The 71,197-nt window shown below is 32.1% G+C and overlaps 5 protein-coding genes across 11 annotated transcripts; 1 reads left to right on the top strand and 4 right to left on the bottom strand.

The window, feature by feature from the left end:
- Positions 1–4,598: 4,598 nt before the first annotated feature.
- Positions 4,599–15,648, bottom strand: LOC100260846 (coiled-coil domain-containing protein SCD2). The gene is made up of 17 exons (XM_002267906.5): positions 15,133–15,648; positions 14,089–14,255; positions 12,711–12,786; positions 12,586–12,627; positions 12,398–12,460; positions 11,409–11,458; positions 11,253–11,280; positions 10,909–10,983; positions 10,665–10,775; positions 10,527–10,587; positions 9,992–10,105; positions 9,698–9,819; positions 9,422–9,491; positions 8,753–8,794; positions 6,307–6,347; positions 5,638–5,764; positions 4,599–4,907 (listed from the first exon to the last, which is right to left on the bottom strand). The coding sequence occupies exons 1-17, from the start codon at positions 15,631–15,633 to the stop codon at positions 4,789–4,791; spliced, it is 1,809 nt and encodes a 602-aa protein (XP_002267942.3). The 5' UTR covers positions 15,634–15,648; the 3' UTR covers positions 4,599–4,788.
- Positions 15,649–18,862: 3,214 nt separating this feature from the next.
- On the bottom strand, positions 18,863–25,635 carry LOC100243734 (RNA polymerase II C-terminal domain phosphatase-like 3). Of its 3 annotated transcripts, none has more exons than XM_010658487.3 (12): positions 24,547–25,633; positions 24,249–24,396; positions 24,092–24,147; positions 23,933–23,993; positions 22,405–23,850; positions 21,219–21,782; positions 20,982–21,128; positions 20,624–20,892; positions 20,407–20,518; positions 20,059–20,316; positions 19,634–19,680; positions 18,863–19,562 (listed from the first exon to the last, which is right to left on the bottom strand). In XM_010658487.3, the coding sequence occupies exons 1-12, from the start codon at positions 25,194–25,196 to the stop codon at positions 19,499–19,501; spliced, it is 3,822 nt and encodes a 1,273-aa protein (XP_010656789.1). In that variant the 5' UTR covers positions 25,197–25,633; the 3' UTR covers positions 18,863–19,498. The 3 variants fall into 3 exon arrangements, with proteins under 3 accessions (XP_010656789.1, XP_010656786.1, XP_059591870.1); XM_010658484.3 differs by having other exon boundaries at positions 21,219–21,791; positions 24,547–25,632; XM_059735887.1 differs by lacking the exons at positions 18,863–19,562; positions 19,634–19,680 and having other exon boundaries at positions 19,724–20,316; positions 24,547–25,635.
- Positions 25,636–36,523: 10,888 nt separating this feature from the next.
- Positions 36,524–39,757, bottom strand: LOC100253968 (acyl carrier protein 1, chloroplastic). Its single transcript, XM_002267578.5, has 4 exons — positions 39,603–39,757; positions 37,202–37,300; positions 36,988–37,110; positions 36,524–36,873 (listed from the first exon to the last, which is right to left on the bottom strand). The coding sequence occupies exons 1-4, from the start codon at positions 39,666–39,668 to the stop codon at positions 36,742–36,744; spliced, it is 420 nt and encodes a 139-aa protein (XP_002267614.1). The 5' UTR covers positions 39,669–39,757; the 3' UTR covers positions 36,524–36,741.
- Positions 39,758–42,073: 2,316 nt separating this feature from the next.
- LOC100259104 (uncharacterized) lies at positions 42,074–50,978 on the bottom strand. Of its 5 annotated transcripts, XM_002266778.5 has the most exons (14): positions 50,733–50,978; positions 50,418–50,517; positions 50,169–50,285; positions 49,652–49,749; positions 47,651–47,734; positions 47,371–47,504; positions 47,194–47,266; positions 47,050–47,095; positions 46,826–46,935; positions 46,618–46,725; positions 46,457–46,516; positions 44,912–44,973; positions 43,039–43,354; positions 42,074–42,389 (listed from the first exon to the last, which is right to left on the bottom strand). In XM_002266778.5, the coding sequence occupies exons 1-14, from the start codon at positions 50,808–50,810 to the stop codon at positions 42,162–42,164; spliced, it is 1,614 nt and encodes a 537-aa protein (XP_002266814.1). In that variant the 5' UTR covers positions 50,811–50,978; the 3' UTR covers positions 42,074–42,161. The 5 variants fall into 5 exon arrangements, with proteins under 5 accessions (XP_002266814.1, XP_010656776.1, XP_019077869.1 ...); XM_010658474.2 differs by lacking the exon at positions 50,733–50,978 and having other exon boundaries at positions 49,652–49,751; positions 50,170–50,285; XM_019222324.2 differs by lacking the exon at positions 42,074–42,389 and having other exon boundaries at positions 43,083–43,289; positions 50,733–50,973.
- A 16,886-nt stretch (positions 50,979–67,864) lies between these two features.
- LOC100266054 (basic helix-loop-helix protein 80) lies at positions 67,865–70,987 on the top strand. Its single transcript, XM_002267429.5, has 8 exons — positions 67,865–68,416; positions 68,513–68,653; positions 68,756–68,821; positions 69,449–69,517; positions 69,601–69,684; positions 69,777–69,911; positions 70,017–70,114; positions 70,541–70,987. Exons 1-7 carry the CDS (start codon positions 68,186–68,188, stop codon positions 70,101–70,103), a joined length of 813 nt encoding a protein of 270 aa, XP_002267465.1. The 5' UTR covers positions 67,865–68,185; the 3' UTR covers positions 70,104–70,114; positions 70,541–70,987.
- Positions 70,988–71,197: the final 210 nt, after the last annotated feature.

Here is a 71,197-nt window from a genome sequence, read left to right as displayed (position 1 = left end):
ATTTAAATCAATATGACCTAAATAAAATTTTAAATGTGTGGATGGAAAATTCCTAAATGTGATGTGAGGATTTGAGCACTTGATGACAAGATGAGAAGTCTTATTTTTTAATCATATTAAAAACCCTATAAAATAATACTTAAACTAAAAAAAATTATTTTCTTAGTGAGATTATTGATTCATTGATGAATAGATAATTTATTAATTTATAAAGAGTATTAAATACTTGTACATGTATGAATGTTAAATCTAAAAATAATGAGTATGGTAGAAAGTTAATACATAGAAAATACTTGTGGATCATGAGATTTATTCAACAAATTCCAAATATATGGTAATCTTCACCTACTATAATCAATAGAATGCTAAAAATTAAAATAGAGTAGTTAAAAAATATTTCTTAGAACTAAATTCTATAAATTAATCTATTAAACTGAAAAAAAAAAAGTAATAATGAGAAATAATAATGAATTTGAACACTAAAAGTAAGAAAAGTTCACTATTCAATTTTGACTTTATGCCATTTTAGAAAAGAGGTTTGGAATTTGGAATGCGGTGGAAGGAGAGGTGATGATGGGTTCAAGTTAGGAAAAATCATATATCACTTGAGCATGTCGGAGGTGACACGTCATCAACGGGTGCCAGATTTTCTTACGTGGCGCCTTTTTTTACCGACCTGGACCTACCATTTTGTACTATAATAGTAAAATAGTTAAAAAGTAAAATAAAAATTGAACTGCTCTTTTTCTTTTGGTGGGTCCATGACCATCTCAACTAAATTCCACACCCACAAAGGGTAAAGCTGTAGAAAAAAATGGAATCCTTGATTTTTTAAGGGAAATGTTGTTGAAAATTTTAATTTTTATACTTTTTCACACGTAGACATGGACATTTCGTAGGTACCGGTTTGTCTTGACCTTAAGGATACAACTATGCTTAGTGTTCAACATCCACTATTTATGTTGATTCAAATAAGGATGATGTTTTGACTTGTTGATAGAGGTTCTCTTGAGATTGAGTTTTGAATGATCGTTTTGGTCCTACATTATACAATCTAAATTTTATACTTTGCATCAAGTGGGTTATATTCAACTTGATTAACCTTTTTTTATTACACTAGTGGAGAGGTGGAGCCTAGAGACAGATACATTCTACATGTCGGTTGTTGAGATGACCATCATTACACGACATGGTCATCTTATTTGGATTAGGTGTACAAGGTTCTTCTATCATTGATATTATAGATATCAATCGATATGCATTTTGGGAGAAGTTATTGGGTTATTTCTTAGAGTTCGTTATTGCTTCCAATTTCTCATACTTACCACCAAAGGTTTTATATAAGGTCACATTATAATGTCATGTCAGAGTATATGTTCCATTGTTAGTGGATAGTTCATTATTTGCAAATAAGAAGGAAACCTACTTCCAATTAACAATTTTGTCCGTATTAGGAGATTTTGTTGAGACTATGCAATATAGCTAGGGGAGTATTTATTTCAAACCGTTCACACCTCAAAAACAAAATAAAATCAAATTGATTCCATGTAATATTTTTTTTTCTTTCTAAATCCTATTTCCACTTAAGATTTTGTTTTAAGTAAAAGTAGCCTATATTTTTTAAAAAGGCATAAGTATATGAATTAGAGAAACAATTAAGGAATCATGGAACTTGTTTTAGTATTAAAGAAGAGAATAATGAAGATGCTAAGAAATTGTTCATGAAAATAGTTTTTTTTTATTCTAATGAATAGAAAATAATATTTTCAATTTTAAAAATACATTTGGTAAATTTTGGACTACGAATGATTTTTTTTTAAATTTTTTTTTATAAATACAAAGTTATTTTTTGTAGGTGTTTGAAAAACAATTGAAAATATGTATAATAAGTTCGGAACTTTCACATTATACATAAATATAATATGCTAAGAGAGAATTAGTCGAAAAAATTGTACTTCATATTTAAGTTTTCAAATAAAAATTTATAAGTTAATTTTAAGAATAGCTCTCACAAATTAATTTTGGAAATATTGATTAGACAAGTTTTAATGTTTGAATTATTATCAATTGATTAAATTATAGTGTCAATTTAATAAATAAAAATTTGAAAATCGATTGGAGGATGGGCTCAAATGATAAACTCTCAAACTAGATAAATCACTCTTTAAAAGCGTTAAGATTTTCTCTAGACAGTGATAAGAGACATCACATTACCAATCCAACTACTTTGTGTTCTTTTTCCTTTTCCATGTCCATTTTCATTGCTTTATATCAATTATAGTTTCTTATTTTCTCTTGAATAGAAAGAAAGGATTGAAGAGATAGGACAACGACAATAGGCAAAATGGCCCACATGATATGTAATAGAAACGACATGTTTTATATCTATGACAGCAAAATGATATTAAATGAATGTGATAATATTTATGTTATTTATATTTATAACAATATATATTACATTTATAAAAAAAATAAATATGAATTAATTTAATAGGATTAAGAAGTACTAAAAATCTAAAAAATTTTAAATATTAAATTAAAAATATAAAGATGGCCATGTGAGGATGTCACGACAGAAGTTTTGAGAAGTGCAGAGTAGGGTCCTTACCTTACCAACCAAGTAAAAGTGGGAAGACTTCAACCTATTAGGATTGAGGCTCAAAAGACTCAAAGACTACTTTTAGGTTTTAGGGTCATTCTCTTGTCTCCCATGGCCAACTTTTCACCAAAAGAATCCTTTTTCCTTCTCCGTCTATTTGGGTTTCCACACCACCTACCCTACAAGTCTAGAATATATAATTGATGTTTGTTTTTGGGTTCACATGCCTCTTTTTCCATAAAATAAGGAGGCCACTCCTTCATCTACTATGCTTTTTGACCCCTACAGCCCATTGGAATGTGCCTTAGGCCTGTGAAAGTGACCACATTTTGCAAGTCTAGACAAACATTGAAAAGGCTATATAAGGAGTCTGCGCCTCCTACGGCCATTTTATAAGCTCCACCTGAAAAATGACAAACCAGTTTTCCCTTTTCCTACTGTATGGCATGCATCAAGCTTTGTTCACTTCTACCTTTATAGCTTAGCGTATTAGATAAGGCAAGGGGCATGAGCTGATGGTTGAAAGGCTTTTAAAGATGATTTTGATTATATTGTCTAGGGACATTCTATGCCAAAAAAAGAAAAAAGAAAAAAGAAAAATGATGGTGATTTAAAATGAGTTTGGTAGCAAAAATGGTCTTATCTGCTTGTACATTAGCTTAAACCCTATTTATTTATACATACCTAATATCATTTCTTTGTATTTCAGTCTTGTTTTATTAATACTTTTATTTTTTAGATTTAATTATACATGGTCTAGACTTATAATTTGATATAAATTAATATTTTTCTTATTTTCAAATACCTTCAAATGGAAGATATCTAAATCCCAAAACCCCTTATATAATTTAAATTTTTTATATATATATTGAATATAAAAGTTATATTTAATTCTCAAAAAAGTACAAAAAAATTTTTAAAATGATTTTTTTCATATTTAATTTTATTAAAAAAAATATGAAAAAAATAATATAATTAAAATTAATTAGATAATTATTCATTTTAAATATTTAATCTTTATATAACAAGGAAAAAAAAAGTAAAATAAGTTTAAAGAATTATATAAAAATAACTATAACTTTAATTTTTTTTTTCTTCTATTTTTTCTCTCTATTTTTTTTCTCTTACATTTTCCCTCGAATTTTATGGGAATCAAACATTGCCAAAATGCCTTAGGTTATAAATGAAGAAGACTCTAAAACATATGATTAATTGACTCACCTCACATAAGGAACTTCTCTGCGGTGATCTAGTAAATATCACTGAAATTGAGCACAATGACCTTCGCGGCTTTAAAAAACCCATATCTTAAACGATTTATTTCTTTATAAATGTGAGAAACTTCAGTTGGGATGACAAGGGATAACATAATATAACAGAAAATGGTAATATATGCTGATCCTATTGAACATATGATTGAAAAATTATAATATATGTAGAGCCTATTGAACGTACTGATGATAAAGTAACTCAGAGTTCAGTGTATTCATATATTGTTATCCACTAATCTAAGCCACCCCTTTGTGTTTAGAGGTTTCCAACTAAATAAAAGGCTGGTGTTTGAGACCCATTGGAGCTCGAGAGCACGCCTATAATGGGCTAGGGGCCGTTTGGGTGGGATTCCTTTCCGCACATGGCATCTTTATTGGCTGCGCTTTTATTTGAAACACTTTATAAACAAAATAACGTGCCTTGAAAATAAACTATGATTGTCATAGAATTAAACTTAGAAGAGATGCTTGATTTTTGTAAAAAAATCGCATTCAAATATTAAAAATCAGCGGCTTCCTACTTCAAGGCAAAGTCAAAACAACTGTACAATTCAATATCCATTTTTCATCCCCTATTTGATAAACTATAGGTTAAATCACAACAATCCTAGCCCCTCCCAAAGATCAGTTCATTTTACTTCACATTCACCGTATTTCTAAGTACAGGTCTCCGAAATTTGATACCTTTTCTTTTTCTCCTGAATAAAAATACCTTTAAGAGGATGAGATAACGTAGAAGTGAAAAACAATAGATCTTTTGGGAGTACTGTTACATATAGATAAAGCCTGTGCTACCATCAAGCCAAGAAAACAAGTGAAAATGCTGAAGAACAGAAACTGAAATATTATAAACTTCATATAAGGCTAATAAATAATAATGATACAAACATCATCTCCAGGTTAGGGCAGAACTCTTTACTATATGGCAGATTTCCGGGCAATAGAAGCAGAGGAGTCCTCGTCTATTTCCTTGCGTGATGCTTCCCACAGCCAATGCTCGATACCCAGTTTCCTCAGCTCCATCAGACCTTGCTCAACTAAACATGAAGAACAGACCCAATAAACAATAAAATATTAGGAATTCATAAGCAAATAACGGGTTTTATATTAGACGCATATCATGGACAATAATTCATAAGGACAATAAAAGATAGTTGTGGCCTGACTGGGTAGTTACTTGAAGGGTAAGATACTGGTTTTACCATGATTTAAGTCCAATTCTTAGCATATCCCCTCTTTTCTTCTTGCTGTTTTCTTAAACTAAAGGGGCAAGAAAAAAGTGAGAAAAAGAAAAAGCAGTTGTGGCACATTCATGGAATTTTGGGTACAAGGTTATATTTTTCAATCCTCCCAAATTATAGTAAAAGCAAAGATCTGAAAACACCAGCCTAAGACTTCAGCCAAAGTATTTACTTGAATGGGACCTGCGTGTGTTTTATTACTGAAGCAGAGCCAGACAACTGTACCCAACACATAAACACAATCTTTTTCCATATAGGAACAAAATCTTCAGATAACATGATTGATAAGCATGAGAAGAAAATGAATGTGTCTATATTTCTTTAAAAAGGAAAACGACTGGCATAATCCTTATCGACAAGTCAAGGATAAGTGGACCAACATAGAGTTAACCACTGAATTGACATATTGTGATGAGGCCAAGCAATTATCAACATAATGGCCATGATTCCTCCCAAATTTTGAGATTATTTCATTGAAATAGCTCCAAATCAAGCATTACATAATCACAGTTAAAGTAGAAATTACCATCAACAGCATCGTGAGAAGTAGGTGCATGCCCACTACGACTAATCCAAAACTGAAGACGTTCCTTGGCAATGTCCTCCTCGATACCATGGGCCTTGGCTCTTCTCCAAAAATATGTAAGCCATGCCTGCAAGTTGAATGTATGCCTACATCAGACAATCACTTGCAAAAAACTCATATGAAAAACTTTCAAGCATTTAAATGTAGCCCATTGATGAACTTATACTGTTATGCCTATTCCTTTTATCAAACTCCATGAGGCGAATGGAGAGGGGAAAAAAAGAACCCAAGAAAATCACATGTCACGAGTTAGCATGAAAGATCATAAACACTATCTTCTCATAAGACTGGAGGCTGATTTGAGTGTATTGAAAGGCAATGACAATATAAAAATTGAATGGTCATCAAGATTTTTTTTTTGAAAAAAGAAAACAGACGACCAGAAAACTACGGGAAGCATTTGAAACAAGACCAACAAGAGCCAATGAGTTTGTGGAAAATTTATGATACGAATCATTGACTCAGTGCCAAAATTAGCAATCAAGTACATAAAAATATGAAAGTAAATTTCTAAAGACAAGTATACATGTGTCATTGGAGGAAAGTCAACTTATATTCTGGAGGATTACTGAAAGATAAACACAAATAACTAAGAAACAATTTCCACACCTCCTTGAAAAGAACATCCTCAGACTCCTCTGTACTCAATTCTGCAAGAAAACATGTATCTCGACATTATACTCATGTTCAAAATGAAAACAATACATAATGCTATCCCATAAGACATTCAATTTAACATAAATAAAACTATTGCAAGCATCAAAACATGTCAAGAAAATGATTATTCAAGTGAATCTATGATCAATAAAAACAAGCATGAGAAACTGGGGGAGCTTCCCGAAGTCTAAATGCAAGGTTATGGCCATAAGTGTATGTATATTTGTAAATTTTATATATCAGAGATGGACACTTACTTTACATACTTGTATACAAGACCCTAGAAAATGAAATGGTAAATCAAAGAACTTGTGCACAAGGCCCCTAGCAAAAAGGCACAATTCACCTATTCTTCTGCTCATACTTTAAGCAATTAAATATTGGAAATTAATGTGTTCAAAATTTAAGATAGAATTTATTTTGACAAAAGAATGGGACACAATGTGAAACTTAGAAAGAGCTGGCAAAAGGTTGGGTTTTGATGGTTCTACATTGAATTGGGTCCCAAAAGAACTGCTCCTTGGGGGTTCCAAGCTTTCATCCATATAGGCAAGAAACTTGCAGAACTACATTATATCTGAAACTAATGGAACTATCCATAAATAGATAAGTATACATTTTGGCGTATGATATTATTAGAGATAATGACTAAGTTGGATACCAGCTGGTCAGTCTCTTTTTGAAGAGAATTTTTAAGTCAATTGAACCGGGCAGGTTCACAGGTTCAGATAAGACTTCAGATCTAAGCCTCATCTGTTAGAGTTACTTCTGTTCAGTTTGTTGATCATTGACACAAGGGAAGAGAAATTGGATATTTGATGGATCATAAGATTGTAAAGAAACACTTGAGATCACTAACACTACAAAGATTTGAAAAACTCTGAAAGGTCACTCATCAAACTCCTTTTGATGGGCAAGAAGTAATAATAAGTAACCCTTAGCACAAAACTGTGGAAGCCTGATTCCAATTTCCTCCTACAATGCTCCATATAGTTTATAGATAGTTCTGAAGGAAAATCATAGTTCAAATCCATAGAAGTTTCACATCAAATAAGTTCCCCAATTGAGAATTTACAGTTTGAAAGAATCATATTTTCACCTTGAGATGCAAAATTTGTCATTATTGCAAGAAAACTTTGAATTTATCAATTGATGGACCAAGATCCAGGGAACAGATTGAATCTCCAGAAAACACTCGGTTGCTTTGCATAAAACCAAGATAAATGAGTTGAGCATTCTACATAAAGATCAAACTGAATTTAATTCCAATTGAACTGGTGAGAAGACAAGTTCAAGTTCATACAAGCTTGACATTGTATCACAACTGAAATATCAAAATTCCAACCACCGATATTTTTCTCAAGCCAAAGTTCAAGTCAATTCACTTTCAAGTTTAGACGTAAATTCTGACTCATCAGGCTTGAGCTTGTCCGATAATTACCCTTTCAATTGTTGATCACTTAAAGATCTTCACCGGAAACTTTGGCTAATGGACTAATCTAGGTTCAAAACTTTGACCAGTTAAATCCTTTCAATATTTGTTGAGGTATAAGTTCAAAAATTTTGGTGTCTACACACCTTCTCAATAAAATTTCCATCAGATAAAAATTTCATTCTAAGTCAACACTATAAAAATAATAATAATAATTTAAAAAAAGAAAAGAAAAGAAAAGAAAAGAAAAGAAAAAGCAGAATGAATCAACATTATATTTGTCCAGGGATTTTGACATCAGGCAACAACAGGTCTGCTTGATCCTGCTCAAGCACCTATATTATCTCATGAAGATGTAGTGTGAAGCCTAGGAGCTCATGTTAAAAGCACAAAAGACCTCAAGCCACGATGAGCCATAGGGACAACACATGTGAGCAAATGTCTCCAGCCCCCTCAAGCATGACTATTATAGAACCCCCCTAAAGCTTGGGGGTAACTCATTAGCTACACCAGAGGATGACTTCACCAGTGGCAAAGTGATATAACTTGTGCACATGCAGGTGGGATCCATGACACCCCACCTAAGGTAAATACAAACCAACCCAATCCAATTAGTGCAATATCTATTATTGAATTCTCTTTGTATCCATTACGGTTACTTGATGAGTTTGAATTCTCTTTGTATCCATTACTGTTACTTGATGAGTATCACTCAGCTACACGTGAGAGTGTACAATTACTGATAACTAAAAATATATGATACAGAACAATTTTGCCCCAAATTTCACCTCATCTCTCTCATATCATTTTCAAAAAGACATATACTCTCTAGAGGCAAAACTTTATGCTACAAAAATCTCCCCATAAGTGCCATGCCTTTCATGAAAGAAGTGGCAGTCGCCCTCAATTTCAGCATGTACATAGATTCTAAAGCAAAATGCAGTGAGAAATACAAATACAACTTACCAAATGCTTCCATATACTTTGGATCACCGGGTGATTTAAGATCTGAACACAACAAACAAAAGAAAAAAACAATTAGTATCCAGTGCATATTGAACCTGTAGTCTGGCATCTAAAAGAGGACATAGCCTGTGAAATTGTGGCAGGCTGAATGAAGTGGGGTGCTTCTAGTGAGTCAAGCAAATGACATATGTACCAATCAAATTGAAGGGAATGCTCTACATGATAGCTCTAAGATCAACCTTGATTTAAGATACCATGAGATCTGAAATAGATCAATGGCAGGTGCAGACCAAACATCATTAAGGATATAGATGTGGAATACGATAAGGAGAGGACGTATGCAGTTCAATATAAAAAAACAACTACCACAACAACCAGATTTAAAATCTCAAGATGCTACTGTTTCATACATCCTCCATTCTTTTTATAAAAGAGGCATCCCAGTTGGCAGTCATTGAATAGCTAACATTACACTCAACCTTGGAGCCTTGTCATGTAAAATTTATTCAAATATAAGTTAAACTTTCCATTGCCCTCTTTAGGACATAGTACCATCTCCATAAAAGCCCAGAAAGTCAATGACCTTTTTGAGAGAAAAGACACACCAGAGCAAGAAAATCAGCCATCAGAGAATCAAATTGAGCACCAACAATGTTATATAAAGCACACCTGAGCTGGATAGTCTAGCAGAATTAGGACGCCGCAGTTGAGCCAAAGCAAGAACAATAGCTTCCTCAACCTTTAAAAGAAAAAATCATAAATATATCTGCTTACATAGAAATGCTTTCCAAGAAAAGAACACTAAAATATACAAACAGAACAATGTTTTCCACAAGGTGCCTGAGTTCAAAAATCAAACTACACACAAGGAAATGGCATCATAATAAAACTAGATGATTAGATGTAGATGAAACAAAATTTGATGTTAGAATTAAAAAAGGAAACCTTCAAGGAAGCAAGCTCCTTCAAACCCATTTCAACTGAAAGCATACTCTCAATGTTTCCATCTCCAGTTAGATCATTCAAGTCCTGAACCAGTTTGCTCCTTGTCTCAGGATCATCCTCACCTGCTCAATGTTTTAAGTGGAAAGGTTTGACAAGTTGATCAAGTAGAGATGATACAATTATGAAAGAGTATTGCGACTCTCAATGAAAGTGCAAGAACCAATTACTCCAGTTTTTGCCACAGTAAAAAAGGAGAAAGTCATTAAGAGCAAAGATCAAAAAGGGATTACTAGCCTCGTCTCCACTCCTCTTTAGCTTTTTGTCCAGCAGAAATAACAACTTCAAAAGGAAGAGGAGCTAAAGATGACCAGTGCTCATGCTTTGACACTGCAATATCTGCACAGATACCTATGCAACAGAAAAGGAATTGTATGAACAAAACATAAGTGATGGATGAACTGTAATGGACCCCCTATTCAAGAGAAAACAAATATATAGAACACCAATCCGCAAATACAGACATCATCAATATTTCAAACAACCACAAATTGATTCAGAACTACACCAAAATGACAAACACTTTCATGGAGCAGTATACAATTTGGAATTCCAAATACTATAGACTGATGGTTGCCATAGTATGCAATAGATCCAAACAAAAGGGGAATATCTTCCAATAAACAAACCGAAGTGTTCTGGAGTTTTTTCTTCCATGTTTTAAATACATCAAAAAGGTAAATGGTAAGCTGGTTAAATCATACACGACCTATTATTTCTTTCTAAAAACTAAGTTAAAAGGGGTGTGTGGAAACAATGGTAACATGATTACCATGCCTTGCAGCTAAACCCCAATAGCGAGCAAGCCAACACCTCTTAAGAACAACTTCCTCCTGAAATGTGGATATGGTAATACAATTAACCTCCAAATGATTACTGATAAAGTTCTTGGAAGTATGCAAATACAAACCATCTCTTTCTGAGTCAAAACCATCCTTTGAGTCATTGAGCGAAGAGCTTTTACTTCAGATTTGGCTCCATGAAGCTGGTCCAAAACAGCTCCAGCCCTATCCTTTGCATTCTGATTCAGAAAGAAATTAAGGTATGAAAACAATATTTAGCTGCAGCAGCAGAATAAACTATTCAGAAATTTCCACATGTTATGGGAATATAAGGTAGGTTACAAATATGGACTACACATTAGAATACTTCACCTCAAGTTCAGACCGAAGGAATGCAATTTCTTCATCTTCCCCATCCCTACTCTGTTTTGCATCTTTAAGTGCAGCCTGTGATAAAGAATATGTTCTTGTTAACATTTTGAAAAGAGAAAAGGGGAATAACATGTCCTTTAAGATGGAATGGCCCACTCTGTTCACATAGTACAAATTTGAAATTAACATTAAAAATGGGATGCTCCACTCATATGCATAAGCGTAAATCTGTCCAACTCAAATAAAGATAGAAGAAAAATGATGAATTAGAGTACTTGACCTTAGCATTAGTCACTAATATAATCCAAATAAAGTACAAGTATAACTCGGATTGCCCTAGTTACCTCTCTTTGACGCAATGCAGCTTCTTTTCTGCACATGAGTACCAAAGATGTCATGATTGAAACATAATATCAATTCTTTATTCAAAAGATAATGATAAAACATAAAAACAAAATAAGAAAATGAGGCAACCATGAAGGTGTTTTCGAACAATATACCTGCTCAGCAATTTAGCTTCCAGAGATACACCCTCTCCAAGAGCAGCAACCTGAAGACTCAATCAGTAGCAAGGTTTATATGTTGCATTTGCCCAAGCACAGATTCATACAGAGGGGAAATGAAGTTAAAAAAAAAAACTCAAAAGCTACTGAACTTCATAAAAATAATCTGAAGACGCACTCGAATATCTAGCAAATCATCATATCAATTTTTTTTCCCTTCATAGATAGCTTGGTAGCTGTAATATACTCTTTCTGGAAGGAGATAACCAGCAACCATCTTCAATTTCTTTCCTCAAAACAAGCAAAAATCCAACAGATCTTCTTTGACTTTTAACCAAAATTTTATCCCACCAAAAATCACTGATATCAAGTAATTGAGTAGTGGAGAGGAATTATCAATTTGCTCAAATCAACCACTAAAAGACCAGTTGTACCCCAAGTAGCCATTCTGAATTAAGATGGAAAATTAGTTGCTATGTAAAAATGGTTCTAACATTTGGTGGATGAATCTGACACTTGGAAAATAAAGATTAGAATTGTTACCACAGAAATGTCACTCTGGAGTAAACGTATAAGTCTATTGAATTCACTGATCCCCAGACATTTCCAGAAGCCAAAGGTTTTTAAAAGAAAACAGATTATTGATCAAGTACCAAAGGATTCTAACATCTGGAACAGGAGTTTAACAACAACACTGCCAGCTTGTTCAGTGGTGATTCATATAACCTTTGGTAACAATAATAATGATGAAAAGAAGGTGTAGGTCTCACTTTTTTTTCTTCTTCTAATCATTGACTTTATTGGAAGGCTTCTCACAGACAATCAATTAAAACAGATATGGGCTTGCCTCACAAAACAGAAAGGCCTCTGTCATGCCAATAAGAGAAAAGGAAAAAAACTTCAAACAGACGATGCTCTAGATCTTAGAAACTGATAAGAAGACCCTCTAAGATTTTGCCACACAATATGGAAAATATAACAATAACCTGTTTCTCAAGCTCTCTAACTCTGGCCTCTGCATCCTTGCATCTCTCTTCCTCAAGTCTGAGCTGTACAACAGAATCCAACACATGTTATATGCTATAAATAAATGAATGACGTGTTTTGATGACAAAAATGCTTTTTCGGGAAAAGAAAAAAAAGGGGGTGGGGGCGGGTGGGGAAGGCAATAGACCTTGTCAAGAATGTTCTCATTCTCTTCTTGTAGCATATCAACCTGCAGAGTTAACAGACATCAGTTTGACAGTCAATGTAACCCACATTTGCTTACATGAAATTTAAGGAATGTAATTCACAAACTTCATCACGAAGGGCAGAAGCCTCCCGCTGATCTCCAGTATCTTTTGGGTTGAAATGTCCAACATTTGATGAGAATCTGTCAGTCATGTTAATTAACTCTCAAGTTAGCACATAAGTCAATAACAACAACTTCTTGACAGTTAAATATCCAATGTAAAAGAAATAAACTCAATCAAATGAAATTGCCCCACTTAGGCAGAAACAGCATATGTACCTACAGACAGACATGTGGGCAAAAGCAATTTGCCCATAACAAAATACTCAACACCATTGGGGGATATGAAACACTTAAAAAAAGAGAAAAACCTTGAAGGGGTGATGGAATATTTCCAATATGTTGTAGATATATAAGGTGCCTCAACTGATTTTTCACATTGCAATTTATGTAAATTGTCCAAGGCAAATTTTATGGTGGTAGACTTCTGGAATAGGAGCAACAAACTAAACAAGATTAAGCTTATGAGTATGAGAACATGCCAACAGTTGACAGGTTTATGACCAAATGGCAAAAATAATTTTTTTCTCTCTCCTTAGACTTTCTATTTTGAGCCAATCAAGATTTGACATTTGTTAAAGTTCAACCAGTTTGAATTCATTTGATCATACACTTTACCCCTTTCCAATGGTTCCAAAAAATGATAAAACAAAACTTTGGTGAGTAGACACAATTTGTGTTCAGTTCATACATACATGCATGCATGCATACATACATACATGAATGCATCACACTTCAAAAGTTTAGTTGAAAAAATTCCAAACAAACTTCTTTAATTTCAAATATCATGTTTTTTTCTCAAAACAATTATAGATTTTAGTTTTCAAAAGTTCTAAACGTATTTAATAGACTATGTTTCAGATTTGTGCACATTAAAAAGTGAGGATAAAAAAACAAATTGAAAGATAGAGATAAACATGATTATTTTTTTTATGTTGAGTAGGAAATCAAGCACATATGCACACTGGAAAGTCTAGTAGTACCACAGTAAATAAGGTATTGAATCCACTCCATTCATAAAGTGTAGTTGACAACATCCAGACCAGACTCTGGTTGTGAACAGAACAAAATTGAATAATCCAAAATCGATTAACCAATTCTATTCCGCAAGGATGGACATCATTTGGGTGGGTGCCATTGCATATTGGAAATCCAAACTCATCTATATAGGAAAAATTATTAATAGCTTAAAAATATCTAGAAGCAAGTATGTGCAACTGATCAAATCAAATCAAGAACGCTTTAATCCAACCACTTGCCGTCATTCATTTTCTTTTTTACTTTGAAAGATAGATAAGATTGGATGGTGTGATCTTAACTAGATAACAGAGGAGAGACATTCATGTTTTTCACTTTTAAATTTAAGAGGAGAGAATTGTTTACCTTTTCTCTTTTTGCCTATTAGGAGGTTCTATTGGGGGTATAGGAACTGGGGTCCTCAATGGTGCCCTACTAGGTGAAACCAATGGAATTGCATTAAGAGACATTGAAGGCCTTCCAGCAGATGTTGAGCGCACTGATGGAGTTTCCTCTACAAAGTTCCGACCTAACTAATTAAAATATGAAAAAATCCAATTAGTCTTCTATTTTTAAAGCCCCCAGCCCCCAATAAATATGTGTGCATTTCTACAATAAAATGCTCAGTTCAAACGTCATGCATTGTTACTGTAATCACAGGAATAACGCTTAATAATCCATGCAACAAATTTTCCTATTATCTGTTTGTACATAGAGGAAGGGATTCTAATGGTTATTAAATTCATGTGCATCAGCCATTTCAGGTGTTATTTTTGAGGGACCCCAATTTATGTTCAAAATTCAATATAATTATGAACTTCAGAAACCAAAATGGTAGACATCCAACTTCATGGGAGAACCAAGCAGTACCTGCTTTTCTGCAGAATCACTCTAATATGTAAAGTTGCCCAATATTAGAATATTACTAAAGACAAATATCATTCAGGAACTTGAAAAAGATAAATGTTTACAATTACGAGTTTCACTTATAGAGATTCTTGAATCCGAACTACGACCTTTTACACAGGTCCTGAATTATAATCATTATTCACCATACTTCAATCCTGTGGACCACCGAAACTGATTTATACTTTTGCTCAAAAAATAAAAACAACAGAGAATTATCAATGAAATGAAAGAAAAAGAATCAAATTCTTAAGAATAATGAGAGAAAATAAAATCAAACGTTTAAAATTGCTTTAGAAATGACTTCCTTTCTTCAGCATTTTCTCTTTCGAAATCTTCGCCCATTGCTTATTTTCCAAAAAATAAAAAATAATCACTCAAAAGCAGATCCAAAACACAATGTGCCGCCAAAACTAGAATCCGCATTGCAAGCAAAATTACCAGCCTCATTCACTAAATTCGAACTTAATCACAATATGAACCACCAGATTACTCATAACTTACCCCAGGAGAAGGAGATCTAGTGACTCTACTCGCCGGCACAGCAGGTTTCCCACTGTTGACGGTCCTGGAAAATGCCGGAGGCGGCGGAGCACTGTACCTGAACCCTAGATCATCATCCTCATCGTCCTCATCGTCATCAGCCGTCTGAGACGCCATGACCTGCGCGAGCCGCTGAGCTGCGGCTTTGGCGGCGAAGTTCTGAGTCCGCTTGATGTTGGAGATTCCCGTGGCGGACGCAGACCGCGAGTGGTGGTAAAGCGACGGCGACATTGCCGGAGACGACGTGCCGGTGGCGCCGGACTCGCTGCTCCACTGTCGGCCGATAACCGTGCTATCGGATCGGGTCCGATCCATGTGGAAACAGGTTTGGTTATATCGAAGGAAAAAATTGAAATGCCTAGATCCTCGGTTAAGACTGAATGCTCGGAGCTTCTGAAGATTTTTCTTATTTTTCGGCTGTCGAGTGTCGACTGAGTTGGGCCTTGGGAGCTGTATGTCCATGTATTTCGATTTATATAAAAATCAATACAGCCGGCCAGCCCTTCAATTAATAGCTATTTGTAAATTTTTATGCTGTTTTTGGTTTTTCTTTTCGGACAAGTTTTTCATAATTTTTTTTTAGACCAAGGTATCAAAGTTATTATTATTATTACCCTTTTTTTTTTTTTTGGAAAAATTCTAGATACCATTTAGATATGATGGAATTTATTATCTAAGTCTTTCAAGACTTAAACTTTCCTATTTTTTAATTCAACCCATTTTTGCCCTTCAATTATTTATATATAAATTTTAAAATAGAAAGTTATTTTTATAAATAAAAAAAGAATATTTTTATTAAAAATTAGCATTTTTAAAACTAAAAAATAACGGTTATTTGATTATTGAAAACCCAATTTTATAAATCTAATCTTCCATTATTTTTTTACGATAAAAAATGTCTTCATTCTTTTCCTGTAAAATAACTCTTTATTTTAAATCTACATATAAATACTTAAAATAATAATAAAAATATTTATGTGAAAAATAAGTTATGTTTCAATAAAAAACATAGAAGAGATTAAGTTCACAAATATGAGGATTATTTCATCCATTTTAACCAATCAATTCAAAAAATAATGAGGGGTAGATTTACAAATTGGGAATAATTTCGTCCTCCCTAAAATCTAAACCTTGAATGATGATGCAAAATATATAAGATTAAATACAAATATGCTAGACAAGAGTTAAAATGAATGATGAAAATTACAAAGTAATTAAATTAAAATTATATATAAAATAATGAAACCAAATTGTTTATGTGACATGTTGTCATTGGTACGTTTTTTTAGGAGGAATAGGCTATGTGTTACCATAGAACCCTAATTTTAACTTTTTATTATCTTAGTGTTAAAAAATTACAAATAATTTTTAAGAATATTAGGATAAAGAATACTTATTATATTGTGTCAAAGAGAGTTTCACAATCCAATATCAATGCTTAAAGAGAGCTTAAGGTTAAAGTCAACCTGAGATCAAAGTTGAATCATAAGACTAATTCACATCCAGAACTTAGATTTTAAATTTTCAAAAAATAATTCTCTTAACCCAATTAAATCTTATGGTTAATTTTGGTTTTTAGTTTGGTTGTTAGTTCTATTCAATTAAAAGCTCGTATATCTTGTAGATTCAATCCTTAGATTTGTTAATGCTAAGATTAAATTAAGTTAACTAGTGATCAAGATCTTTTAAAAAAATACTAGTACTTTGGTACCAATGTAACTTATCTAAGGTGAATTAACACATAAAATTATTCTTATCAATTCAAATATGAAAACATAAAGAAACTCAATCAATACATTACCTTTTTTTTATAATCCTCATTTGAATTCTTCATCTTCATATTAAAATCGTCAAAATTCATAAAATTAGTAGGACTCAGAGTCCTAATAGGAATGGTCGGTATCATGACATAGTTGAACTAGGATAAAGAGTCCTAATCTAAGAAGTGAGTGACAAGCACTCTATAAAAAGGGATAAGAGAACCTCCTTGGACGTATATACATTCACATTCATAATGAGGGACCTAGAGAGGGAGATCTTGAGAGAGCATGAGCTCATCAATGCTATTGTGAAAGTCTTATTAATATGTATTTTGTATTCTTATTCAGAATAGTAACAAAATACAAGTTGGGATTGGTCTGGTGTCCTATAACTCAATGTGGGTTTATGTTAATCTAATCTCTCGTATGGGTATTGGAAAGCTGGCCTAGAGGGATGTCTAGACGCCGCATGAACGTGAAAAATTATACAAGAGTTTTTGCTCATGTGACAATACTAGCCACATCGTCAAATTCTCAATAAGTGTAGACTAGTTAATGCCTTGAAAGTTAACTCAAGGCTATTATGAAGTTATGTGGTTGGGAGACTATAATAAAAAAAATACTTAAACAATATCCAAATTCATTATCATTGAGGGATTATCGTTCTTGATAGGACGTCGACCAATGCAATGGTCTAACTAATATTATGCAACGTTTCTAGTATAATCTCAAATGATAAAGACCTTTCATTGAGTTATTTATCTCTAAATGTTTAGTATAAATATGTTAAATTTGAAAAAAATGATAATTGTATTTATTTTAGTATTATTACTATTCTATTATTTATATTAATTTTCCTTTTATTTTTGTCATAGTATACGTGTTTGATCTTCCAAGACAAGAATCAATAAATATTTGAAAGTGACCATCACGTAAAATATGGCCACAAATGAAAGAGCACACATCTAGATTTCATCCGCCCACCCATAGAAGTCAGTGGTTAGGTAAACCGAAAATACTAAGCTACCAGTTCTATTAAAGTCATCATAAATGAGGTAAATCACAAAGAATATTTACCTAATAAAAAATTACTAAAATTCTGCCTGTTGAACTCTCAATATCTAATAATATGATTATGACTTTTTAATACCTACCAAAAAAGAAAACTTATACTGTAATAGGACCCTACACTCATGCAAAATGTTTCCGTAGTACCAGAGGATTCCCTATAACAGACCACACAGAAGGGTTCAAAATTAAAAATTTTAAATTGATGTTCAGTAGTAAACATGTCTTCTAAAAATAGGAAGCATAGACCTTGTTAAAACAATTCTAAAAAAAATAGTTTTAAAAATAATTTTTGAAAACTATTTTATAATGTTTTATAGAACAAAAATCTATCTAAAGTTATTTTTAACCTATTTTTAAATATGTTTTAAAAATAAATTTTATTTTCATAACTTAATTTTTAATCATTACATATATTTATATAATTTTTATTTAAAACAACTCTAAAAAGAGAACTGAAAACAACTATAATAAGTTCTTTGAAAACACCTATTTTCTATTTTTTGAAAATAAAAAGATAAGATTATATATTTTTAATTATTTTATTCTAAAAACAAAAAAACATTTATTAAAAATAGTTACCAAACACCGGCCATAGCTATTATTTTGGTCAGTTTTACGTCAAATTTCATCCATTCGTTGTTGAATGCGTGGCCAGAGAGTGGCCTCCGGGCCTGCCACAGATTCACTCAATGGCACGTCTCACACGTACGGCCTTAACTCTTGAGATGCGAATGGTGAAGGTATAAAATCAACGTCCTTTAAAGGGCCTTAGGACCACCCACTGAAAACGACTTAAATGAAAATAATACAGAAGAAATAGCAAACCTCCAGCAGTTACAGATTTTCTATCACTTTTCTACTTTGGTTCAGAATATAATGATTGTTATACCATTTTCAGACTTCATAACGTTTTACAGTTTCACTCTCAGAAATGGAAAATTTTCAATACAATTTCATTTGGACATTTAATTTATAACCTGTTGTTGTAAGGCTTTGGAGAGTCAGGTGACACATTCATTTTATGTTCATCCTTCAAAATGATGATACAACTGTAGCATTTTTAATTAAGTGTATTTGTCAAGGGGCAGTTTTTGTAAGACTTGTTGGAGTGGATTAGCGCAAATGGCACGGGTCAACCCTGCAAACTACCTCGCCACTCAAAATCCCTGTTCCCATAATAACCCTATAACCCATGAAGGTTGAAAGGATTTTAAAAACCTTTTCGGGGGGCGGGACCGCTGTTATATGATCGACTGGACCAAGTCATTTGGAACTCCTTCAGAGAACTAGCTATTGACGATTGAACTGCCAGCAATGATGTGTAGTTTGGAAGGGTCAAAGTTATGGAGGCGGGTCTCAGATATAGGGCGCTGACCCTTAAAACAAGGGTAACCTGGTGGTTCTTCTCATGGGTCAATGTCAATATTTGATTTTGTGCTTTACCAGGTCTTCAGTTTTAAGAGGGTGGGGGTGGGGGGAATATGACTGTTAACGGTTTATGGTTTAATGGCAAAATCTTGCTCATTGGCCCTTCGATATAGCAAAGCCGATGCTTCCACCCTGTTTTTTAAGAAACGTGTGAGTACCAAATTCACATATCAAATTAAAAGACGTAGCTACAGTTTGCTCACCAGCCAGGGTGCACCACAAATCTTCCAGTGGAAAGAGCCCAATTCACCTGTTCAGGACAAAATTAATTATGTCTCGTTAATTAAAACATGAAACAAGTAGAAGCATATGCTTTGAGGGTTTCCCTATCCCTTTTATTTAAGAAAAAGGGAACCTCTGATATGAAACAATCGTTAGGTGAGTGTCTTCCTACTGTCACCTAATTGAGTTGAGCAACAACCTTCCAACATTTAGACAGTTTAAGAAGAAACTAGAAACAAGAGGTGAATGCCCAATGCCGCAAGAGGCACCATTGATTAAATATCCTTGAGCACATATTATTATCAGGGCTACTAATATAAATTATAAAATGTATCAAATGGGGTGATTTGGGGGTTTTTAAGGAGAAAAAAAAGGAAGGGGGGGAAGACAAAAAAAGAAACAATACCTTATCTGTTCCAAGAGAATTGGCAACTACATGAGTAACCTGTTCGTCTATTTGGTTGGTGCACACGGCACCAAAAGATTCAGCTGTCTGCCACAAAGGATGTAGGTGAGGGTTGGCTTCCCCAACAGGAAACACCCTGCTGAAGACTATACGACAACCAGCAAGAATTTTACGCTGCTCTGAGGCTAGGATGTTTCTGACATCCACCTCATCCAAGGCTCGATTAGAGAAAAAGCTCTGATGTATCCTCTCAATAACCTATTATGAAGCACAGAAACAGATTTCAGGGTGGGCTGAGAAAGATCAAGTACCAGCAAAATCTCACGGAAAATTAGACCATAGCCTCACCGCCAAAGAGGATGCCAAAGTCCCATCTTCTGGTCTCTCATCGTGATCAATCTCAAGAAGAGACGGGCCAGGAAGCCCAAATTGGCGTCTACTACATGGAAAATAAGTGTACCTGGGACAAGAGATTGAGAGTAAGCACAAAGATACATCAAACAAAACATTATTACAGCAGCAGGGGACAGAAACATTTTAGACATTTTATTCAGAAAGTACTTACCTTTCCACAACTATCAAGTTTAATTTGTTATGTGGCCAGACTCTCACAGAATCATCTATGATCACCACAGCTGATTCCATACCCAATACCCCTTCCAAATCCTTACTCTTAGGGACTCGCTCATCACCATCTAAAACATCCCCATCATCACCCTTAGAGATCACTCGTCCAGCGAATAAAACCCCTTTTGGATCAAGAACTTTTGCCATCTCTGTAGCATATAACTTGTTCCCCATTGTGTAAAGATGCAGCTCATAAAGCTTACTAGCCTATAAAATTCAAACAGGGAATGCATTGAGAGTTGAATCCAAGAACCATTAAAAGGCAAAAAAAGATTTTAAAACCACCAACAAAATACCTTCTCCAAGAAATTCCAGATCCCTGGCCTTAATTTGGTCCACATTCCCATATGAGGAAAACGGAAGAGATGCCTCTGTGACTTCTCCCGATCCTGTTCCTCCTTCTTTCTTAGGATCTCATCATGCACTGGATCTACTTCGACAAACTGTAAGGGATGAGCGAGTTACTTAAAATTTAATAAACACCGCTTTCCAATCAACAGAAGGATTCATTTAACACAAACATAAGCTATTACCTTGGCTGAATTAAGGAGTGTGTGATCTAGATCCAAGACGAGGCAGAGCTTGCGCGCAGAAAACATTTTCTTCTGTTCTTCTATCCTCCTTGCTCTCTCTCTCTGGATGGCAGCTTTTTGCTGGTCATCATATCCATCAAATAGATGTTCAACATCCCCCCATGTATTCTTTGATTGAGGGGGACCTGCTGCACTTTCAGGCTTCGAACCATTTGCAGTTAGCTGGTCACCAGAATCTGAAACTGTAGCTTTTACATCCATCCTATCTGTGTTCACTTGAACTGACTGGGAAGAAAGAATCTGCGGAAAAGTTGGAGTCATTGACGATGCTTGGGAAGCAGACATTAGATCAGCAATGTTTTTCAGATTCTTGGTGAATTGCTGAGAAATATCTGGGGGATTAACAGAATGAGAAGGCACAGACTTCGTCTCTGTTTGATCCTCTTGCTTCTGGGCATTTGTTTTGAACTGCTCAGATCCAGAACTCCCACTCCTCTGAAACGAATTGGCATGAAGAATACGGCGAGGATCGCGAGGTTTCATGCGGACTTTTCCTGACTCATCCTGTGGATTCTGTGCATTATTACAAGAGGTCACCAACTTTACTCATGAAATGGAAACAAAATTGGGAAAGGAAAAGAATGAGAGCCCAGAAGCAACATATACAAACATAAATTTCAAAGAGTAAAAATGCTGAATATTACAATTTACAAGCAACAATCTATTTTACTCTGTTTAATTTTAATAAAAAAGAGATAAGGAAGGTCAACATTCCTTCAAATCTCTCATATTTTTTCACAACGCCAATCATAGCTCAATGTTATGGTTTAGGCAACAGGAACAAATTTTTCAAACCAATAATTACGGTAGATGCTTGTTGTAAAACAGAATGACCATAAGATTCTTCTAAAAGAGGACATGGAAACATTGCTCTATCTTATTGTTGCACAGTTTCAATGATTATGCGCAATAAATACCTAAGGCAAACAACTAATATAAAAATCATAACTAATAATTACTGAGACCACATTCTGAAAGCAATTAAACTAGTCAAGGCACAAACAAGGAGAACTACTGAGTTGCACAAACAGTAAAAGAACCACAGGCCATTTCTAAGGCATCAACAAGAGGAAATTAGATTCAGGGAAGGTAATTCTGCTCTCACAAAGTAGGATTAAATGCTTACCATTGGACCAGTTTGAGGAACCTGAAGTGCGCCTGCTGGTTTCTGCCCAAGGGCTGATGGCTTTAGTGGAGCAACACTTGCGGGTGGAACTACTCCCAGTATTGAATTTGAGGTTGGAGGAAGCACTGTATTTTTTGCAGGGTCACCAGATTTCTGTTGCTCCACCTTATTAAATATATTCATCCACACGGCTGGATTCACAGCAATATCTTTCAATAAAGACTGCAAGGAAGCAGTGGTGCTAGTAGCAACCACTGGCAAATGCTCATTTCCATTAACTGTTACATAAGGTTTATCACAACCAATACCAGTGACAGTCACTTTACTTTCCAATTTCTTAGGATCTGTTCCAGTGTTCTCTATCAACTGGTTCCTGTTCATCATCTGAGGTATAACAGTATTGCTATCCTCTAACCAGCCTCCACTTGCAACCACAGTTTGTGCATCTCTAACAGTTGCAGGGCTTGTCAACCCATTTCTTTGCCTTTTTGTTACAGGACCATCCAAAAGAGGTTCCTCAGCAGATTTCTGCTTTCTTGAGCTTACAATTTCTCCCAAGGGATCCACTTTAGGAGAATTGCTCACAGCAGGCAAGGGACGTTCATTGAGATCCAAAGATCCAGCATCAGAACTCGCCAATCGAAGCCTAGGGTCTCTACTCTTTGCTGATGCTCTTAAAATGGAATTAAACCTAGAATTCACAGCTCCAGTATTCCGTGGGACAACTAGTCCTTGCACAACTGAACTATCCAGGTGGGGGCCAGAACTCACAAGTGAAGTGTTCCTACCAACAGTCGGTCCTTGAACAATGGAACTATCCATCTGAGGAGCAGAAGAGACAATAGGATGACCCAATGCAGGTGCATTTGCAGTTATGGGAGCACTAATAGTCGAAGAACTAGAAACCTCTCCACTGATATCACCATATGTATCACCAGATTCTTCTGAAGGGGTTGGGCTAGGAAGTTTGTCAATTGGGAGGAATGAAGTCAACCCAAATTTCTGTTGATAGGTAGAAACAGCTTTGAGAGCATCAGTTTCATAAGGATGCATTATAGAATCTTGCGTCTCATGTGCCACTTTAGCTGTGACCAATTCTGACTTGTTTACAGGAAAACATTGTGGGGCTTTCCCAGTGGGTGATGGAAGGCTGTCTTCATCATGATCTTTGTGAAGATCTAGAAGGGGACCAAAAATAAATCTCCCCCTACTGCTAGATAGTCCTGGTTTCAAAGCATCTGGGTTATTTTGATTATAAGATTCAACAGATATGGAATCTAATGACAATTTCTTTGCAGAAGCAAAAGCACGCCCAGAACTTTCAACTGAACTATCAAGAATGTTCCGATTCATTCCATCAGTGACCTGGACGTCATTAACCTTATCACTAGCTTCAGCACTTGACTGAGCCGCAGGAGTATCCAAAAAGGACATCATGACCTCTACCTGTGACAATATACATCATGTCAAGTTTCCAAAACCACAAGGCATCCTTCCAAAACTACAAAGTAAATTAATTAAATCACACCTCTTTAATGTGCTGAATGGAGAAAATAGGAGAATCTCCACACTCTACACAAGAAAGCAACCTGTAACAAATAATAACACCAAATTGGGATAACTAATCATTATTAGGATAAAAAAACTTCCTCGGCAACATAGTGAACATAGAAAACAAAATCAAAACCTTGAGAAAACATCCTTGTTCAGTTCCTTTTGGTTAGAATTCATGGAACAAAATACCTGCAAGCAACCAACAATTAATGATGGGATGCCAATTTTAAAATTTAAGACCAATGTATTTTAAAATCTGTGATAGAATAATGAAGAACTTGATTTCTTACATGATTAAGAGCTCGAATTGCATTAATCAATTGTTGAGCGAGAGCATCTTTAGTTGGAACACTGCTCTCCCCAACCACTTTCTCCCCAAACACTTTCTGCAAACTTCCCAAAGTGTTCTGCAGTCGGGAACATACCCCAGAAAATGATCTACATCAAACAAACGTCATCAATCCAACATGCCATTTCATAAGAACTTCAAAATGAACTCAAATCTGAGATTTCACTACACTAATTAAAATTCAAAATTCACCCAATTGCCAAAATTCAATAACAACAACAACGACCAATCAAACTTACTTCTCCGCTTCAATCACAGTTACACTTTCAAGATCTTCCTGAATTGATTTCACTCGCTCCACCAATTCCCTCTCTTTCAGGTCAATCTCAGGCTCATTAACATCCAAAACCCCTCCTTCATCTTTCACATCTGGCTCCGAATCCAAATCAATCTCACCCTCCTCCAATTCACCTTCCTCTTTCTCACTCACATCATCCATCTTCACATCCATTTCGTCGCCACTATCATCAATTATCACCTTAGCCACCTCCTTCGCCGAACTGCTGTCATCTCTGCTAGTGTTCGAAGACGACGAAGATCGCTTCGACTCCTCATCATCCATAACAAAAATATCGTTAAGAGGTTTATTCTGAACAGCCTGTGCCCAGGCTAAATTGTACAATCTTGGAGTGTAACCACTGCAAGCCTGGTGGTACTTATACAGATCCTGCAGATCTCGCATCGTCCAAACCCTAGTATCAGCCTTAGGTTTCGCTTCTCTCAAAACCCTAACCTCCTGCTTATTAAAATCCTCCTCACTGATCTCCTCTACGGAAGCAGAATCAGAAATCTCACCTTCCTCCACATCTTCAATTCCCATCCTATTTAGGGTTTCTTGTTCTTTAAGATTGTTGTTCAACACAAATCGATTAGATCCAACAACAAGCATATGTTATTCAACAACAAGAATTCACAAAAATCGTTCCTCAGAACCGATCTTACACAAAGCAAACAAAATTTAAATTAGGGTTTCGTTTTGGTAGAGATCTGAGATTTTATCGGTGGTTCTTGGATCCAATAAACAAGAAAATCTTCCGTGACGGTCAGATCCTGATTTTCTTAGATCTGAGCGCCGGATCTGGGATCAGCGGTGTCGTCGTAGAGATGCCGAACAGGAGAAACGAAGAAGCGCAGGGACAATTGAAGGGAGACCTATGTGAAACTGAGGCAATGGAAAGAGGGGTTTTATAAAGAGGAGTCAGTCCGAATCTAGGATACGAAAGAAGCTGAATCTTGACCGTACACGTCAGCGATCCTAAGCCACGAGGAAGTTCAGTGGTGGAAGGTCCGTCAGTCATCGTGGCTCATCATCTCGCTGGTTTTGGATTCAATTCCTCATCACACAATTTGGAATATTTCCTTCAAGAAAATAGAAGTTTCTTCCTATAATTATACTATTATTAATTAATTAATTGTAGAAATATTTTTTTTCATTTTTAAATTATTCATTTAATCATATTTTCTTAATATTAATTTACATTAGTTATTTTAATACAAATAAATACAAACAAAACAAACATAACCATAATTTCTTATTTTTAACCATATCCTTTTTATTACTATTTTGCAACATAAGTTGATTTAATTTTAATCTCTTCTTATCCTTATTTACTATGTTTATTTCACTGTAAATAAATAAAGTAAAAATGTATTTAAGGTATTATGAAACCATATGTTATTCTTTAAATTATTTGTAAAAACATATTTAATTCAAATTAAGTTTTTGGAATAAATTAGAATAGGATATATCCTCGTATATCATATATTATTAGATAAAATATATATATATATATTAAAATATAATTTTTAATGGGATATAATATTTTGAATATTATATTTATATTTAATTTATAAAATAATAAAAATATAAAATGAAATATATATTATTTTTTAATGTTTAAAATAAAAATCATATTATATTCCAATATTTTTTATTTAAAAAAATATGAAATTTCTATTATATTTACCAATATTCATGATTAAAACTTTGAAATTTTATTAAAATATATATATATTAAATAATACATTATGATTTAATAATATTTTTAATCAAAAATTTAATTTTATAATAAAAATTTTATTATGATAAATCTTTTTATTTTTTCAATAATTAGAAAATTTTAAAGGCTTTATTTATTTTTTATTTTTTTTTAATTTGTGCCCTTTTTGGTTTTTTCAAATTTGATTTTACTATGAAAAAATTTATATAAGGAAAATAAATTAAATAGATTCGAAGAAGTATGTAAAAATAATTTAATGACTTTAAATTTATTTTTTATTTTCTTTTATTTTTTCTTTACTTCTATTTTTCTACTCTCTTTTATTTCCCTCACATTTTCGATCAAATTTTTCAAAAACCAAACATAATCATAATGTATTTATTTACCTTCAACAAGAGAGAAAATGAAAAAAAAAAAAAAAATAGGAAATTTCATCGTTTTCTTTTAATTTAAAATTTCTATGCCCTCAATGCCAACTTTTTTCTTAATATTCTAAATTTCCTTTCCATTTCTAACTCATATGTTAATAGGTATTAAAATAAATAAATGTTTCGGTAAGCAAAGCATTACTTATTTAATAAGTGGGGATTTTTTGTACAAAAATTAGGAAAAAGTGTAACACAATAAAAATATTTGAAAATCTCATTTGGATAAAATTTAAAAAAAAAAAAAAAACCAAAAGATAACTATAAGTTTTATATAAAAGGTAAACACTTCAATTCAAAAAATACTTTCAAAATTTTAAAATTTGTAGTAATTTTTTTTTAATAATAGTTTTTTAAAAGATCATTACCTTCCTCTAAAAGTTTTTGTATTTTATATATAATTCATTATTATTATTATTATTATTATTATTTATTTAAAAAAATATAGAAAACATGAAGTATGTTTGAATCTTTAAAACAAAAATGAAGACCACATTTTGATTGGTTTTGAGAAGGCAAAAACTTCCTTTCTAAGTCAAATTTGAATCTTTTAATTGTGTTTAGGAAGTTTTGATTGTAGTGCTTATCACCTTTAAAACATGATAATAGAGCATTTTTTCGAAGATGTTTTTGACTTATTTGTGAAGCTCTATAAACTTTAATAATCAATTTATAACACTATTTTATTTTTATCATTCATTTAACGAAAAGTATAAAACAAATCTAAGAGTATCAATATCCTTAAAGTATTTTTCAAGTTTTATTTACATTTTGCATTAAACAATTTTCAATACAAAAATTGTTCAATCGAGGTTGATATCAATTTTGATAGTAACAAGACAAAAAGAATCTTCATATAGCCATCAAAGAAAAGTATACATGGATCAAATGAGGAAATTAAGAAAAATCGAGAAAATATTTATTAAAAGTTTGCCATTAGTACATTTTATGTAAAATAATGGAAGCACTAAATTAGGATGACATAGTTAACAAAATTATTTATGTCAAATCTAGTTCTAATTGGTTGGTTGGTTAGTTTTACATATATCATGTCCTAAACTCACTTGTGACACTTAAGAATACTTATAGAATTTTCATGAAAGGAAACTTATATTACACTAGAATGCTTTATAAGGCTAGATTGCTATTAAGTGTTTAGCGCCCTAACCAAATGAGGTCAATCTCTTATTTATAGGCACCTAAGGAAGTCTCTCAAACCCACTAAGGTTCCTTACATTTATAGAATTCTCTAGAAATGCCTATATAAAAAATATGTATAAAAGTTATCTAAAACTCTCTAGAATGTTCTACATCTTTTTATTTCTTTCTATTTCTTTTATCATTGTATAGAGATATATAGACATCTTTAAGCTTCTTTAGAATCTTTCACACTTCTTTACTAGTAGATAAGTGATGTTTTGATAGGGTTCTAAAAGCTTTACGCTCTCCTTTAAAAGTTCAAGGAATAGTCATTTGAGCAGGTTGTAATGTTTTCTAAGACATCATTTTTAGTGAATATTATCGTCTATTTGGTTGTGGGTTTTACAAACAGTTTTATATTTTTAAAAATTATTAACATTGTTTGGTTGTTATTCTCTAATAACAATTTTTAAAAACAAAGTGAAATAAAGAACAAATAAAAGTTGTTTTTATTGATTAAATAAAAGTTGTTTTTATTTATTAAAAAAAATCATAAAAATATAAATAAAAATAAACATGATATTATTCTCTTTCTCTCCCATGATCTAATATTGATACAAAACATTTTCAAATATGATTTTCCTTTAAATTACATGTGCTTTTCTAAAATTTTTCTTAACTTTTTTGAAAATTTTTATTAAGCAAATAAATTCCAAATCAAATTATACTTCATAAATAAAATTTATTAATTTTCAAAAATAATTTGAAACTTAAAACCGATTTAATTAATATTAAAAAGTAACAGAACTCAATAACAATAGAAAGTTATAAACGAAAATTTATTTGAAATGTTTGGATTAGTTTCAAAAAAATTGGTCTAAAACGACTTTATTGTTTATCTTCTATATAGAATCATTATTATTATTTTTTTTGCATGACAAATAAACTAAAAATTAAACAAAACTTAATGCGTTAGATTCATTAACAAGTCTAATAATTTTTAAATATAATTTAGAACCCAAATAGTAGCTCAATTAATACTAGAAATTTATGGAGAAAAATTGATGTATAACGACTTTATTGTTTTACTTTTACATAAAATCATTATTTTGTTGTAAAACAAGGACAAATATAATGCAAATCAAAGTAGTAGAGAAAAAATATATCTTACTTTGATATATAATATGGAAGAAGGAATCAAATAAGAGAATTGAGAAAGTGAAAGAAAGAGAGAGAGAGAGAGAGAATGAGAGGAAGAGCTTTCTTTCTTTTCTCGGGATGCTTTTACATGGGGGGGTAAGAAGCCTTTTATAGGCTTCATAATATGAACTCCCATTACTCATCTTAAAGATGAGTAAATGGAGTTCATAATGGCCATCAATGTGGTCATTCATTACTTTTCATTTACAACACTCCCCCTTGGATGACCACCATATTAAAAAAATATGCCTCATTAAAACCTTGCTAGTAAAAAACCCTATAAGAAAAACCTAGCGAAGGAAAAAGAGTACAATATTCTTTTCTTGGTATATTAGGACTGCCTCGTTAAAAACCTTGCCAGTAAAACCCAGTAGGACAAAACCTGGACGAAGGAAAAAAAGAGTACAGTACACTAACACCCTTTTACAAGCATACTCCTCCTCATGTCGATATCCTTGAGTTGACGCATTCCAATCCTGTGTATTAACTTCTTGAATGTTGAGGTTGGCAATGATTTTGTGAATAAATCTGCTAGATTATCACTTGAGCGTATTTGTTGCACATCAATTTCACCACTCTTCTGGAGTTCATGTGTATAAAAGAATTTTGGTGAAATGTGTTTAGTTCTATCTCCTTTAATATAACCCCCTGTTATTTGTGCAATGCATGCAGCATTATCTTCAAATAATGTTGTCGGGCCACCTTTGATAGAGGAGAGTCCACATGATTCCCGAATATGCTGGATCATAGATCTTAGCCATATACATTCACGACTTGCTTCATGAATTGCCAGTATTTCTGAATGATTTGATGATGTGGCTACCATTGTTTGTTTGACAGATCTCCATGAAATAGCAGTACCATTACAATTAAACACATACCCTGTTTGTGACCTGCCTTTATGTGGATCTGAAAGATATCCTGCATCTGCATTTCCAAGCAATTGTTGCTTTGATTCCCTTGAGTAAAATAAACCCATATCAGTAGTTCCGCGAAGATAACGCAATATATGTTTGATACCATTCCAATGTCTTTGAGTTGGAGCGGAACTGTATCTTGCTAATAAATTGACAGAAAAAGCAATGTCTGGACGTGTACAATTGGCAAGATACATAAGTGCACCAATAGCACTAAGATATGATACTTCAGGACCAAGTAACTCTTCATCCTTTTCGCAAGGACGAAATGGGTCTTTTTTCACATCAAGTGATCGGACAACCATTGGAGAACTTAAAGGATGCGCTTTATCCATATAAAAATGCTTCAAAACTTTCTTAATGTATGTTGGTTGATGTACTAAAACTCCATTTGGAAAATGCTCGATCTGCAGGCCGAGACAAAATTTTGTTTTTCCAAGATCTTTCATCTCAAATTCCTTTTTCAAGTAATTTGTTGTTCTTGTGAGCTCTTCAGGAGTTCCAACAAGATTTAAGTCATCAACATACACTGCAATAATTGCAAATCCGGTTTCTGATTTCTTAATGAAGATGCATGGGCATATAGGGTTATTCACATACCCTTCTTTTAGCAAGTATTCGCTAAGGCGATTGTACCACATGCGTCCAGATTTCTTTAATCCATACAAGGATCGTTGTAACTTGATTGAGTACATGCTACGAGGCTTTTTATTTGCATCAGGCAATTTAAATCCTTCGGGGATTTTCATGTATATATCATTATCCATGGATCCGTATAAATATGCTGTAATAACATCCATGAGACGCATATCCAGTCCTTCTGAGACTGCCAAACTAATTAAGAAACGAAATGTGATTGCGTCCATGACGGGAGAATATGTTTCCTCGTAGTCAATACCAGGTCTCTGCGAGAAACCTTGTGCTACTAATCGCGCTTTATATCTTATGATCTCATTATTCTCATTGCGCTTTCGTACAAATACCCATTTGTACCCAACAGGCTTTACATCTTCAGGTGTTTGGACTATAGGTCCAAAAACTTCTCGTTTTGTTAATGAGTTTAATTCTGCCTGTATAGCTTCTTTCCATTTTGGCCAATCATTTCTATGTCGACATTCTTCCACATTTCGTGGTTCGGGATCTTCATCATTTCTTATGATATCAGAGGCCACTTGGAAAGCAAAAATATTGTTAATAACAATATTATTTCGATCCCATTTTTCTCCCGTTTGTACATAACTTACTGAGATCTCACAATTTTCAGGTACCTGTGCCTCTTCAGGGGCTTCTCGTTCAATATGTGGATCTTCAGGGGTTTCTTGTTCAATATGTGCCTCTTCGGGGGCTTCTTGTTCAATATGTACCTCTTCAGGGGCTTCTTGTTCAATATGTACCTCTTCAGGGGCTTTCTGCATTATTTGTGCCTCTTCTAGGGTTATAGATTTATCAATTTTAAACTGATCAGTCATTTTGATGGCCTCTTCTAGAGTGCCAATTTTTTCTTAGGTTCTCCTCTTTCGGGGAGTTACATCCTTTGAGCCGACAGGTCTACCACGCTTCAGGCATATCTTAGATTCATTTGTTAATTGTCCTACAGAGACATCAATCCGTGCTGGAGTATTTGCAGCCGGGATATGTGACTTTGTCACTTTCTTTGTATCAATGAATGCATCTCGTAATTGATTTGCAAGATTTTGCAAATGAATGATCCTTTGAACTTCTAGTTCACATTGATTTGTACGAGGATCAAGATGGGTCATAGTAGATGTCTTCCAACTAATTTCTCGTCGTTCTTCAGGAATCGACTTTTCTCTCCCTAATGATGGGAAAACACTCTCATTAAAATGACAATCCGCAAAGCGGGCTGTAAAAACATCGCCTGTCAAAGGTTCAAGATATCTTATGATAGATGGAGAATCAAAACCTACATAAACCCCAAGTCTTCATTGGGAACCCATTTTAGTGCGTTGTGTAGGTGCAATTGGTACATATACTGCACAACCAAAGATTCGTAAGTGAAAGATATTTGGTTGTTTTCCAAGCACAAGTTGTGAAGGGGAGTATTCATGGTAAGTTGTAGGTCGAATACGGACTAAAGCTGCAGCATGCATAATAGCATGTCCCCAGGCGAAAGTAGGTAATTTGGTTTTCATTAGTAATGGTCGAGCTATTAATTGGAGACGTTTAATGAAAGATTCTGCTAAACCATTCTGGGTATGAGTATGAGCAACAGGATGCTCAATATTTATCCCTACTGACATGCAATAGTCAATGAATGTTTGAGAAGTAAATTCGCCAGCATTATCAAGACGTATTGTCTTAATTGGATAATCTGCAAATTGTGCTCGTAATCTGATTATTTGTGCAAGGAGTCTAGCAAAGGCTACGTTACGTGTAGAAAGGAGACAAACATGTGACCACCTAGTAGAAGCATCTATTAAGATCATAAAATAACGGAATGGTCCACATGGTGGATGGATAGGCCCACATATGTCCCCATGTATTCTTTCTAAAAAGATTGGTGACTCAGATATGACTTTAGTAAAAGATGGTCTGATTATCAATTTACCTTGTGAGCAGGCAGCACATGAGTATTCATTGGGCGAAAGAATCTTCTAGTTCTTTAGTGGATGCCCATGTGAGTGTTCGATTATTCGACGCATCATTGAAAACCCTGGGTGACCTAGCCTATCATGCCAAAGGACAAAAACTTTTGGGTCGTTGAACTTCTGGTTCACGATAACATATGATTCAATAGGCTTTATAGTTGTATGATACAACCCAGAGGAAAAAGCCGGGAGTTTTTCCATTATAAGCTTCTGGCTAGATATAATGGAAGTAATATAAAGATATTCTACATTATCTTCATTCATAATTTCAATATAATATCCATTTCTACAGATATCTTTAAAACTGAGCAAATTTCTTCTGGATTTGCTAGAATATAACGCGTCATTTATATGGAATCTAGTTCCATTTGACAATGTTATGTTTGCTCTTCCAGAGCCTTCAACTAAGTTTGTAGTACCAGATATGGTACTTACATTAGCTTTTATTAATGTCAATTAGAGGAAATATCTTTTATCTCGAAGAATTGTGTGCGTGGTCGCACAGTCTGCGAGACATACATCATCCTCATTCATCTTGAGACCAAATAACACATGGATTTCAGATATAACAAAAAAACAAGGCATAATGTAAATAACAAAGTAAATCAGATGTAAATATAAGACATAATAATATATTATTTTATATATAGAGTAACATCAATCAATGTTAATTTTTTCATCATTTATCAAATGGTCTGGTTTTTCATTGGGACCTCCAAAGAAATCAATGTCATAGTAGGTTAGGTCCAATCCATCACCATCGGTAAAGTTCATCTCTATCTCTTTTCCTTTAGCTTTTATTGATGCTTGGTAAAGGTCGACCAAATGTTTGGGCGTACGACAGGTACGCGACCAATGCCCCTTCATACCACATCTATAACAATTATTCTCATGGTTCTTAGGAGGTTTATCTTGTAAACGCTTCCCATTTTCTTGTATTGTCTCAGTATTGTTCCACTTCTGGTGGTGCAATGAGGCTTTCATTTTCTGAGAATTATTACTATAAGAACCATGGTATCGAGGATTTCTTCCATGACCACGACCACGACCACGTCCTCGTCCTCGTCCACGTCCACGAGTTTGGGATGATATTGCATTCACTTCAGGGAATGGTTCAGATCCAGTTGGACGAGACTGATGATTTCTCATCAAAAGCTCATTATTTTGTTCAGCAACAAGAAGACATGATATTAATTCAAAATATTTTGTAAATCTACGCTCTCGATATTGCTGCTACAGGAGTACATTCGAGGCATGAAACGTAGTAAAAGTTTTCTCTAACATGTCTTCCTCTGTGATTTTCTCTCCACACAGCTTTAATTGAGAGCTGATTTTGAAAAGTGCAGAGTTGTATTCACTAACAGTTTTAAAATCTTGCAACCTTAGGTGCATCCAATCATATCGAGTTTTTGGGAGAATCACAGTTTTCTGGTGGTCATATCTTTCCTTCAAATTACTCCATAGAGTAAAAGGGTCCTTTACTGTAAGATACTCATTTTTTAAACCTTCATGAAGGTGATGGCGAAGGAAAATCAATGCTTTTGCGCGATCCTGCAGGGATGCTTGATTTCTTTGTTTGATCGTAGCTCCAAGGTTCATTGCATCAAGATGTAATTCAACATCAAGGATCCAAGATAGATAGTTCTTTCCCGAAATGTCAAGTGTCACAAATTCGAGTTTTGTGATATTCGACATTGTCAAATAACTTCATATATATGACAAAACAATATTATTAAAATCAGTTATAATAACTTGATAGCATTGGTATAACTTTGATTATAAACAAAATCAAATAATTTGTTTATAACTTTTAACAATATGTAACAAAACAAATCAACAATAATATAAATATGTAAAATTTTATTCTATATGAATAACTTCAAGTTTAAGATACGAGAATTACCTTTAGAGCAATTCGTGCTGATAACGTGTTGTAAAACAAGGACAAATATAATGCAAATCAAAGTAGTAGAGATAAAATATATCTTACTTTGATATATAATATGGAAGAAGGAATCAAATAAGAGAATTGAGAAAGTGAAAGAAAGAGAGAGAGAGAGAGAGAATGAGAGGAAGAGCTTTCTTTCTTTTCTCGGGATGCTTTTACATGGGGGGGTAAGAAGCCTTTTATAGGCTTCATAATATGAACTCCCATTACTCATCTTAAAGATGAGTAAATGGAGTTCATAATGGTCATCAATATGGTCATTCATTACTTTTCATTTACAACATATTTTTCATTTTTTTTATAGGCAAATAAATAAGACTTAATGTGTTGGATTCATTAACGAGTTTAGTAATTTTTAAAAATAACTTAAAACTCAAATAATGATCTAATCAATACTAGAAATTTATGGATAAAAATAGGTGTAGAATGACTTTATTGTTTCTCTTATACATAGAATCATTATTTTCTAATTTTTTTCACTAGACAAATTAAACAAGACTTAATGTGTTGACTTCATTAACAAGTTTAATAATTTTTAAAAATAATTTGAAACTCAAATAATGAACTCATTAATACCATACATTATAGATAAAAGTTGGTTCATAATGAGTTTATGCACATAATTATATTTTTATAAATTTTTTCACTATAAAATGAACTTTAAATCAAATGACATTTTGTATTGAATTTATTAATGAGTTTAACAATTTATTTGAAACTCAAAAAATAGACATAATTATTATAAAAAAAATATATCAAAACCGATATATCTTTCATGTTTCTCCTATACACAACTATATTGTTTGAATTTGGATAAATAAATTACAAATTAAGTAAGATATAATTAATAATTTAAATTCTTTAATGAATTTTTTAATTTCAAGAATAATTTTGAAATAAAAAATCTATTTAAGTAATTACAAATTAAATCAAAACATTATAAAATATTATATTCATAATTTAGTACTAAATGTCTACATGAAATGAAAACCTTGACTCATGTTAAAAAAAAAAAGATAAATTTTCTTCATTATTCATTTAAAATAAAACATTGTTAATAATTATTATTATTCATTTTTAACCACAAGAAATTTATGGAGATGTTATTATCCTTATGTTTCTAACATGTAATAAAATAATATATTTGTAATAAAAAATATAATTTATGATTTTATTATAATATTATTATTCATGATTTACTAAAAACTATTTTTTTAATTTATTTGTAATTACCAAACTATTTTCATTTTTAATAAGACTTGACTTAAATTTAATTTACATTATATAAATTGAATTTACAATGTTTTGACAAAACAAAAACAAAAACAATTATTTTTAAAAGCAACTTAACCAATCAAGTTTTTTGTTTTTTAATTTTTAAAAATAACTTGTCAAACACCCTTATTTTTATAAAACATTAAAAAAACTTTTTTTTTTCTTTGACTTAAAAACAAGTTTCAAAAAACATGGCATTTTTTATTTTTTTGTAAAAAATAAAAGAAAAATATAATAAAGAACATATTATATTTTAATGTTTGGTAGAAAAATTATACTGCATTCAAATATTTGACATTAAAAAATTTAAATCTATTTTGTATTATTTGGAAATTGTTAAATACAATTTAAGATTTATCAAGTAATTTTGATTTATTTGTTATTCATATTCATGATTATTTTAAATTATTTAATCACAAATTTATAATTTTTTAATCAAGATTTTTTGTTTTACAAAATAAGTAAAAAAAAAAAAATGATTGATATGTGGGACATATATATTCCATATCTCAACTTAAGTCTAACAAGTCCATGAAATACAAAAAATTATTGAATGATATATCCTACTATTTATCTTATCTCATATTTGGTTGAATATAAGGTATGATAAGTAATGAGATTACTTATTATATCTCTTATCCTATTTCATTATACATCCTGTGAACCAAATATTGTGTAGGAGAAGAAGCGACAAGATTGTGGTGTCTAGAAGCATCATCATTCAATAAGGCCGGTCATAAAACTAGAATAGTGAAGTTTAAAACAATCATTAGTTTCAAGATAAAAATGGATGGAAAGCTAATGGGACCAATATTTTTAGAAAAGTTACAAAAAAATGAAAGCAGGACAAGATCAAATTCCTCTTCATGGCTTTTACTTAAAGTCCAAAACTTCTACTCTGCAGCTAACCGGTTGGTTTTCTAAGCTTCACTGTTCTTCTGGACAAGCTTCTCTATCAAATCTGCTGCTTCTTGGACTGTTGTTATGTTCTGAGAGCTTTCCTCTTCCACGCTGATCCCGAACTCTTCCTCCAAACTCATTACTATCTCCACCTGTGACCAGTAATTTATAATGTTAGTAGTATGTAAGATGGTTAATCCTCGTAAACATGTGGGATTTTATTGGGGGTTTGTTTATCAAAAGATAAAGAAGTATATTGGGCGTACTGTGTCAAGAGAATCAGCACCAAGGGCAGCAAACTTGGACTCTGGGGTGAGTTCAGACTCAGCAGGCAATGCAAGTTGTTTCTTTACTATCTCACACACTTTCTGTACTGTCTCTGGCTTAGCCTGCAAACTCAGCACAACTACTCCCTTATTTTCTTCTTTTAAAGAAACAGCAGGAAAATGAAAGCAAGAGGAAAAAATAAAATGAACATACCGAGCAAGAGACACGGAAGCGGGAAGTTCTCAACGAAGGGAAGCCACTCTTTGTCCAACCTACAGTTACCATCTTCAGACTTGAGGCCTTTCCAGTGATCTGCAAAAATATAATCTTAGCATCCAAAGGTCTTCATTTTGACATAAGATACATCTTATTTGCATACTCAGCATCTCAAGCTCTGAATCTTATGGACTTACTTGCCACTCAAGCATTCACATAATTAAGAGTCTGTTTGGTAGTGATTTTAGGAAACATTTCTAGCACTTGAAAAATTTTATCTTTCAAGTGTTAGAAAAGTTAGAAACGCTTCGTAGAATCACTGTCAAATGCACTTTAAATGTCATACAATTGCACAAACATTAAGGAAAAACTTTCAGGTAATTTAACCAAGAAAAATAAACAGTGAAGTGTATAATACATAGGTCAAAGGATAGTCCTCAAAGAAACCGAAAGTGTAAAACATTATCTGATCTTCTATCTCCTATCTCTGATAAATATGAGTCTGTCCAAAGTTTGTGCCTTAGAATTGACTGTTCTGATCTTTGCAATGAAGGACCATTTCAAAACACTGCCCTTGTAAGTAAGAAGGGAGAACTCCCAACAAATTGGAAGCACTTTGTTCCCTAGGCACAAATCACAACACACATGAATAACCAATTCATAAGTACATCAACATTCTAAAACACTTCAATGAACATGTCCATCAAATCCAACTATTTCTTGAAGGAAATGCCTAACTAAATAACATTAAACATCCCATGATAAAATTTTGAAGTTCCCAAATGTGGGGGGCTTGGACAGTGGACTGGAGTGGGAGGGACTCTAGACCCTAAACCCCTTACCATCCGCATACATATATGAAGTAACAGCTAAGAAGATATGGACCATACTCTTCATTAACAAGGTGGTCGAACATGTGACTTTGATACAATATAAAAGGTCAGCGTATGAACCTAGAAGATATACTATATCCCTTCATCCCTCTTAAATTCTTCTAAACCTTCTGGAGCACGAGACATCAACATTAAAAATAAATACTCCAGAAACTTGACCTCTGTTACCATATAAAACTACATCTTGCCAGAACTCAAGCTCTGGTATCATATAAAACACTACTTGCCCCAGAAACTTTAAGCTTAGGCTATTATTGTCCTAACAACGTCCATATATTCAGCCATTGCAACTTCTGTACCTCATATAATAAACCTCCAATAAGCATGTGCAAAAATTAAGGCTGAATGCATGCACCCAAGAGGACAAAAATAAAAGGCCAAACGAAGGCATTTCTGAAACAAAATCTCAAATAGAAGTACATAAAAAGTAGCATATCATGAATCAATCTGCCCCTGCAACTGAAATCAACAATGCCATTATGAATTCAAAAAAACCTCACTTGATGCTACTGAGTCAGATCTCAAATCTCCATCCAGTAAGATGAGTTCATTCACAGTCTTTTTGGTTGCTGAGGAAACCAAAGCAAAGGAGGAAACAGAAAACATCAAATCTCACATGTTAGAATTGAATTGGCTACCATCAGATTTCAAGCTCATTTTCATTTCCCATGATCTTCAGCAACCAAATGCAACACTTAAGAAAATTTAACTTCAAAATAACTTCTAACTGTTTGAAATCTGAGAAAAGGTTAAAATTGAAGCCACTGTTGTAAGATTCAAAGCTCATTTCCTTTTCCTGTGATTTCTCAGAAACCAAAGGGAGCATTAAAAAACTAACTTCAAGATAACTTAAATTTTTTGAAATCTCACAAAAGGTTAAAATGAATTGGCTCTTGTAAGAGTCCAAGCTCATTTCATTTCCTGCACTTCCTCAGCATCCAATCGGAGCATTAAGGAAAAGTACATTCCAAGATAGCTTAAATTGTTTGAAATCTCACAATCCCACTACAAGTTAGAATGAAATTGGCTTTCCTAAGAACCCAACCTCATTTCCTTTTTCCTGTATTTTCAGAGAAATCAAAGCACCATTAAAGAAATTAAATTAAGTTCAAAATAGATTAAACGGTTTGAGATCTTACAACAGGCCAGAATCCTAATATTCCAAGCTCATTTTATTTTCCTGCATTTTCACAGCGACCAAACACAGCACAAAAGAAAATCAAGTTCAAGATAGCATAAACTATTTTAGACCTCACAAGATGTTACAGCCATTCGCTGTTAGCATTAAGGTTCCATGCTCATTTCTTTTTCCAGTATTTTCTTACCAACCGAACAGAGCACTAAAGAAAATCAAATACAATATAGCTTAAACTGATTTAGGTCTCATAACAGGTTACAATCACAGACTGATGTAAGATTCCAAGCTCATTTCATTTTCCTGCACTCTCAGCAACCAAAAGGAGCATTTAGAAACTTAAAACTCCAAAATAGCTTAAAAGTATTACCTGGCGACTCTTCAAGAGCTTCAATGAAGATCCGAAGGTAACAGAGGTGGCAGAGACAGCGGCCATTAAAGCTGGAATGAGAGAGAGGATGAGAGATGACAGAGATGAAGAGATGGATAACGAGAGATTCCAAACCTTAGAACGATTGTGAACCGGACAACCAGTTTTTATATCGCGTAAAGCTCCTTAGCTCGCAACCGTTGGATTCAGTTTTTGATTTTACACGGATCGTACGGCTGGTATGCGGCAATGACAACGTGGCAGTGCGCTGGCACTCCGAATGTAGACAATCGCTTTTATAGTTGGCTTGGCATCCTCCGATAGACCAATCGGGAGGAAACACGTGTCAAAACTTGTCTAATTAAAAAAAGTTTGTGTGAAAATAAAATTTCCCTTTTCAAAAAAAAAAAAAGAATTATTAAAAAAAAAATATATATATATATATATATATAGATCTACTTCTTGTATTGTATAAAAGATGTTTTTTTTAGATATTTTAGAAGCCGTTATCATTGGACATATCTTTTTTCTTTTGGATTAATTAATTGAAAAAGATGAAAAAATCCTAAATTTATAAAATTAACATCTCTCATTTTTAAACTAGAAGAGTAATCCATTTTTTTGACACAAATACCTTTTAATATTTTCATTATTTATATGCATGTCTTAAAAGTAAAGGCTATGTTTGTAAGAAAAAAGTGATGGTATTTTTGTTCAAAATGAATATTTTTTTTTGATAAAAATATGTGGGAGGTTAGATTTGTAATTTCATATTTCTTTTAACCCTTTTTTTGGGTTATGCTTTTTTCTTTTTCTTTTTCTTTAGCGGTAATCACTGTGTTGTGGAATGACCCAATATTAAAAAAATAAAAATAAAAAATCATGTAAATCTTAACCTTCTAAAATGCTTAGTCAAACAAATCAAATCTAGATTATGTTACTTAACCTGCTAAATTCCTCTTAACTTTGTTTTATCCAAATTTCAAACTCATCTTTCCTTAAGAACGATTTGATAAATAAATTTTTAATTTTATTAGAATTTTCTAAATATAAAATTTGTTATAAACACAAAAAATAAAAAATAAAAATTATGATTATTATTGTTTCCATTATTAAACTTTTCAAATATCCATATAATCTTTATCGTAGTCTTGCAATGTTGTAATAAGCCCTGAGGTTGTTGAAAATTCATTCTCTTAATTTCTTCTTTTAATTATTCTCTCTATTTTATTTAATTTTACAACAAAATTATCCTTATTTTAAATTAAAAATATTATTAAAATATAATTTTCAATCATAAATACATTGATATAACCTCTGGTCTTCTACTTCTAATAATTTAGGGCTAGACACTCTTCAACTTTTTTCATGTTTTACACTTCATCCCTCGCATTCAAAACTCAACACTTTGTCTTTCAATTACAAACTTCCTGTAAAATTATAAAATGATTTGCTTTTTTTCACACTTTGATTCAAACTTGGGTTTGAATTAGCAATTTTGGAGTTAAATTTCTTAAACGCCTTCAAAATTTAATAACTCTTAATTTTAATTTTTTAATTTTAAAGATATGTCTACATAACTGTTCATGTGATGCTTTTGAAGTTGAACCGTAAGTGCTTTTTTTTTTTTTTTCACATTTTATCTTTATTTTCAATCAACAAAGGCAAAGTATTACTCTTTTAACAAATTTAGAAGATAAAATATTAAGTTTGTGCAAAGTTTAGAAGACGCAAAAGAGGGAGAGGGTAAAATATATTTACCCCAACAATTTTTTACTACTATCCAAATAATCCCAAAAGCCAAATATCATCCAAAACTTGTGCTTAGGAGTAGCCCTGTTGGCAAGATAGAAGACATTGACTACAATTATGTCTTCCTCCAAGGCAAACGGGCGCAAACCTATCCCAGTGAGATGGAGTTCATGGGTTGTACGCTACTAGACTATGATTCGATAAGGTTCGAGGGAAAGATAATTGATAAAAAAGATTAGGAAAAAAACGAAAAATTTATAATTTCTTTTTTGTTTGTCTATTGAAAAATCGAGAAAAATAAACAAATTTACAAAAAAAAAAAAATGCATTATTTCCAAACTCTTCTCACATTTTTTCTTGAACTTTGAAAATAAATATTTTTAGCATTTTCTTCCCTCTTTTTCCCTTGGGTGACATGCTATCCAAACATAAGAAAATTATTTTTTAAACATTTCCCCCCTGCAATTTGCAAAATCCAAACATATCCCTAAATTCATGATCTATTTTTCACTTGTTTTATATAATTTTCCAAACTTACTTCCCCACACCTAATAAAGCAAGTGTGATTCACCTTATGCTGAATACCTTTTCCAGAAACTTTCCCAGCTGAAAGCATCCCCATTCCATGTCTGTGACCCCCGAGCTTACAATGAAGGCAAAGGATTCAAACCAAAGGAAAGGATGAAGATACCGAGGAAACGGGTTACTGCAAATGCTGCTGAGGATAAAACGAATTAATATTATAACATTTGATTTATAAAAAAAATATGAGATTTGAGACAAGCTTTGCTCCATAATATTAATTGACTAAGAATTTTGGTTTACAAAATTGTCCTCTGTGTTGAGGCTTAGAGGGTAAACGGTGTCAAAAACGATCCTTGCAAACACATGCCGAACCTCACGAAGGCTTCCCAATGCTAAGAATTCGTAGTCAATCCTACTCCCTTGTTTTGGTACGAATCCCTTCTCAGCACCCCCTTGTACGCACTGAAAGATCTTAGATGCTCTTAGGAATGATGCCAATGAGATAAAAACCTGTGAAATGGAAGAAAGCCGGAAGAGAAAGGGCCACAGATAAGAACCAAGCAAGAAGCTCAAACGATCACACAGATAAACATCTTAGTTAAGCCGAAAAAACAAAAAGAAGAAAGAAAATTACTAGCATCAGAACAGGGATGACTATCATGGTGATGTTGAGGACTAGCTGGAGATTTAGGATCTATTTACAACATTTTCCAAAACAGTTAGTTAAAAAAATGTTTTTGAACAAAATTTTATTTGGTAATTCAAACATGAAAAACAGTGTTCTTGCTCATATATAATGCAAGAGTTTTTGAAGCATTATCTAAATTTTCAACTGTTTCTCACGTGAAAACATCTCAAATTTGTACCAAAAAGCAATTTGCCTTCATAACAAATTCTTTTTTCTGGAAGAACAATTACCAAACAGACCCTTAGAATTCCATCCTAGAAGGATTGCACAAGTGGGATTCATAAGCAGTAAATCCTAGGGGACCTACTCCCAAGGCTCAAGTACATTTGAAATTTGTAATGTAATACACTGCCATGATAGCATAGAATTGAAGCCAAGACACGTGATCTGGTCAAGGAAAACTTCAATTATCTGTTTGGATAACAACCAGGTTGCCAAAATTAAAGGTTAATGAAAGAGTGGAAAACTCACCAGATCTGAGTATGGTGCTCGTGGGTATTTGCTCATTGCTTGGGAAACAAAATGTTCATCTGTCATCTTCATCAATGCAGATTTCACCGATGCTGCAAGATCCATGATCTCGTCTATCAAGGATTCATCCGAGTCTAGATCCTGAGGTTCTAATAATTCACTGAAGCTCTGGTCATGAGGTTGGGAGATTCTCCTTGCAATTTCCACCGCTTCCGACAAGGATCCACCATTGTGCACAGCAAGGCTGAATGCTGCAACAACCATGGGGTGCCGAGGTTGGTCAACCAAGGCCTTATGAAATGCTAACATACCAATCCTGTGATCGTGAACCCATGGTTACCTTGTAAGTACAGCCACCTCAGATATACAGAAGAATATCATAAATCAATTTATTAGAGAAACATAGAAATCCAACAACATTATGGCTATGTTTGGTTCTTGGGAAATATTAAGGAAAGAAAAAAATACTATGTTTGGCTTCACTATGGGAAATATAAAATAAATCAAATATAATTAAAATTACTTATTAACTTATGCATTTTCAAACTATTTAATCTTTATATAGAAGAAAAAAAAGTGAAATGAGTTTGAAAAATCATATAAAAATAATTTATTTTATCTATTTTTTATTTTCCTTCAAAAAAATTTCTTCCATTTTTTCTTTCTATTTTCTTTCCTCCACATTTTCCCTCAAACTTTCCAAGAGCCAAACATAGCCTATGAGTGTGGTATAAATTATCCCCTAAGAAATTTGTAACTGCCTAACACTCCATGTAAATCAATAAAGCTATGGTAACAGGAACACTAACTTCTGACAGGAAATTATGATTTGGATAGAAAGTCCCCCAAGTGTTTCTATGATACTCATGTGGGAGGATGCTTAAGGAGTTATGTTTCCCAGATGCATTTCACTGTTACACTCCTTGATATTATTTCCATCTACAGAGGAAAAAACAAAAAACCAACAACAACATGGCTTCGTTGCAACTATTTAGAGTCAGATTCACCATTTCACTCTACCTAGAGCCATACTTCCTATTAAATCATTCACCGGCTCAAAATAGACTTGCAGACACTCACTACAAGAAAACAGGTAACTAAAGTGGATAAATAAATATCACCAAGAAGAACACCAGGCCATTGTACGTAACTAGTTAATATTAAGTGATTTTACTATATTGAGAGCCCATTTGGGTGTTATTTTGATAGGGCTAGAAGCACTTCTTTATATTTGGAAATGTTTCCTAACAGAAACTAGCTGTTTAACCAACTTTCAAAAATCACTTTTAAAATCTAGAGAATCACTTGAAGTGATTATTGGAAAATGTGATTTTTCCAAAATTCACTTCTTGTTTTAGAACACTATCAAAACACTTATTTGGTTTATATCTAAACATCAAGTGATTCTCTTTAAAAGTGCTTTAAATGAAAACAATACTAATAAAAGCACTATAGACTAGAAGTACTTAACAAAAATTGCTCCCAAACGGAATCTTATAGCTTGTGTTTGAACATAAGTACCACTTATCAAACAATTTATCCTTCCCAGTCAAGAGCCAAGCTTAGTCACTTCAATCTCCATTAAAATGGGAGGGCCTATATATTGTAACTAGCAATGAATCAAATTGTAATGCACTGGATCACCTTTTTCAACAAATTATGCAATACAAAAAGAAGCATTTAAATCAGAATTGAAACCAACAAATGAAAATCTTTTATGAATGCAAACAACCTTACAAATTTCACAATGAATCACATGTTAACACTGACAAATATGCTACAGCTTGGAGTAATGAGGTAAGGCAAGTAATTTCAACTTCAAATTATTTAGTACACAGATTGAAGAGGTTTCAATTGCAGAGAAAGTTCTTACCATAAGCTATTATGGCATGGCCGATCAGGTGCCACAAGTCTATCCAGGTTTGAAAACAAAGACTGCAGAACAACATAACCATAAATAAATCAGACACCCTTGAAAACTGAGCTGGAAAATGATTTGTCTATTTTGCCAACATTGGACAATAGAAGGTGAAGTAAAGATCAAAGAACATCCAGAAAGAACATTGGATTTCTTGTGAAAGAGTTTTAGATATGCATCATGGAGACCATCATGCTCATACAATACAGCATAATACAATAAGATTAGATGGTTGCTCAGGACAGAATGCAACTAGTAAGGTTTTAAAGCAATCTAAGGTGCATGAAGGATGTGAAACTGAGCTCAGTACAAAGAGTTGAGTGAAAATGCAAGAGATCCTCAAATAAAGCCAAATTAGTTGCTTAATTGTTTGACATCAACATTTATATCTGGAGCTTCTAATATAGTAGTAAGGGTTTGAAATTAATGTGAGCATTGCTCTTAAAATCCCAATCATTCAGCTAATCACTGGGTCTTTTGAAGATTGTCCTTAGTGTTTCCATTCTAGATTGAACAGAAATTAGAGTTTTCTGACTTGAGATAAGTAAACAAGAGGGAGTAAAGCAGGAAAAATGGGATTTCATGAAAAATCAACCTCCCAGTAGAGAGAGATTGTCAATCAATTGCTTCTTTGATATTTAGACAATCAATGAACAAAGCAATGAGTATAACAACTAATATATCTATGCTGCCACAAATGCACTTGGGTAGAGCACCCCGGTACTCTTCAGAACAACCCTCTCATTGCACCAAAGGTCCAAGGTATCAGAAGGTTGTGTGAGGTTAAGCTTAAGGAGAGCCAGGAAGTCACTGTGCTCAACCCTGAACAGATGGCATAGGAAGTAGGGACCTGAATCCCCTTAACTTCAGTTGAAGGTCCGTATTATAGTTGTATTCCTTCCTGTTTCTGAAGTGGTTCTAAAGGAGAGAATTATCCTTCCAGTCTTTGACTGGAGCACTGGGTTCAAATCCAAGTGGTGATGGTTAGAAGATTGGAAATAACTGCTACTGCCAGAATCTCCAACATACAGAAAAGCAAAGGCAGAAATCCAAAACAGCAAAAGGCAGGATTTCGAGCCAGAAAAGGTAGAAATTCTGGGACCTTAATAAATGGGTAAAAGGTAATGAAAAAGGAAAAACCAATGCTCCTTCTTTTATTTTTAAAGGTGGTGGGCGCAATTGGACCATCGCCTCATTTAGGAAAAAGCCTGCTATGCCTCCTTATAAATTGCCAAACCTTAAACACCTGGGCAAGGAAATCACTCCACTCCTATAGCCTAGTGCCTCCATATTGCTATAGTCCCTCAGCCCCGTTTTTTCTGTATCCCAATCATTGCCACCTTTCCCACCTCATTGATTTACTTGGTATCTCTCCACCAACTAAGAATCTGATGCACTTGCTAGGAAATAGCCACTCAGTTTACAAAAGAATGCAAGAAAGGTTTGGTATGGGCATTACATGATGACATAAGCAGTAAGAAAATAAGCATTTGCACTCACCAAAAGCATGTTTGATCTCTGATCACGTCTTCGAAAACCTTGGGAAACAAGATATGCTGCCTGTATGATTCAATTATCACATTATCAGTAGATAAACATATAAGAGGATGGAAACTAATGAATGCAATTTACTCATCAACAGCAGGGGGAAAACCCCATACTTGTATGGGTAGAAGTATCTCCAGGAGTCCAAATTTCCATAATAACCTCAAGGAAGCTTCTGCGGACCCATAAGCTAGCATGTAATTCATTTCCATGAGTATCCTTCCCTACAACATTTGGAAGCAAGAAAAAATGGGAATCATGATAGACTTTGACATGATTAAGGAGCACAATTAGTTTACGTCTAGGGACCAGACTTTTGAATACCTTATCAAGTCTTAACACTGAGCAAGATAACTCTCTTACAGAATGAGCTATATCTTTAGTGAAACGAAACCCTAAACGTGCTGCAATTCTAACCCCACGCAAAATGCGAGCTGTAGAATTAGCATTGTATAGAGTTAGATGCCACTTTTTACAAGACACAGGCCAAATGATATGGACTTTATGCAGGTATGTCCACTATATTTTACAACCAAATAGATACTCACCGCAATCCTCCACAAAAGAAATATTAGCAGGGATTACAGTCCGTACCTACAGAGAGACATTAGATGTCATAAGCATTTGCATCTGCTTCAAACAAGTTTATACCAACTCTTGGAACTGACACAGTTAAAGAGATACATGCACACTTTAGCTTTTTTGATATCTTGCATCCCACCCATATAGTCATACACTATCTTTGTGTAAGGATCAAACATCAACCTGCGAAGACAAAGCAAGCATTAACAAAATCTAAACAAAAAATTACATCTGGAATTTAACCATATACTCATTCTGTCTTCCGCTACAATCACCAAGTATATTACCCATTAATAGTAAAGTCCCGCTGTAGACAATTCCTCCAGCGAATATAATCATGATCATCACAATCAGGAGGTCTTCTGAGAATATAATCAAGTTTCCTACCGGTTCTCTTTCCAGAAGTGCTAAAACTTGAAACCTACTTCATAACAGAATCCATTTTAATAGTGAGAAAGGGAAAGACAGCGAAAAAATCTTCTTTCAGGTAAAATTAAGTAAGTGCTCCATTTATTTATTATCTAGTAATCAGATGAAATGTACATGAAAATCACACAGATGACAGACCTCAACAATGGTATCATTGACATGCACATGGCATATGGGAAATCGCTTTCCAACTACTTCACATCGGGGAAATGCTCTCAGTACCTGCAGATGATTGTAAAAATTAAATTTGAAGCATCAGAGGCCCCAGGTAAAGGAATTTGAGAATCATTGTACCATAAAAACCCAAAAAAAATCTGGAACTATTTACAAGTGCCAAAATATAGGAGTTGTTTGCACAGACAAAAACAAGGAGTTCAATATGAGAGTCCTCCTAGGAACCTTCATCTCTGACAAGTTCATCAAAAAGATAATGGCAAAGTGGAATTAAATAACAGAAATCCACCAATGTAATTCATTGTGAAATTAATTGTATGTACATGGATACTTTAAAATGCATGAACTACCAGTAATATAAACAACATGGCAAGAGTATGGGTATGTGATGTGTGTCTGACTTTCATAGTGCTAAGCACATACCTGAGTCCAACAGAGGGAAACAGGGACATATTCTTAATCTACTAAAAGTCCCTGGGATAATATCTTAATAAATTTGTACTGCTTGGATGTTTCACAGAGGATGAAGCATTCATTTTGACAAGCCTATCCAAAAAAAAAACAAAGGTATTCATGTTGACAACACTCTGTCACAGACATTTTCTGACCATGGAGCCAAAAAAAATAAAGAGAGCATAGAATAGATGACTTTGGCTTAGGAGACATATGAGTATTGTTTTAGCTAGATAGTTTTAGCTGTGTCCCAATATCCAAAACCTATGTTACATAGATACTAGAAAATATGTGGAGTACCCATGTTGGATAAGACAAGATAAGGGTACTCTTTCATTTTATTTCATTGTCATCTTTGCTATATTTCCTTTCCTGCAATGAATCTAACACTCCAGAGTATATGTTTTCGCAGTTTAGATATAGGATATATGCTTAGCATGCTTACCAGTCAGAGATGTACCAAACGAGCATGTCCAACAAAGAAAAGGAGGGAAAACTTCCTAGATCATCACCCAATTAGGTTTGCAATTTTATCACTTCTTATCATTTATTTCCTTGGCTTTCTCTTAAATAAGTTTTATGGATATACCACCCACATGAGAGAAAGAGAGAGATAGCATTCTTCTATTCTGTTACTTAGTTTATCACTTTTTATCACTTATTTTCTTGGCTTTCTCTTAAATAAGTTTTGCAGATATATCCTCCACATGAGAAAGAGAAAGAGAGATGACAACATTCTTCCCTATCTTCTTTGACATAAAGGAAATAGTGAAACAAATCCTAGATCAAGTTCCCTTCTTCTACGTTATTAATAAACTTATCTACCATGCTCTCCGTAAGGCAAGTTGAGAACATGCTTCTATTTCTTCTTTGAAATAAAAAGAAATTCTAGATCAAGTTCCCTTCTTCTATGTTGTTAAGAAATTCATTTACAATCCTTTTCTTAAGGCAAGTTAAACACTTACCTTATTCTTTGAAGAAAGGATACAACATATGGTCTAGAATGCCATCTTACAAGCCTTGCATATTAAAACAGCCCTTGGATGCTTGTTCACCTTTGGATACCAAAGCCATGGGACAAATATTAAGACCTGCCCAAGTGACATGAATGCCTAGGTTCCATTATGCTTTGATTGCAAGCCTAACACAATTAAATAGTTTTTCTACTAAAACAACCTCCTCAAGAAATCACTGGAACCATACTTAGAAATGAGAAGGATTTCTAGAGAATTTTTAGAATATCTTGTCTTTACAAAAACACTAGTTCAAAGCTCTATATGGTTGATGGCTATATTTTATAAACTATCAACTAAAAATACAAAACTATTAGATTGATTAAAAAATTGTAAAAAACCAATATTCTACTGTATCTACTACAAGATATATTCCAGTTGTCAAAATGTTAATCAACACAAACCAATACATTTGGCACGCATATCAAACATCAATCTCAAATGAATCTCAAGATGATGTGCATCTCAATAGATCATGAAAGGAGAAAGAGATAATAACCTCCTTAAGTTCAGCTGAAGTTATGATGTCAAAGTCTTTAGGAGTTCTCTTCAGGATAAGGTCCCGTACACAACCTCCAACAAGGTACACTTCATATCCTGTAGTGTGACAAAAAGGACCATTTTCAGCAACAGAAAATAAATCATTTACTTTAAATAATAAAATGCAAAGAGGAAGAGGAAGTAGATTTACACAAAAGACGCATCAATTCAATTACTGGCTTTTTGCATTCTCATTTAAAATCAAAGCAACTGGTCTGAACTTGTCCATATTAACCCTGTCTTTGCAGGGAGTAACTAAAGCAGCATTCAACAAATTCAACAGCATATTAAACGACATCAATTCCTTCAAGTTAGATGTCTGATGCTTTCAATAATTTTAGATCAAATCTATGAATTGCAATTGGACAATTTAGTTTAGAAATTCTTAAAATATCAATATCACCATAGTCCATAAAGAGGCGATGCAAATTTCTGTTTGGTTGCTGAGAAACCATGGGAAAAGAAAATATATGTACCTTTTTTTTTAAGTCCATTTAAAACATATCTTGTGGGCTTTGCAATCATCGACGTCCTAATCCCGAGGTCTTTAGAATTCAACTTCTTCCATTCAGGTGCCTTAGAAGCACCATTACCTACATAACCACAAAACAATTCAAAACTCTCAGGTATCAGATTATTACGACAAACGACAACCCAAATACTACCAAAAACCTTCAAAACAAAAAAGACATCAGCTAAGAAGTTATCAAAGATCCAAAACTTACCTCTTCCATCAGAAGTAGCCCAATGAGGTTCTTCTTCCTTCGTAACACCCACTGGTTCAGGAGGCGATTCAACAGTTGCAACATTGCTGCGGTGTCGAACCTATAGTAAAATGCAAAAAATATCTATGAAATCGATTTCTCTGACACAACTATTAGCTAAGTTAAGCTGAATTTTCCTTTTCTTTTTTTCACAAAGCACGTAATCTGATATCTTCTTTTCTTTTCTTTTCTTCTGTTTTCCTGTGTTTTCTCGGAACCCAAACATAGGGTACCCGTCATGAAATACTAGGGTTTTTTTTCCAGCAAAGGAGAGACCTTGTGAACGCAGTAGACGAGAGGACGACGGAAAGTGAGGTAACTTCTACAGGAAAATCCAAGAACAGCAATCGCCATTGATGAGATTTCGATATCACAAGATTCACAACGTTGGAAATGTACACAATACAAAGCTTGAATCTGGAGATTTTTAGGGTTTTCAGCTTCTGAAATGATAAAAGAGGGACAGCCGGTAAATGAAATATCGGCCTCGGATATTTTGGTATCGGGTGATCGACTCGACTATGAATGGGCCATATCAGGATCAGCCCGCTGATTATGAATGGACCAGCCTTTCTGCCCATTTGGGTTACCTTTTGATGGGCCTGAAGTTCTCTAGGTTAAACTTGTTACCTAAGATGTGAAACGTGATGATCAAAAGTACTAATTTTCTTAGGTAAGCTTATATTTCCATGTAAAAAGACCATTATATACACGTTTTTAGAGTTCAATTTAATTTTTTTATGCCTAACTTGGCTAATATTATTAGAAGAGCTTAAACAAGATAAAAAAAAATTAGTATAGAAATTAGAAAAATAATATTTCTTACATAAGTTTTCTATTGATTTATATGAAATTATTATTAATATCGCCTTTTAAAAAAAATATAATGTTCTACTTTTGGTCATAAATTTAAGATGACAAAAAAGAAAAAAAAAGGGAGGGGGAAATTACCATATAGGGTAAGCTAGAGGTGATCTACTTTGGGGAGGGTAGGACAAAAGAGAGAAAATTCTCTCAAATGTCAACTAATATAACAATGGATTGAAATGCCATAAATATACTTCAACTAAAAGTCAGTGAAATTCAATTCAAAATATTTAAAGAACATAACTTTTCTTGTCGATACAACCCCCACATTATTTGTAACCAAAATTTTATGTCTTAACCTTTGAAAATTGTTATATACGATTATATAGTATAATTTACTATTTAAAACCAAAATACTTATAAGAAATATTTTTAAAAACAACATCTAATGTGTTTTTTTACACATTCCTATTTGTATTATAATTTTTACTTTTATTTAGAAAAATTTATTTCATAATTTTTTCTAATTTTAAATTGATACATCGTGTTTGAGGAAGATAAAACGCTTAATTTTTCATTTGGATTGTCTAAAATAGTAAGAAAATGATGGAGAATGTCTAATTGTTTTTTTTTTATATATATAATAACATAATTTTTGTATATATTTTTCTTTACATAATGTTTTTCTTTTATATATATATATATATATTCAATATATCAAGTGGACAATGTTAATATATATCATGTGTTGAATTAGGGATCGTAGATGAGTTTTTTTTAGGGACCCATCCCACCTGGCCCTTAGCGAGACATGTTTGAAATTTAAATAAACAAATTTAAGATTTTTTTTTAAAAAACCTACAATGATTAAGGTATTTTCTTATCATACCTTGATTATATATAAAATTTAATTTCAAAAATTAAATTAAATTAAATTAAATTTTCCTATTTTAATATATATAATAATAAAAAATATTCTTAAAATACATTATAAAAAAATTATAATATTTTAATTATTTACAAAAATATATTTATTTTATTGTAAATTAAAAAAAAAAAAGTTCAACAGGGCTAAACAAGCCTGTTTAATTTTTTTAAAAGGAAAAAATAGAAAATATTTTGAATAAATGGGACGTGATTGAGATAGGACTAACCACATGGTGAGTGATGAAAAAATGACAAAATGACTAAATATACTAGATTAATGAGTTAATATAAAATAATTTATGATGTTAATACAAAATAATACACTAGATTAATAATACATAGTTTATTAAATTATTTTTATAACAATTCTAGCATTCAATTGGACTTATAATTTGCAAGTCCAAGTAATAAAATTATCTTTATTTTTTTACTTTTCTTTTAAAAACTAGTCTCATTAACAAAATAAAAATAAAAAATTGTTAAATAACAACTTTCATTGTTCAAAAGGAAAAACAATTTTTTGTAGGAAATAAGATATGCACTATTGGTTTATTGTCTTTGCCATCATAATAAAGTGTGATTCATGAGCAATATAGAAAACGACATTAAAAGGGTAAAAATATCTTATAATAAATTTGGCTATTCATAGAAATTCATGAAACGAGTGATCCTTCCAATTATTATTAGCCCTTGATAGTTTTTTCTTTTGTTTGTGTCACCCCTATATATGGAATCAAATATTATATATAATATGTATTTTGTTTATTATTAGATTATGGATTATTATAAATAAATATAGTTTTATATTAGAATAATCTGTTTATTAATTATAAGTATATTAAAATATTTTAAAATAAACAATATAGTAAACAAATATAATATTTAATAATATATATCACAAAAATAGTAATATTATATTTACAATAATATATCTTACAACATGATGTATATTATATAAAATTTTAATTATATTCATATTTACTATTTTTTACATTAGAAAAAATAAATAAAAATGAATAAAATTTTACAAATTTCATTTTCTATAAATAGTTTTTAGCTTTCTAATCAAATGTCATTTTGTAAGAAAAGAATAAATAGGAAATAAAAACCATTTTCAACATATATATATATATATATATATAGAAAAAAAAAATCCTCAAAAAGGTTTTCTAAACAAATGCAACGTTTTGTATGAGAACAGATGGTGAGAATCTCGAGACAGTCTCCTCCTTTTGGACTATCAATTAATTGCTAGAGATGGACAATGGGATTTATTATATGGGCCAGCCCAACCTAGCTATTGGCTGGGCCAGCTCATGTATGGTGCTGAAATATTCTGACTCATATCCAGCAAAGGCTGAATTATTGGAACTAGGCTTTGGGCCCAACCTTGTCCTTCTTGTACCCTTGTTTTTTTCTTCTCAAAAATAAAAAATAAATAAATTTGGTCTTTGCCTTAAATGACACGTTTTAAATGCAGGTATGAAAACAATTAATGATCATAAGATTGTACAACTTGCATTCCCACTTAGGTACACTGAATGACTTCTCATATAGCCTTTTATTTCCCTAGATAATTCAAACACTTTAACTAGTCTTACAGTCCTGATGGTGGGAAGTCCAACTCCATCACCAAAATGTGTTCGATCCATTCTAAATGCCTTATGCCCGCCTCTCGAATTAGACAGACATGTTAGTATTGGAGTCGTGTAAAAGGTAACACCGACAAGAGTGTAAGAGGTCATTTAATCATACATATTCTAGAAAAAGTATGGGCTCTTTCTTCCAACAGGAGCAAAACAATGACCTTCTTCGGTCCATGTAATGTCACCTGCACCAAGTGGTAGAGGAGGATAAACCCTCTTGATATCTGCCACAAGCGAGCATTCATATATCATGGACATCCAAATAATACGGAAAATCTACAGATGAGATTCTATTGTAGGGAATTAAACCGAATTCCCAACCCGTGAGAAACAAAAAAATTAGAGAAAAAACACACGCCAAAGAAAAACAATCACACGCACAAGACAGCATTTACGTGGTTCGACAATTTGCCTACGTCCACGGAGTTGCAGGGATATCACTATTATCAGGGAAGAATATAGAGTACAACCTGGCGGCTACAATATTCTCTATATATATATAGCACGGCAACCCTACCATACTAAAAAACCCTAATTACAAAAGGTGGTTCCACAATGGGTTAAACGGGCCCAACAAGCCTCAATAAATCTCCCATTAAAAAGCCATGCAATATTATTCGGGTCGGGTCGTCAAATCGGATCAAACAAAACTAGGTTCCACAAAGCCCAACAAATCTCCCACTTGGAGACTAGTCCAATCACCAACATCAAACCGCTATCCTCCAAGAAACAATCCCTCATCCCTACAACTCATCCTCCTGTCCTCAAGCTAGAAGACCAATTGAAGCTGTACACAGCTTCAACTTCTCAATAGTGACACCCTTAGTCAACATGTCTGCCGGGTTCTTAGATCCACAGATCTTCTCAAGTATTACCAGTTTATCTTCAACAAGATAACGGATAAAGTGGTATTTTGTTTGTATATGTTTCGACTTTGAATGAAAAGCCGAATTTTTGGCAAGAAAAATTGCACTCTGACTATCACTGTGTAGAATGCCCATCTCCTGCTTCTTACCCAATTCATCTAAGAAACCATGTAGCCAAATCATCTCCTTTCCAGCTTCAGTTGCTGCAACATACTCAGCTTCTGTAGTAGACAAAGTAACAATCTTCTGTAGATTTGAAGTCCATGTTATAGCTGTACCACCTAGAGTAAAAACAAACCCAGTAGTACTCTTTCTACTATCAATATCACCAGCAAAATCAGCATCTACATAACCCTGCAATTTCAAACTTGCACCTGTGAAGCAAAGACATGTATCTAATGAACCCTTCAGATATCTTAAAATCCACTTGACTGCCTCCCAATGCTGCTTTCTAGGCCTACTCATGAATCTGCTCACAACTCCCACTGCATGTGCAATGTCTGGCCTTGTACACACCATAGTTTCCAATAGCTGAGGCATAGGGCACCTTGCTCATATGGTCCCTTTCTTCTTCTGTCTTCGGTGACTGTTCTTTACTTAGTTTGAAATGACTACCCAAGGGTGTGCTCACTGGTTTAGCTTCATTCATGTTGAACCTGCTGAGAACTTTCTTCACATACTCTGACTGTGAAAGTTTCAATGTACCATTAGCCTTGTCTCTAATGATTCTCATACCAAGGATTTGCTTTGCAGCTCCCAAATCCTTCATTGCAAACTGTTTGGACAATTGCTTTTTTAGATTATTGATCTTCTCAATGTCAGACCCTACAATAAGCATATCATCCACATACAACAGTAATATGATGTAAGAGTTGTCAAAGGACTTAACATAGCAACAATGATCAGCTTCACATCTCTTGAACCCAATTCTATGCATAAAATTGTCAAACTTCTTGTACCACTGTCTAGGAGCTTGTTTAAGGCCATACAAGCTCTTTCTCAGTTTGCAGACTAGATTCTCTTGTCCCTGAACAATGAACCCTTCTGGCTGAATCATGTAAAGGTCTTCCTCCAAGTCACCATGAAGGAATGTTGTCTTCACATCTAACTGCTCAAGATGTAAGTTTTCTGCAGCCACCATTCCAAGTACAAGTCTAATTGTTGACATCTTCACAGCTGGAGAAAATATCTCTGTGTAGTCAATGCCCTCCTTCTGCTGGAACCCTTTAACAACTAATCTGGCCTTGTAACGTTTGCTACCATCATGCTCATTTTTTATTCTGTATACCCACTTGTTGTGCAAAGCCTTCTTTTCTACTGGCAATTCAGTCAGTTCCCATGTCTGATTCCCCAATAGGGAATCCATCTCATCCTTCATGGCTAACTCCCACTTGCTTGAATTCTCATCTTGCAAGGCTTCATCATAACACTCTGGCTCACCACCATCAATCAACAGGAGACAATTTAAAACAGGTGAATAACGCTGTGGAGGTCTAATGTTCCTGGAAGATCTGCGAACTTCAACTACAGGTGTCCTCAAATCTACCTTTGAATTTACATTCTCCTTATCTTCTTCACCCCCTTTTTGGACAGTACTTTCAGTCAATTCATCTAAGTTGACAAACTCAGATTTCTTTTGATCTATCTCTGTAACATCTGACGTTACAGTTAACCTGTCCTTGTACATAACCTGTTCATTAAATATCACATTTCTACTTCTGATGATTTTCCTGTTTTGTTCATCCCAAAACCTATAGCCAAATTTCTCATCACCATAGCCGATGAAAAAACATATTTTTGACTTTGCATCAAGTTTACTACGAGCATCAGAATCAATATGAACATAAGAAACACAACCAAAAACTTTTAAATGTGAAAACTTCACCTCTTTACCGCTCCAAACCTCCTCAGGAAGTCTGAACTCCATGGGAACTGATGGTCCTCGGTTTATCAGGTAAGCTGCAGTGCTAACAGCATCAGCCCAAAAATTTTTTGGTAGTCCAGCATGCAACCTCATACTTCTAGCACGCTCATTGAGAGTTCTGTTCATGCGCTCAGCCACACCATTCTGCTGTGGTGTCCCAGGAATGGTCTTCTCCATCCTAATTCCCTGTGTAGCACAATACTCACTGAATCCTCCATCTATGTACTCTCCTCCATTATCTGACCTCAAACATTTTACTTTCAAACCTGTTTCTGTCTCAACCATGGCCTTCCACTTCTTAAAAGTTACAAATACATCAGATTTATTTTTCAGAAAATAAACCCATACCTTTCTACTTGAGTCATCAATAAAAGTGATGTAGTACCTTGAACCTCCTAGGGATGCAACCGGAGAAGGCCCCCACAAATCAGTGTGTACTAGTTCCAATTTTTCAGCCTTCGGTGTCTTGCCAATTTTCAAGAAGCTCACATTTTTTTGCTTTCCTAAGATGCAACTTTCACACATGTCAAAATCAATGGACTTCAATTCTCGTAGTTTTCCTTTTGACAGCAACATCTTCATCCCTTTCTCACTCATGTGACCAAGTCTGCGGTGCCATAGGCTTGTATCAGTACTTGCATCAGCAACTGCAATTGTGTCTCTTGGACATGAGGTCATATACAGAGTGCCAGTCTTCTTTCCACGAGCCAATACCCTAGCTCCCTTTGTAACCTTCCAAGTACCACCAACAAATAGTATTGCATGTCCTTCATCATCAAGTTGTCCAACAGAAATCAGATTCCTCCTTAGGTCAGGAATATGTCGAACCTTCTCCAGTAACCAAACAGACCCATTGGGCAACGATATCCGGACATCTCCCAGACCCACAACATCCAAGGCTGAACCATCAGCCAAATACACCTTACCAAAATCACCTGCAACATAATTCTGTATGATTTCTCGGTGTGGAGTGGTATGAAACGAAGCTCCTGAATCCAAAACCCAATCTTCAAGTGGACTGTCTACTGCAAGAAGTAATGCATCCTGTACCTTTTCTGTTACAGCATTAGCAGAATCATCTTCATTCTTCTTCTTAGGGCTTTTGCATTGCCTTTTAAAGTGACCTGTTTTCCCACAATTCCAGCATTGTACTTGTTGGCCTGATCTAGATTTGCTTCTGTTCCGATTAGAATTTCTAGAATTTGATCTACCTTGATTTGAATTTCTGTTATTACCTCTGCCTCTTGTCTCAAGGTTTAGGGCAGAACCAGATCCTGAGGTTTCACCTGCATCTCTTCGGCGAATCTCCTCAGCCAGAATTAAATCTCGTATATCATTGTACTTGAGTTTTTCCTTTCCCGTAGAATTGCTTACTGCCATCCTCATTGCCTCCCAACTGTTTGGCAAAGAAGCCAAGACGATCAGAGCACGAATCTCATCATCAAAATCAATTTCTACAGACGACAATTGATTTGTGATTGTATTAAATTCATTCAGATGTTGTGCTACTGATGCATTCTCTGCCATCTTCAAATTGAACAATTTTTTCATCAGATGCACCTTATTGTTTACGGACGACTTTTCATACATACCGGACAAAGCCTTCATTAAATCTGCTGTGGTCTTCTCCTTTACAACATTGTGTGCAACAGACCTAGACAAAGTTAACCTAATAACTCCTAGAACCTGTCTGTCAAGAAGCGCCCATTCCTCAGCCTTCATACTCTCAGGTTTTGTCCCCAAAAGAGGCAGATGCAATTTCCTCCCATAGAGATAATCTTCAATCTGCATTCTCCAATACGCAAAGTCTGTGCCATCAAACTTTTCTATTCCAGACGCCTTTCCTGTTTCCTCTGCCATTGCTCCCACTCAAACCTAACCCTAGGCTCTGATACCAGTTGTAGGGAATTAAACCGAATTCCCAACCCGTGAGAAACAAAAAAATTAGAGAAAAAACACACGTCAAAGAAAAACAATCACACGCACAAGACAGTATTTACGTGGTTCGGCAATTTGCCTACGTCCACGAAGTTGCAGGGATATCACTATTATCAGGGAAGAATATAGAGTACAACCTGGCAGCTACAATATTCTCTATATATATATAGCACGGCAACCCTACCATACTAAAAAACCCTAATTACAAAAGGTGGTTTCACAATGGGTTAAACGGGCCCAACAAGCCTCAATAAATCTCTCATTAAAAATCCATGCAATATTATTCGGGTCGGGTCGTCAAATCGGATCAAACAAAACTAGGCTCCACAAAGCCCAACATCTATATCTAAATGATGCAATAATATGATATAGGGGATAAATATAGGGAAAATATGGACTTGTCCATACATCAAAGATCAAATGGCAAGGTGGTGATGCATGTTAGTGAGAGTTATCTTGCATATGTCCTACCAAGTTTTAAAACATGTGATACTTTGTAATTGGTTATGTTGTGTTATGCATTAGACATATGACATGTAATGATGGGTCTATGTGTACTTTGAACAATAGGACATCTATAAAGAAAATAAAATTAAAAAATAAACTAGAATGTAATAGAATAAATCAACTTGGTAAGCTAATATAATTTAATGCCTTAATTTTATTTATTAAGCATATTAAGTGAAATATAACATCACTAAGCTCACTTAAAGATGAAAGTGGTCTGAGATAAGAACCTCACTAAGCGCACGTACAAAAGTATAGGATAAAAGCCCTAATTATAAACATACTTGTTAAAACAATTGGTATAAAATATAAGTATTAACATGTGATAATTGCTTAACATTAATATTCTCTTACACGATGCAAACACTTATACACATATAACATTGTTTCGATATTTTCTTATATTTCCACATGATGTACCAAATGATGTGTCATATATGATATGAAAGCTTATAAAGTTTTCTTTTTAAAGCCTTAAGAATGATCTAATTTGAACATTGAATGAGAAATATATTAACAATTGAAGAACAAATTAAGATTGTTTTAAGAACTTGTGCACATATTTCAACTCATTTTTATCACCGACACATATTACCTTGACATTAGTTTTCCAGTACTTGAAGAATCACTCATATGAGAGAGAAATCCATATCAAAAGTAGCATAGGTCAAAAGGTTTTTTGATGAATCAAATTTTTATCACTAGGTATGTTCTTGAACTCTCAAGTTGCCGCTCTCTACAACCTATCAAATTTTGCTAGTTAGAATGCTTTGAATTTCTTTGGCTTATCAAATCTCTCTACTTTGAAGTGATCAATACCTCACAATTTGCCACCAAATTCAACATATTATATCTCGTTTTGAATGACCTACATGTTATCATATGGTTGGTCCCATGCGAGCACATAATTAGTCTATGTAGTAGCAAAAATTTGATTCACATTTCAATACCTTTTTATCCACATGATTGATCCATGTATTAACATCATGCCAACAATTTTTGCACTCTTATTTAAACTTGATATTAATTTAAAAAAATAATTTAGTTGAAATTACTATTCTAAATTTATAAGAATCTTCTACTATCATTATATAAAATTCTCAATTTTTAATAATATTTTTATTTATCATAATCATCAATTATTTCTTTCAACATTTCTTTTTTATGAGCTCCTTACTCAATATTAATAAATGTAAATATGTTAAATTTAATAGTTTTAAAAAAATTAAGTTAATTTATCAAACAAACTTAATACTTAAGATAAGAACTGAGTCATAATTTTAAAGTTAACAAATTCACCAAAAATCATATTAAGTCATCTTAAATCATTGAGATCCTATTTAGATTAGTGGATAGGCTAATAGTTTTTTTTTAATATTAATAAGAGTTTGAGTAATTTTATTAAAATTATGACTTAAAAAGAACTTTAAGTTACTTCTTATAAAATCTCTATCTTAAGTTATATAAGAAACTATATCATATTTAATGAACTTTACTTATTTAAAAATTACAATTTGGCTTGGTTAAAAAAGTCAAACTAGGGATGTTAATAGGGTAGGTATTTTCAAGCCTTCCCTAACTTATCCCCCTTAGATCCTACTCGTATTTGGGAGAGGTCTGAATAGGTAATTGTCCCGATTGACGTGTTTATATATATAAATATTTTTTTTTCATTTTTCTTTTTCAATTATATTTAAAATAAAAATGTAAGGTTACTTTTTTTATAAAATAATAAAAATTAATAAAATTATTTATAAAATATAAAAATTGTGTTTATTTTAGATTTTAAAATAATGAAATTTAAAAAAATAAAAATTGAACAACATAAGGTAGGACAGATTTGTGAAATTTCATAATCCATCCCACCTTGCTCCAATATGAATTTGAATTTAAAATAAGAATATATTTAAATAATGAAAATATGATTGAGATGATGGTGATATGTCCCAAACTTGCCCCATTATCCTTATCTCATATAAAACTTAAGTATTTAGGAGATGTTTGGTTACATTTTTTATTTTATACTTTTAAAAATAGAAAATCTCATAACATGATAGGACGAAGGTGATTCACCCCAAACTCACCTTTATAGATATCCTCATCTCAAACAAAAGTTATATTTAGGAGATGTTTGGATATATTTCCTAATTTTTATTTTGAAAAATATGGAGTCCTATACAAAATGAAGGAATTCTTATAGTTGGATATTTATTGTACTTTAAAATATTTTGTAAAATTAAAGTCATATCGGCTCCTAAAAAAAATAAGAGAAAGAAAATAAAAAGAAAAAAAATAGAAGAAGGAAACAAATGATGAAAAATAAAAATTAGATTTAATACTATTAGATTATTTTGATGTTGTTATTCAAACTCTTTAACTGATTTTTCTTCTTTTATATAAAAATTAAATATTTTTTAATTAATTTTAATTATATTTGATTTGATTTGATTTTTTTTTTTGTAAATTAAATAAGTGACAATTATTTTTTTTTGGTATTTTTTCGGGAACAAATGTTTCCTCAAAATTTTAAAACTTTTTTAAACAATTAAAACATAAGATAGATTTTTTTAAAATAAAAAGTGCGTTATAAACACTTCAATTCAACTTTATTGTATGTTCCTTTAAAAAAATTGAAATCACGATTTGAAATTATTATTCTATATTTATTATTTTATTTCATTAAATTATAATTTTAAAAAAAAAAAGGAAAATTTGAAGGGCGGTGGGGGACAATGAATTGTCAAGCACTAAGTAATAACTGCTACGTACGTACCAACCTAATGCAGGATGAAATTTAATATACGGTTCCAAACTGTTCAGAAATGTGTCGGCGCAAATGATATTATTTTATTTTTATTTTCTAAAATGGATTCATTTTTCAAATACGAGTCTTCAATTTCAGCTAAGTCTACTTGTAGACTGTTACCTACACATTCTCATTCAATGCTCTCTTTCAATCTTTGAATTGTCGCTTGGATTTTCAATTTATTTAATACGAATATTGAATCACATGCCTTTTATTTTCTCCTGATTTTTGCCTTATTTAAATAAATAAAAAAACATAGGATTTCTCTAGAATTTTTTATCCTATGCTTGGCTTGAGGGGAGAACTCATGGGAGAATAATTTTTCAATTATAATTAAAAAAAATATGTGGAATAATAATTTTTTTTTAAAAACTATATAGCATAGAAATTTTTTTTGTTCGGAGGACTATGAGAAAGGGATTTTAATCACAGGTCAGAAAAAAAAAAAAAAAAAAAAAAATCTTGATAGGAACCGATCTTTGACAAAGTGAAATCGCTATTTTGGGAGTCTCTTTATGTCATTTTCAAAAGTTTTTTTATTTATTCATTAATTAAATAATTTAATGTGGGAGATTACCTGGAAAGTATAAAAGAAGGTGATATATGAATAAAGTAGATAAGGAAAAAATAAAAAGTTTGTTGAATAATTATTTTATTTCTTTTTTTAATTTACCTTTTTAGAAAATAATAAATTCCAATAAGAAATTTAAAATCAATTTTGTAAATGAGAAATTTAAATGTACATTTTATTTCCATGTGATTTTGTGTTGTTTGAAAAAAAATAAGAAATTTATCTCATTGAGATTTCTTATTCCTCCCAAACAAATCAAAAGTTATATTGTGTTAATTATAAACTTAAAATAAGATTTTGGGTGAAAATTTCTTCTAATAATTTTTATATTGTGTGGAAAAGACAATTGTTAGTTCGTTGAGTTTATGTTCAGCACGACTTGAAAAGAAGAAGATTTTCTTTTAATGACAACTTGAATTTTATTACAACTTAGTAGAATCCTTATTATTTTTATAATTATTAAGAATATTTAAATTTAAACATGCATTTTATTTTCAAATGATTTTTGTCTCATTTGATAAATAAGACTTAATTCATTGAGATCTTTCATTAAAGGTAATAATTAGATTGACTCAAAATTTTAATCTAAATCATTCACATGTATGATGAAATATGGGCAATTGAATAAGAATATAAATCAATAAGATCAAAATACAAAGTAACGGATCCTGATATGATAGATTGAAACATGAAATATAATGATAAAATCAGGAAAACATATGACACTTCGTGATTAGCGGTCCTTTTTAGCATAATATAGTGGTGAAACTTAAATATATATTATTTTTTCTGATTGCAACTCGAGGTAGAAGAAAATATAGTAAGAAATTTTTTTGGATCACCACAAGAGTTAAAAAGAAACTTGGGAATATTGATTTGGAGAGATCTTCTCTTCATGGTTATCGATCATTGACAACTTCTACTCTTTTAATATAACTTAGAAAATAGTTTTCTTTTATTTTAATTATACATTGGAAAAAGGTACTTTCCGATCATGTGAAGAGCATTTTTTGACTGATAAAGAAAATGTTGAATTCAATACTAGAAAATACGAGAAAAAAATTACAAAAAAAAAAATGGAAAAGAAATTTCATTGCACTATTCACCCTTTTTTGGAAAAAAAAAATCACAAACAACTAAGAGAATTTAAAAATATAATGTCAAAATACAACTTTCATCTATTTTCTAATCATCAAAACAAAAAGAAATGAAATATAATTCAAAAAATATTTAGCAAATATAAATTACCCTTGAGTTTGATAAAAAAATTTGAGAAAATGAAAAAGATTGCAGACAAAAATGTTTATTGTTCTTATTCAATTATTGAGATGAGAAATAATTAATGCTCTAGAACTTTTTAAATTTCATAAATAAGAAATTTGAAATATGCATTTTTTTTTTTTTTAAGAAATCCTTAATCAATTTTTTTTTAAATACTTGGTTAAAAATGATGAAATAATATTTATATTTGTAAATTTAATCATTCTTATATTTTTATTTGAAAAGTAACTTATTTATGACATTAATGTCTTTTATCATTTTAAGTATTTACATATAAATTTTAAAATAAAATGTTATTTTTATCAGAAAAAAATAAAAATATTTTTATCAAAATAATACCAAAAAATAATCAAAGATTAAATTTCTAAAATTATATTTTTAAACGAAGCTTTTAATCAAATAACCCATTGAAAATTGGGTAGGGTGGTTTGAAAGCATGACTTGGCACTCCAAGGCCATGAAAGGCCATGAAATCAAAATGCAAAGTAGGATTGCAACACCTTTAGTGGGATATTACCTATTGAAAAAAATACCAACATGGTCTAATTCTCCACGCAATGAGTTTCCTTCCCATACTTGAATATTCATATTTCAAGGCAATGATTTGACATTGAATCAAAATGAAATCCGTCTATATCATGAATAAAGGTATAATAACTTTAGGAAAAGGATTTCTTTTGACTTTAATTATTAGATATTTTAAGATATAACTTTCATGGTATTAGTATGAGCTAGCTCATAAAGTTAATTTGATTCTACGTGATAAACGCATGAAACATACAAAGAAATATTAAAGTTATGTTTGATTCTTAATATATACTAATAAAATAAAAAAGCATTAAGAAGAATTATTTTTTCATATTTAGTTGTTATGAGAAAAATAACCAAAAAATAAAATAAATATAATTAAGATTAATTAAAATTTTATATATTTTCAAATTATTGACCCATTTGGCCATATTTTTTGAACTTTTTTAAAACTGTTTTTAAGTTAAAAAACAAAAAACAAAAAATGATTTTTTAATGTTTTATTAAAATAAGGGTGTTTGGTTTTTTAAATAAAAAACACAAAAACTTATTTGAATAAATTGTTTTAAATTTTTTTTTTTTGGTTTTGTAAAAGTATTGCAAATTCAATTTATATAATATAAAAAAAATTTAATTCATGAAAAGAATTTTGTAATTACAAATAAATTAAAAAATAAATATTTTTTTAGTAAAAAGTGAAAAATAATATTATAATAAAATCATAAATTATATTTTTTTTTATAAAAAATATACTTTTTTTAGTATATCTTAGAAACATAAGGACTAACATCTTTGTAAAGTTTATTTTGGTTAAAAATGAATAATAATAAATTAAAAATAATAATTTTAAACATGTAAACGAGTCTTAGTTTTTTATTTCATGTACACATTTAGTATTGAATTATGAACATAATATTTTAAAATATTTTTATTTAATTTGAAATTAACTAGATTGGTCTTTTGAATTCAAAATTATTCTTAAAAATTTAACAATTCATTAAAGAATTTAAATTATTAATTATGTCTTAATTTATAATTTATTTACGTAAATTTAAAAATATATTTATGTTTATTGGAGAAATAGTAAAATTATAACTCATAATATATCAATTTTGATCTATTAATTTTTTTTATTGATTAGATATATTTTTTTAGTTCCAAATTATTTTTAAAAATTGTTAAACCCATTTATAAATTCAATACAAAATATCATTTGATTTGAAGTTGATTTTTATAGTGAGAAAAATTATAAAAATATAATTATATGTAGAAAAAAATAATAGATCCATTATGAACCAATTTTTATCCATGAATTTATGGTATTAATGGATTTATTATTTTTGTTTCAAATTAATTTTAAAAATTACTAAATTTATTAATGAATCTAATATATTAAGTCTTATTTAATTTGAAGCTTATGTGCTTGGTTAAAAAATTAGAAAATAATGATTCCATGTAGAAGAGAAACAATAGAGTTATTTCCTATCAATTTTTGTCTATAAATTTTTTGTATTGATTTAATTATTATTTGAGTTTTAATTTATTTTTAAAAATCAATAGATTTATTAATGAATCCAACATATTAAATCTTACTTAATTTGAAATATATATATAAGAAACTATTCCAAACATTTAAAATAAACTTAATCAGTCTTTGAATTTTAAATTATTTTAAGAAGTAATAAATTTATGTAGTAAGCCCTGTTTGATTTGAAATTTATTTGTTTAATGAAAACTTATAAAGGAGTTAAAATAATTTTTTTTAAAAAGTGTAATTTAAAGAAATATCATATTTTAAGATTTTCGAAATCGGTATTAGATTATGAAGAGAAAAATGAAATGATATCATGTTCAATTTTATTTATTTTTAATGGTTTTTTTTTTTTTACTTTTCTATGTTTTCCTTTTATTTTTTAAAAATGAGTGGAAATAACTCAACTTATTATCTAAAAATTGTTATTTATTTCACTTTGATTTTAAATTTTGTTTTAAGATAACAACAACCAAACAATGTTATGAATTTTTAAAAACAGTTTTTTATTTTTAAAAAACAAAAACTATTTTTAAATGATGTGGTCAAACAAACTTTTAATCTTTATATGAAATAGTGAAAATAAGTTAAATGAGTTTGAAGTAACATATAAAAAAATTCATTAACTTTAAATTTATTTTTATTTTCCTTCACTTTTGATTTCCTTTTTATTTTCCCCCCTCATATTTTCCTCAAATTTTATAGAACCAAACAAAAAATAAAATAAAATAAAATAAATCCTTGAGGTTTAAAAACAATCTCGTAAATATAAAAGATAAATGTTGTATGTTAATTTTTTAGAAACAAATAGTACTTGTTTGCTTTTTATATTTGAGTTACAAAGCAAGTAGCTTCTTGAATTTAGATTTTTTTAGCATTATTAGTTTTTTAATTTTTCGTTTAAAGACATTTTTCTCTTAATAAAAGAACTTAACTTTTTTTTTTTTTTTTTAATCTTAATTGAAAAGTCATTTTTTCTACTTCTTTTCTTATTCTAAGCCTCTATAACACCTAAACACAAACTAGACCTCTTTTTATTTTCAATACAGATAATTTTTTTGAAGTAAAATTTAAAAGCAAGAGGTATAGATCTTGTTCCCTTGTTATACTTACTCAATATGCTAAAAAAATACTATACATTGTTTGTTTTTATTGAGTGTTTTTATCTATCATATACATAACAATTCAAATACAATATAACTATATGAGAAATAATTAAGATAAGAAATACACATATCATTAACATTTTTCAAATCAAGCATAACTTATAATTTTTTTTCTTTGATTTTTTTCGCTTAGATATGAAATCCAAAAAAAAATAATCCTAATTATTGAATTTTAATCACAAGGATTAAGGTGCTAGCAGATCCATGTTCACTTAAGACTTTTATACGGTCTAAGGTACAAAATTATTTTAAAATTTTAAACAATATTTCTTTATCATATTGTTTTAAATACTTCCACTCAAATATTACCGTAAATTAATTTTATTAAATATATTTAATAACTTAAATTAAGTTATCAAAATCCCATATTAGAAAAGTTTATCACTTTAAAAAACTTAATATAAAAAGCCAAAATAATATTATTTATCTTCAAAACTATTTTATATTTAATAAAACTTTTACTATATTAAGATTATTTTTTAATAATCAAATTTTGACTAAATTGGATTAAGAAATATTTTTGAAGGCCAATGATTACATAATAGAACAATCTTATTTTGTGACGTGTTTCATTATAGTTAAAAAAATAATATTTTTAAAATTATAATTGACTAAATTGGATTAAGAAATATTTTTGAAGGCCAATGATTACATAATAGAACAATCTTATTTTGTGACGTGTTTCATTATAGTTAAAAAATAATATTTTTAAAATTATAATTTTTACTTCAACTGCAATTACAAAAAACAAAAATGGATCGAAGCTGGCCTAAGTAATATTAAATTAATCCCTAAATTATCAATGATACGAACAGTCCTAGTTTATAAACGTGCTCAACTGAAATTGAAAAAAAAAAACACAAAAAAACCAAAAAAAAAAAGAAAAAAAAGTGGAGTTATCCTATTGATGTATTACTTCAAATATTATTGCAACATGTGGTCAGCCTACATTGGTGACCAAAACGCTTCTTTGTTATGTGGGCTGTACAACATTTATTTCTAGTGTATATATAAGCCCCCATTTTTCCCATACTTCCATAGATGAGTCCACACCTCAAACAAAGAGATCATATAGACTCCCGATCCTCAGTCAAATTCAACAACTATCAACCATCTATATTCATATATTTCTTTATATATTTATATTATCCACCATCAAGAACCAGACACCATCTCTTCCATCATCTCATTTCTCTCAGACTCCACTTTTAATTTAATTCCAATCCATCACATGGCAGCCTTTTCTCAGCAGTCTCACCACCTCCACCCCCACAAAAATTTAAGGCTGGACTCGACCATTGTGCCAAGCATGTCTGCAGTATTTGATGATGAGAAGAAACCCACCACCTCCATCTCCTGTTTTTCTGATGATCCTGTGAAGAAGATCACGCATTGTTCATCCATGGGGGCTGAGCTTGGGGCTCCAGGGATGGTGAGGAAGAGAAAGAAGGCTGATTTTGAGGTGAGTTGGGGGAGATTTTAGGTGGGTTTTTTTGCCATTTGTGGCCTGGTTTGATCAGCCTTTTCTTGATGTTTTTGGGTTTTTTTTTCTTCATAGGAAGAGAGGGACGTGGAGGAGAAGAAGGGTAAAGCTGAGAAGAAGAGGAAGAAGAAAGTGGTGAAAGAGGTCCCAAGTGGGTTTGTTCATGTGAGAGCAAGGAGGGGTGAAGCAACAGACAGTCACAGCCTTGCTGAAAGGGTATTTTAGTTGTTATACTACAAATTAATTAACTTTGGAAAATGACCATTCAAATAAATTCAGCTTTTCATTTACTTTTGCTGGGTGGGTTTCACTTTCCAGGCAAGAAGAGAGAAAATCAGTGAGAGAATGAAGTTTTTGCAATCACTTGTTCCTGGTTGTGACAAGGTAAGAATCTCTCTCTCTTTTCCTTTTCCTTTTTTTCAGTGGAAAAAAAAAATTCCCTGTTGTGAGAAGCTCAAATTAAATTCATGTGTGCATCATTACATACATTGTTGCCCAATTTGTTGAGTTAAATTGATAATGGTATTCTTTCTTCTTCTTTTTTTTTTTTTTTTTTTTTTGGGAAAAATGAGTTTTATTACACCCTTATGAAAAAAAATTCCAAAGAAAATAGTTTTGCAAAATCTAAATTTAATATATTCAATTTAAAATTTTATAAACTTTTACTATAAAGACAATACTTAATGATATAGGTCTTATTTTTATCTTTAGATTGATTGAATGATATAGATCTAACCTTTGATTTGATTTGAGAGTGAATTGAATTTGAATAATTTTTAGGATTCTTTTTATCAAAAAATATGCACCCAAGCACATTTTTTCTTTTCCTTTTTTTGCTTTCATGGGTCTTTTTTTTCCCTTTCTATCTTACATGGGTCGTTTTTTTTTTTGTTTTTTGTTTTTATTTTTTTATTTTTTTATTTTTTTATTTTTTTATTTTTTTATTTTTTTATTTTTTATATATATGTTTGGAGGATGAATATCTAACAGTTACATTTTGTTCAATTTTAGATCATTGGCAAGACTCTCGTACTGGATGAGATAATCAACTATGTCAAGTCCCTGCAGAATCAAGTAGAGGTAAAATCTCCTCTCCACACCCCCCACCACATTTCTATACATTTATCAAACCCTAAAGGTATTTTTTTTGAAATTTTGGGCAGTTCCTTGTGGGCAAGCTTGCTTCTATAAGCCCTATGCTGATAGGACATGAAGCAAATTTGGATTCAAGCACACTCCAATCAGAGGTACTTCCATTCATTCTTGCCTTACATTTGGCTAGTTTTTCACTTACATTATTTGTTTTTTCTTCTTCTTATTCTTCTCCATTTCTCCTCAGAATCTTTGCAGCTTTGGACCCCCACTGCCATCTCTGTTGGCATGCAACTCTACCCAGCTTAATTCTTATGCAGAAACATCACTCACTTCTTCATTTTCACTGCAACAGGACCACCTCTCCAGTGTTGTTTCTCAGGTATTTATGATCATATTTTTTGCTGAAACTTCAAAATTTGGGAAACCAAAATTATGAAATTTAAGTTTTTGATGATTAACCCATTTGATAAAATCTTATTTTTAGAATGATGGGATCATCTTATGGGACATGGATGATCAAGAACAGAGCCTTCTTGATCAGTATGGTTTCAGCAACAGATACTCTTTTTAGTACCCCAACAGGTAAGCTCCAATATCTCATCTTCATTTACAAAAATTTTAATTTTATTTTTTAAATTCCCATAGGATCACTTGAACTATAAATCCAAATTAATTTTGTGAAATGTTTTTTTTTGAATAAGCCAATGGGTTTAAATCTATTTTCCACTTTTCTTTGTTTTTATTTATCTTTTCTTTGTTGTTGTTGTTGGTTATTTATTTATTTATTTATTTATGTCTAAAGTCTTAATAAATTTAAGATATTTTAGAGTGATTTGTTCTATAAATTAAATTCTATTTTTAGATATATTGTTTAGACACAAAAAGTCAATGATACTTTTGTGTTGATCTTAATTTTAGAAAAATTCAGACTTATTTAGATTTCAGACCTTAATCTTTCAAATCAGTTTATACTAATTCTCCCATAATTTCTTGAATTTTCTTTTGCAGATTTCCTAGGAAACTTTAACTGCTGCAACAATAGAAAAAAGAAAAAAGAAAAAGGGGATATTATAAATCCCAATTGGTTTAGGGGGAAGTTGGCATTTTCGGTTCAAGCTTCTGCCATTGGAGGATGCCTGCAAGCAAAATGAGAGGGAAGAGAAAAAGAAAATAGATAATAATCATAATAATGAAAAAAAAAACCCACCCTTGAGGACACAGACGCAAGTGGCTAATCAAATTATTGTCATTCTCTGTTGTTTTTGTTGTACATCTTGAGCTACCAGTGTTTGTTTCGAGTACAAATTTCAAACCTCTGTTATGTTTGTATTTTATTTTATTCTTATTTTACTCCCCAGAAAATTGTGTAATATTTGGTTAAAGAGGATGACATCATTATTAAATGACCCTTTTAAATTGTTGAGGAAATATGAAGAATATTGTTTCTTTCTTGTAGCATTTATGCCAAAATGGAATATTCTTCTCCATTGATTTGATGAATAATAATTTTAAATATCATTTTTATTTTTTTTCATTATGATATTTTATTCATTCTCATATCCTACCGATCAAACATCATCAAATGAATAAAAGTGAAAAAAATATTTCGTAATCGAAAAATGATTCATTACAAATTATCTCATGATAAAAATATTTTTTCCTTTT

Source organism: Vitis vinifera, chromosome 1 (assembly GCF_030704535.1).
Source record: "Vitis vinifera cultivar Pinot Noir 40024 chromosome 1, ASM3070453v1".
Classification (NCBI taxonomy): Eukaryota; Viridiplantae; Streptophyta; class Magnoliopsida; order Vitales; family Vitaceae; genus Vitis; species Vitis vinifera.
Note: the sequence above shows the minus strand (reverse complement) of the source record. Positions and strands in the feature narration are given on the sequence as shown.

Excerpts from the sequence above, each read along its gene's own strand:
- LOC100260846 (XM_002267906.5), bottom strand. The coding sequence starts at position 15,633 with ATGGACATACAGCTCCCAAGGCCCAACTCAGTCGACACTCGACAGCCG. Across the intron at positions 10,106-10,526 it reads GGGTTTAGCTGCAAGGCATG|GTATCTGTGCAGATATTGCA; the intron begins GTAATCATGTTA and ends TCTGTTGCATAG. Across the intron at positions 6,348-8,752 it reads AAAGTATATGGAAGCATTTG|AATTGAGTACAGAGGAGTCT; the intron begins GTAAGTTGTATT and ends GTTTTCTTGCAG.
- LOC100253968 (XM_002267578.5), bottom strand. The coding sequence starts at position 39,668 with ATGGCCGCTGTCTCTGCCACCTCTGTTACCTTCGGATCTTCATTGAAG. Across the intron at positions 37,111-37,201 it reads GCTTCCGTGTCTCTTGCTCG|GCTAAGCCAGAGACAGTACA; the intron begins GTATGTTCATTT and ends CTGAGTTTGCAG. Across the intron at positions 36,874-36,987 it reads GTGCTGATTCTCTTGACACA|GTGGAGATAGTAATGAGTTT; the intron begins GTACGCCCAATA and ends TACTGGTCACAG.
- LOC100259104 (XM_002266778.5), bottom strand. The coding sequence starts at position 50,810 with ATGGCGATTGCTGTTCTTGGATTTTCCTGTAGAAGTTACCTCACTTTC. Across the intron at positions 50,518-50,732 it reads TCGTCTACTGCGTTCACAAG|GTTCGACACCGCAGCAATGT; the intron begins GTCTCTCCTTTG and ends ATTTTACTATAG. Across the intron at positions 43,355-44,911 it reads CCATGCCATAATAGCTTATG|GATTGGTATGTTAGCATTTC; the intron begins GTAAGAACTTTC and ends TCACGATCACAG.
- LOC100243734 (XM_059735887.1), bottom strand. The coding sequence starts at position 25,196 with ATGCTTGTTGTTGGATCTAATCGATTTGTGTTGAACAACAATCTTAAA. Across the intron at positions 24,148-24,248 it reads CAATTCGAGCTCTTAATCAT|GTATTTTGTTCCATGAATTC; the intron begins GTAAGAAATCAA and ends GGTTGCTTGCAG. Across the intron at positions 20,893-20,981 it reads TCTGGAATTTCTTGGAGAAG|GCTAGTAAGCTTTATGAGCT; the intron begins GTATTTTGTTGG and ends TGAATTTTATAG.
- LOC100266054 (XM_002267429.5), top strand. The coding sequence starts at position 68,186 with ATGGCAGCCTTTTCTCAGCAGTCTCACCACCTCCACCCCCACAAAAAT. Across the intron at positions 68,822-69,448 it reads TTGTTCCTGGTTGTGACAAG|ATCATTGGCAAGACTCTCGT; the intron begins GTAAGAATCTCT and ends GTTCAATTTTAG. Across the intron at positions 69,912-70,016 it reads TCTCCAGTGTTGTTTCTCAG|AATGATGGGATCATCTTATG; the intron begins GTATTTATGATC and ends TCTTATTTTTAG.